This window comes from Rhinolophus sinicus, linkage group LG02 (genome assembly GCF_036562045.2).
Source record: "Rhinolophus sinicus isolate RSC01 linkage group LG02, ASM3656204v1, whole genome shotgun sequence".
In the NCBI taxonomy this organism is placed as follows: domain Eukaryota; kingdom Metazoa; phylum Chordata; class Mammalia; order Chiroptera; family Rhinolophidae; genus Rhinolophus; species Rhinolophus sinicus.
Window position 1 is genome coordinate 135,284,437 of NC_133752.1, and position 61,353 is coordinate 135,345,789.

Consider the following 61,353-nt stretch of genomic DNA (forward strand, 5'->3'; position numbering starts at 1 on the left):
ACTTATTCCAGTCAGCTCCTGATTTTGCAACTATTGTTCCATCATGGCAACCAGTAAATAGTTTCCAAGAAAGAGCAAGACATGAGTTCTAAAGAAACTTACAGTCTCACTGAGCCAATAAAAATTTACCTGTGGGGTAAAAATATCACTGTGAGTGGTTCTCAAACCAACTGAACCAATGAGTTTTGCTGTGGGGGGAAAAAAGTGAATGAATGAATGCTCTCAACTGAACATTTACTCTATGAATTTTTCTTGAAACTTTGGCACTGACTACTATCTTTTTTCTAGAGAGATCCAGCACACACCAAAATGAATAAGTGTCAGAAACAAATATTAACAGAAAAACAGCTCATCATACTTAGGATCAGCTCATCATACTTAGTTCAGCAACTTGATTTTTTTATGGCACATGAGCTCCAAATTGCATCTATCTTCACTGATAAAATATTCCTACTTGCAGGATCAAATAAAACACATCAGAATTACATGGCACCCTACGAAGAACTGTGTCACTTGAACAAATTTGAAATCATATTCTGTAGTTCTTATTCTTCATGAGCAAATAGGCTCAAAGAGCAAATAAGAGTCATCTCAGACTTTTTCCTCCTCCTTCTCTCCCTCTTCCTCACCTCCAGTGGTGGTTTTCCTTTGGGCTCTCTCTCACCATCCTTCCTCTGCATTCCACTCACCCAGCACCCTAGTTCATACCAGAACAACCATAATAACCTTCAAACTGATTCCATTCTGACAGTCCCTGCCCACTCAAATCCATCAGTCTCCCTTCTCACAGACTCACCTTCCTGCAACACAGATTTTTTTCAAGCCCTTTTCCTGTTCAAAAATGTTTACTGATTCCTTGTTCCCCATTTACTGATGTCCAAAAGTCGGAATCAAATCCTCCAAAATACAACAATTTCTGGTCTTTGGTTAATGTTTGAATGCAAAGTTTTGCATACACATAACTATGTGCAATCAAGTACTCAAAATAAATTTGGCAAAAGATTTCTCACGTCAGTGGAATAAGTAGATTAATTTAAAATGAAGATGGGCTTTTAAAATAACTGGTTCTCCTTTAGGAAGTGGTAGTTAGTGGCTACTTAAACTTGTTTTCTGTTCCCTTTAGGAACAAAGGGTGATTTATCTTGACATCTAAGGATTAAATGTCAGTATTCCCATCACTTAGAAATGATCGGTTTTTCTTTTTTTATGAATTGTCCTGTCCCTGGAGGTTCACTGGAATAAAAAACAAATGTGTTTATCAGGACTGTTGAAAACCAGAGTGGTCAAGATGACAAAATTTGATGCTTGCTATCAAAAGAAAATATGACTGGTATAGTTATTTCAGACTCCTAAAATTGCCTAATTATCTCTCATATTGTTTGCTATTAATCATAGGAGTTAAAGTATTTTCTACAAAAGTTTAGAAAGATTAACTTTATGCCAAATGATTATCATTGCTCTAGGATGGCACGACAGAGTACCACTCTGTTCTTTATTTGTTGCTTTTTTTTATTTTTTAACAGACATGTTACTTTTAGAATCTAGAAAAAACATGCCTATGTTAAACCATAAACTTTAAAGTTTTCTTCAAAAAGTTATAGGAACAGTTAACTTTGCAATTTAGTCTTTGTTAAATATTCTGAAAGAGACTATAGAGGCTTGTCACCACTAATGAGTTAATTTCTAAATGACATCGTTCCGTACCCATTAGAAATAGCCACCAGACTCAAAGGTCAACAATGGGAGTTCATTCATTCAATCTAATCATTATTAACTAATTTGAATTTAGAATATTTTCTCAACCATTAATTAGTCATTTGTCAAAACAGCCTGATGGGAGAGAGGGACATAATTACCTCTGTTTCAAAGCGAGACCAGCCAACAGGGCCCCACAGAGGAGGCAGATCCCGGGTTATGCAGTCAGCACTACTGGGAATCATGCCACATTGCAGGGCTACCACACAACTGACAGAAGATGCAAGAGTGAAAATTGAAAGACTAATAATACCTCATAAGCAGTTGGGTTTAGATTTACTCAAATTGTATAACATTGATCAATCTTGCAAACCTTTGCAAATGCAACATCAGATCTATCCTACCATTTTCCACGGCAACCCAAATATAAAATGTGTGGCGTTGCATATATGCTTCTAAAGTAGTCACAAATTCCCCCAAATGTACTAACGGCAGTATCGTAGTGAAGACAAGGTGATAAACAACATACACATACTGAATATCCACTATGCACAGGGCTCCATGCTGGAACTGCAAGCAGGGGTGCACAAGAAATCAGACACCTATAACTCCATCTTTGCTCTAAGGTACTCATAGTTTGGTAAAGAAACCAGTCTAATGCATTTGAAGCTTAAAAATACTGTAGTAAAACATCTAAATGTGCATATTCCCAATTCTAGAATACGCATTTTTTCTCTATATCTTTCTCTACAAAAATACATGTTTTTTTGTAGTGATTTTGTAGTTTGGTGTACATGTAACTTTAGAAGGTTGGAAGACTCCCAGGAATTGGTCCTGCAATCATTCCGTTATTTAAAGAATGTTCTCGTGAACTCTCTCTTTTAAGAAGAAAATTGGAAGCATGATCTAAGAGAAAACATTTTGAATAACTAAAACATTTTCCTAGCTGACCATGGAAAGATCACAAAGGTAATGAATCAGCGTGTAATCATTCTCCACTACCAAGCCGTCCCATGTACTAAACCTACGCTCTTTTAAAAACTGTCTGTCTCTCTCAAACACACATGCTTGTTGCTTTTAATGGAAGAGCTCTCTCAATACCTCTCCAATGAGTGTAAATCCTGTTTATAGTCATGTCTGCCCCAGTTTACGGCTTCACAAGAATTTATTCTGCGTTTTGAGCACACACAGACTGCCCTAATTCCCTTTTTTGGATGGTAGAGCCTCTTCAGAACTCTTTAGGAGGGAAAATGGCTCTTTCTTCCTTGATCCCAGGTCAGAGTCCAGATGAAAATAACAGACCTAAACAGGCCCAACCTCCTTCACGTCACCTCCGACTTCTCATTCAAAGGGGTACTTGGGGCGGCAGGTGGAGTTATAATTATAGATTAGAAAAAAGCCACCTCAGCAGCTGCTGCTTCTGTTTGTTCCCGGCTATAACTGTCATCAGTGGGCAAATTGGCATAAACAGGCCTCCACAAGTGGAAAATCATTTAACTTCTGTACTTGTCTGGGTCCTCTCAGTGGCCAGACCACAGAAAGAAAATCTGTGCACGAGCGAAGGGTGAAAGCGAAGAGTCCAACAACGCCTGTTTAGTGGGGAGCCTGAAGATTTTCTTCCCTGTCGGAGACTCCACACCAAATAACTAGGTTAGTGCTCAAAGAGTATACCTCTGCATTTTAATTCTGACCTCTACTCTGATCTTAAGTTCTTCTGACGGGATTTAAATAGAAGGCGGAACTGTTACATGACAGAAAGTTATTTCAAGACTGTTAGTTAAAACTACTATGAGAATAAATTATGAAATAGGCTTAATTTATTATGCTCCTCTCCCAATTTTGGCTGTCCTCACATTAGACAAATAGACAAGGTAAAGATAGAAAAATGAAACCAGCTTTGTGGCATGAGTCCCATCCTTTTCGTAATGCCACTTACTTATGCCAAAAGGCCCTGTTTTATCTTTTTTTTTTAGTATTAAAATGAGTAATGTTGAAGGCTAACGTTTGTGATTATAGAAAAATACTGTGACTGTTGTTCCAGAGTTTTATTTCCTTAGGGAAACTAGGCAAATTACAGTTGGATTGTTTTCCCAGCTCTGAATAAAGGCAGGATTTTTTTTTGTTCTTTATAGCTAAATGTGTGCTGTAGACTACTTTAGGTAAGAAATTGGCTATAGGATTTCTTTCTTGTGTTTAGTACAATTCTATCTAAAAAGCTCCATAATTTCCAACTAAGTAGCTATGTAAAACTCTCCTCATAGATTCTTTTGAAAAAACCAAAAGGTTTCAAAGAAATATCATGTTTCTCTGTGTATGCTCCATGTTTGTCAGAGATTAGTTGAGCAGGATTCTCAACCAAAGATTAGGTTTCTTTGGGCCATCTTCTGAAAACCTGAATGATTTATGTCTTGGTGAAAAGCAATGGAATTCCAAAGAACTCACTGAAAACTGGGCTTTGAGGCCCAGTTTTCATCCTACCCTCATCCATGGAACAGATCCAAGTGGAAAGAGTCCTAAATAATGGCCTCATTTGTTGTTGTTGTTGTTATTGTTGTTGGATTCTAAACAGAGAATGAACCATCCCTAAGCATTTTATGCTACACTTTTCAATGGGAAAATGCACCTTCCTTAGTATCATGGTGGCCCAACATTTTGTCCACCGTTTGGAGTGCATAGAGTGCTAACTATGCACTCAGCTCCTTGAGGGAGATACCACATCCAACTAAACCACCAAAAATAACCCATCAATTAAATTCTCACAGGAACTTGCTTCTTTCCAACAATATCTCTTGATGTCTAAGAAGAGAGCCATAACTTCCCCGTAGGAAGTTTAAGGGTGAAATAAGTACCTCTTTACGTACTTGAGCAAATAAAGCCCAAAGAATAAGTTTGGCCACTGCTTTTGGAAATGTCATTTAATATAGCATATCAATACCTTAAATCTTCCTATGGATTAAGAAAATATATGATAGGCAACATTATAACATGTCTTACATATATCTCTTATTTAGTCATTCAAATATTTATGGACTAATGGCTATGTAATCTAAAAATAATAATACTTAGAAATTGAGGCAGGCTTACAATTTCTAACATTACTCTTTCCAGAGGTGCCTTTCCTCATTTTTTCTACTAAACCATTTAGCACCGCGGTGGTGGTGGTCCCCAAATTCCAAATCATACAAACTGAGACAGGCGAAAAAGGGGGAGATGGCTGAGCAGTTGCTGGCTGGGGTTTCCTTTGAGATACAAATTTATGCTCTGTCTTAAACATTGCTTCTTACGTGTGTTTTGTCTCCTTGCTCTTCTAGAAAAAAAACTATCCACGATGACTGTCACTTACTCCAGTAAAGTAGCCAATGCGACTTTTTTTGGATTTCATAGGTTACTCCTCAAGTGGAGAGGCAGCATCTACAAACTACTGTACAGGGAATTTATTGTTTTTGCTGTTTTTTACACAGCAATAAGTTTGGTGTACAGGTACTTTCCTTTGCATGTTTCCTTCAGTGGCCATCAAAGATCACGTGAGAATACAGTCTCAAAAATCTGAGCCCTGTGGTTGCCGCTGACTTTTGCGTTACATAACCTCTTCCTTTGCATGATCCCTCTCTGTACCTTCTTCTCCCGGAACAGGGTATTTTACTCCACACCTAACCATTTTTAGGATGTTAAGTAGACGCTAACCATCATGGTCAGGTGGTTCTCCTTCCAGTTCCACGTTCATTGATCACAATGAGGTGTTAGTCATGCATCAAGAATGTTGCTATAGGCACAACGTGGAAGATTTATGCTTAGAGTCTCGCTATGTGATCATTTTGAATGGAAAGCCCACAGACGAATAATCATTTGTGCCTCTCTCAGTTATGTTAATTCACAGTTTAAATTTGTGATTTGACAGCTTGTAGCAACTACCTATGTAATTAACATGTTCGTGAATGGTGTCTGTCAGGCATATAAACCCTGATACAAGAACTTTCTTTCCTTTTCCCTGGATTGACAAGATCTTATCCAGGATGGTGCCTGCCAACCTTACCTATACCTCAACTAAAGAAAAAGCCTGCAGATTAATTTATTTTCTTTATATCTTCTGAGTTTGGGGCATGTTATATTCAAAAAAGGAGATGTTTATTCTTTATAACATCACAACCTATGCCTGTCAGATTGACAGAAAATTTGAGTAATGTTTTGTCCAAGAAACATTTTTATGACTAAAACTTATAGTCTTAATAAAATTTTATCAATATTATAAAAGTGAAGCTTTATGAATGTTTTTAAATTAAAATTGATTGCATACACTTCTTCTCTGGGGGAAGTTAAAACTCAAAGATAAGCTAAAAAGGTTTTTGAGGCTGTATTTCCACCTTTTCTATGTACATCAGTTTGTTATTTTTCTTCTGCATACAAATGAACAAATTCGTATATCATTGCTCTCACCTACATTCTTCCTTGCGGCAACAGGACCCCAGTTGAAGAAGAGGGATATTAATTTGGCTGGTTGATAATTATCAAAAGTAGAATAGGAAGAGTTATTTTGCTACACATCAAAACTACTGTTCCAGGGGCGAATGCGTGGCTCAGTTGGTTAGAGCGTGAGCTCGGAACAACACGGTTGCCGGTTCGATTTCCACATGGGCCATGAGCTGTGCTCTCCACAACTAGACTGAAGGACAACGATTTAGATCTGATGGGCCTTGGAGAAACACAGTGTTCCCCAATATAATAAAATTTAAAAAAAACAAGAAAAAGACAACTATTGTTCCAAACAAATGTATATATTGATATACATTTTGGCAAAATATCTTTAAAGGGAAAGTTTTCTTTAAAATCTCTAATAATTATTCAGATATGTCTTATAAATATATTATTTTGACCATGTGTCATCCTTCAGAATATGAAATGGTGGAAGACATGTGATGTTTCAGGATAATTGTCTCATTAGTTTATTTTTACTAATGTGAATTTATTGCTGCTACTGCTGCTTAGAATAGAATAGCCCTTAGAACCGTTGCACTGTAGCCAGAAATGCTCCATGGGGCTTTAACTTTTGTTCCAATATCTTATTTCTACCCCACAAAATTGTATGCATATATTTTTCCCTAAAGACTAAAGAGTGCTTACATTTATAATAATAACCATTAGTTTCAGTCATCCCTCATTTTTTAAAGTTCAACTGTAAAATCTGTTCAAATAGATCCGTATCTCTTGATCAAAGGTATACCAAGAACTATAGGCTGAATTTGTCAAGAAAGTCAAATATACATGTAGAAAAATGTAGAACAGTTTCATTCCCATGTCTACTAATGACCCTAAGTTTTCAAATCGTACTATAAGCAAACAATTATACTTAGCAAAAATCATAAGACAGCACCAGAATTAATTGATTATATCTCTTCCTACTTTTGCATGGATTTGACAAAATAATATGTGTAGTACTTTCTAGTTAGTAAAATTTCTATGTGTCTATTAGCTAAATATTTTTCCTTTGGCCAATTATTAATAATAACAATCATTTCATTATTAAGTACATCATATGTTATGTTGTTTTCTATATAATATAGTCTTTAATCCTCATAACATCCCTGATACATAGGTATTATTATCCCCATTTACAAATGAGAGAACTGAGGCTTAGAGAGTTTTAAAAATATGCCCAAAGTCCAAATCTGTAAGTGGCAGATCTGGGATTCAAATCTGGCTTTGTCTGATCCTGTGGTCTGTGCTATCCACAATTAAATCCTCTTTGACCATTTCTATTTGAGTATCAGAAACCATTCTGGCTATAACTTGTCATTAACATGACCTTGATAGGCCCGTGCGACCAGTAGATGCCTCTCTTGTCAGCTTTTCCTGATTTCAGAATGTCTGACACCTCCTCAAAGCTGAGGCAGGAACTGCACCCCACACCCCACAGACCTTCCATGTCAGCACCGGCTCCCAGGTCTTCCTCTGCAGTATGATTGGTGGCTCACTGTTACCTCATTATTCCTCTGCTTCCTTTCTCAACGTTCTACTGACCCAAATAGGCCTTTGAAACATGTTAACATGGATCTTTTTAAGGGAGCCCTTTCTCCTTTGGAACAGCTACACGCATTCATGGATGCAAATTCATCTCTTCTGTTTCTCTTTCCAGATGTTGATCATTATTATTAACCTGCCTTGAGACATTTCTTTTGACTCGGAATCCCCTCCCGACAACAGAAATATCAATAATAGGTCCATTAAATGAATTTATGTTTAACAACACCATGAAATGGATTTGGGTCAGATCTATAATATAAATTTGTATATTTATACCAAATATAATAATAAAGAGGTTCTCTTCTAGTTGTTAAATCTGTGTTATTTTATATTTTAAATAATTGCAGGCTTTAAAATAGTTATAATATCCCTGTGATACAACAAATCAACAATGTGCTGAGTAGATATTCAAGAGAAAGTAAGATCAAGATGTCCAATTCTGGGCCATTATTTAATGCTAACTGTAATCCACTTAATCAAGATTCTTTCTTTTTGAGAACACCTGACAAATCATTGAAAACAGACTCTTTTATGAGGTATCATGCTCCAAATCCAATGCACTGATCATATAAAGTTTAAAAATATAAAGTATTTAAAAACAAAATGGTTAATAAATTTCAGTCTCATGACCAACAATATTTACGTACTAAAAATGTTAGTACTTGAACTATTCAGCCATTAAAAAGCTTTTGAGATACATCCGCTTAGATAGAAAAGAAAAAGTGATTGCTCCTTAAAAAAAAAAAATTAAGATTATTTGTGCTTAGTTGTTTGCACTGAATGTCACTTGCAAAGCAGGTGCAGAAGTATAATATCATAAAGGGCTGTGCATTTTATTTTTGCTCCAGATTGTTACTTACAGGAGCCCAAAAACGTTACTTTGAAAAATTATCAATTTACTGTGACAGATATGCTGAACAAATTCCAGTAACCTTTGTGCTTGGTAAGTATAGGTCTCACGCAGAATGCAGCCACACAGCTGTCTCCGTTAGGATGACACCGATGAGTCTGCATGGGCGTGTGTCCAAGCTGAGAGGCATGCCTGAGAAGCCACCGCTTGCAATAACCAGAATCAACCATACGGTTTGCCTTCTAGGCTGCTTTTGCTAAATTAACACCAAACAAGTTTGAGGTAATAGTCTGCTATTGGACCATGACGCTTTCTCTTCACTAACTCTCCATGTTTGCTGTCAATATTTGAGTTCTAATACCCACTTACTGGATGCTACGGCATTGCCAGGCACAAACTACATTTTTTTTTTTTTCTGGAGGGCAAAATCATAAGGTATGGATAACAACATATTTTTACACCCCAACCCCTAAAAAGGCTAAAATTCTGCTAAAAGCATCAGTGTCGACAACGTGTCTGCTGTAAACAAAAAAAAAAAAAGTGCTTTATAGTTTCCTGTTATTCTGCAGGGTTTTACGTTACTCTGGTCGTGAACCGATGGTGGAACCAGTTTGTGAACCTGCCTTGGCCAGACAGGCTGATGTTTCTCATCTCCAGCAGCGTGCACGGCAGGGACGAGCATGGGCGCCTGCTCCGCAGGACGCTGATGCGCTACGTCAATCTCACGTCCCTGCTCATCTTCCGCTCCGTGAGCACCGCGGTGTACAAACGCTTTCCGACGATGGACCACGTGGTGGAAGCAGGTATTGTGAGTGGCTTTTCCTTCCGTGGGCTGCTTTCAACTTAGATGGCAACCTTCCAAATTCCTTGGAAAATTCCTTTTATTTATCCATTCATTCAAGAAACATTTATGGATTACCTACTATGTGCCAGAAACAGTCTTAGCAGGCAAAAACAAATAAGATATGGATCCTGCCCTCAAGAAGTTAAATTAGGGGGCAGAGGAGGGGAAGCAGACAGACAGTCAACCTCAAACTTGCAGTCACATGGCCTTTAGGTAAATATTATAATAATTACCATATTTACTAAACCCATCTATGGTATTACCTTACATTCTCTAGCACTTTAGCGTTTATCCGCGTTCATAAATATTTCATTTGGACCTCAAAAAAACATGAGAAAGGGAGGAAACAGATTCAGAGAGGTCATGACCTGCCCTGGATCACACAGCACACAATTACAACTCAGGCTCAGAATTCCTAAGTTAATACTTTCCCCAGAAATATAAGTAGATTCTGCTGGGAACCAGCAATGTGGGTTTTCATCTAGGCCAGGGGTGTCCAAACTTTTTTCAATGTTTTTCACCAAGGGCCATTTGCGGTAAAATACACAAACAGCCAGGCCACTCACTCGAGGTGAAGTACGTATTGCCTCACCTGGTTTATTTAAGTAAACTGAATATATTTTTGGAATTTGCTGCGGGCCTATTAACAATGGATCATGGGCTGCAGTTGGCCCGCGGGCTGCAGTTTGGACATCCCTGATCTAGGCAGACGCTGAGAGAGCAGTAAAAGGCTGCTGCAGTGTGGGTCTGTTGTCTCTCCTACTCCTCAAAGTAGATGCAGCTCTTCTGCTAGGCTCCAGGACCTGCTATGCTGAGTACAAATCATGTTGCAAGGATGGTTCTCTTCGGAATGTTAATATTTAGCAAAGAAGCTGTTAAACCAGCTCTCAGCGGGATGAGGATTAAATGAGATAATTCTTGGCATGTGCTGACTAAATGTTGGTTATTTGCTGGGTTAATAGATCAAATCGTGTTGGAATATATTAATGAACGTACTGAAGATATAAGAGTCATTAAATGATTCTGACTTTATATTGAGTATGGTCTCATATTAGGTTGCTGTATCTATGCTCCTTCTCTGAAATATCCTTGAAAATAGCTGGGTTTTTTTTTAAGAATAATATTTTTGTTTGTCTTTGGAGAGTTGTGTTTTTTTTGCTTTGCTTTGGTTTTGCCTTTTCATGGTCAATATAGATAGTAACTGAGAAAACAGTATGAGTTCGCATCCTTACTCCACCAACTTATTGGCTACATGACCTTATGTGAGTTACTTAACATTTCTATGCTTCAGTTTCCTAGTCCATAAAATGAGTTTATAGTAATTTATAATACTACCTATTTCATATACCTCATCGGTTTGTTGTGAGGATTCAATAAGTTAACATTTGCAAAGTGTTTAGAGTGATACCTGGCACACGGTAAATGTTACATGAGTTCTTGCTATTAATAATGAAATCATCTAGTACAACAGCATAACATAGCCCTTTGGTCACTTTAGAAGACTCATTTGATATGACATACCAGGTGTTCTTGACCTAAATGACCAGGAGGCTGGAAAGTCAAGGTGGAATTAAAGAAGGAGGGGTTTAGAGGACGTTGTTAGGGGTACAGATGGGAGAAAGTAACAGCTGCAGTGAGTTGTTAAGGATTCAGGTGGACATTACCAATGGCCTGGCAAATGCACAGGTATGTGTATTATGATGTAAAACCAATAGGAACTTTAAAAAATCAATTGCCATGCCTCCTCCAAATCTGAAAGTTGAATACTGCTTTAGAATAACCAAGTGGAAAATGCTATTTGATAACTTAATGTTCTTACCCTAAGGTCTATAGAATCAAATACAATAAGAATCACCAATTCTGAAGAAAGACCTAAAAATAAATGAGAAAGGTTTGACCCATTCAAAATTGATGAGTGAAAGCTCAAGTTTACTAGGATGAATAAAAGTGATATTTCTCTAGTCCTGACACATCCTTGGAATGAAGAGAGTGCATTCTGACAGGAACCAGACGCCAGGCCCAATTCTCAAAGCAAATCTCAGCCTCTTAGCGTCACCTTCATATTAAAAGCAAATCAGGAGGAAGCCAGGTTGGCTAGCGAAGGAGAGGCCTTTGCGACCTCTGGATCAGACCTGAGTTGTCGCAGGTCCGAAAGGCAAGAAGAAGGGGTGAGGTGAATAGGAGAATGACATGATTTCATTTCTTTTAGGTGTGATTTTAATAATACCAAAGCTCACTCCTTGTCAAATTTGTACAAATGCTTGTCATATACTTGTGCCTACCCTTTTTCTCTTTCCAAGGCATTTATCACAATATTGGAATACTTTTCTCTCAACCACCAAGACCCCCAACCATTCTAAAGGAACCTGGAAATCAGTCATTCGTTCTTTGAAGTGCACTTAAACGAGGGTGTCTCAAGGTGTGATCTGAAGACCCACAGGCCCTTTACATCTTGAATAACTTGAGTTGTTTATTTAGAATGCATGGTCCTAGGCCCTACCTCAGACCTACTGAAGCAGAGCCATGGGATGTAAGGCCTAGGGAACCTGCATTTACTGTGTTTCCCCGAAAATAAGATCTAGCCAGACCATCGGTTCTAATGTGCCTTTTGGAGCAAAAATTAATATAAGACCCGGTCTTATTTTACTGTAATATAAGACCCGGTCCTATATAATGTCATATAATGTAGTATAAGACCGGGTCTTATATTAATTTTTGCTCCAAAAGGCACATTAGAGCTGATGGTGTGGCTAGGTCTTATTTTGGGGGAAACAGGGTAAACATGTTTCTATGCTGCTTCTTTATACACTGAAGTTTCAAAAGCACTGAGCCTTTTCTGAGCTGTTTATTTTTTAAACTCTTTTTCTCACCCCTGGGGTAAAAGGCTTTGGCAACCACTAAGTAATTCATTGCTATTAATAAAGTAGTAACGACTAAGAAAGAGAGTGAATTCAAGGTTTTGGCCATGCTGGAGTTTCCAGCATTATGGAGAGGCTTCCAGGCAGCAGTCTGGTCAGAGACCACTGTCTAGAGCAGGGGTGTCCAAACTTTTTTCAACATTTTTCACCAAGGGCCTTACGCGGTAAAATACACAAACAGCTGGGCCACTCACTTGAGGTGAAGTAGGTATTGCCTCACCTGGTTTATTTAAGTAAACTAAATATATTTTTGGAATTTGCTGCAGGCCAATAAAAAATGGATCGCGGGCCGCAGTTGGTCCGTGGGCCACAGTTTGGACACCCCTGGTCTAGAGGATTGAAATTAGACTTGATTGACTATAACAAGTATCATTCTGACTCTGATTGTTTTGTCGGTTTGTGTAGAGCAGCTGAAGAAGGGAGAGAATTAGGGGAGACAGCAGGGGTCTAAAGCTTTTGCAAGCGCCCTCGGGATGATCACTGATTATTGTAAGTCCCTATTGCTCTCCTTCTTTCTTACGTGTTTTCTACAAACAGCAGGAAAAAGGGTAATGGAACAGCTTTTGAGCTCAGGAGCATAAGGTTTGTGTGTTAAGTGGTGGGGCAAAGGTTCCAAGCCATGGTCCTGGGAGCTGGGAGAGACGCTTCCGAGGTGGCGTCCTCCCTGGCTGCCCCACGGCCAGTCACATGGGTGGACCCCTCTCTGTCCATGGGCAGCACTGACTCACCAACTTCCTGCTCCTTCCCTCAGCAGACAGTGCTGACTCAGGCTGCACGCAGAGTCAGTTTCCAAGCTCTCCCAACTGGGCTCCTGCTTCCACCACTCTCTGACTCTCTGTTGCCCGTGCCAACGTTTCTGGGAAGAACAGGAAGTTCAGAGACTGCAGAAAATGTTTGGCAGATCCCCTGAGCCCAAAGCCAGGGTACCTGCCCCATCCGAGGGCAGAGAGGGCAGGAAGTAAAACACGGGGGCCCCAAGGGTGGGGGCGAAGGCAGGACGCTGAGGGCACAAAAAACCTCGTCAGGTGACTTCCCTACATAATATCACCTATCTGGAAAAGTACGTGTTCTCCAACTTCCGTGTGCATTAGATATTGTTAAAAATCAGTATTGCTAAAAATGCAAATCCCAAAATATAGCCCCAGAGATTCTGATTGAGTAGGTCAGGGGTGAGGTACAGAAATGAGGGTCTTTACCAAGCTTCTGGAGACTTTGGATCACACTCTGAGAACCAAGGAGCTTTAAGCTATTCGAGGTTTTCCTCCAACCTCTTCTTCTTGCTTCAGAGAGGGCCCCTGCCACTAAGATTCGGGGCTGGCCAAGATGAAATGAGTGGGAGGGCTGAGAATGAAGGCCAGCATTGCCTTCTGAAGCATCTGGCAACCACTTGACTGGAGCCAGATGAACGACGTCTCTCACCTGCTAATCCCTGAATTTTCTTTGCTTTTGACAGTCTCGTTATATTATTCTGGAAAATTAAAAAGACCAAAATATATACTGCTGGGAAAATGCATATACTTCTTAAAAATAAGAAGTTTTTTAATTTCTGTTCACATGAAAACAGAAATATAACGATTGAATGCTAAATAATGTCTACTTGTGCTGAAAATTCCATGAACTGGTCTGTTATCAGTTACTTACCAGGGGAGTGGCAATATAAACTCTGTCATTTTGCCTATTGACTACAAACCTACCCCGGAAAAATCTAATAATTCTAATCACCTGTTCTGGAACATGTCACTCATCCAAGCCAGGTCAGGTGTACAATTCCAGATCTTTGCTGAGTCATGTGATGGCCTTCATTAGGTGCTTACGTCATGGTCTGACACTGAATCAAAATATTTTATATTGTGTTTCACAGTGATCAGGAGAAGAAAATATTTCTCTTCAAAATGATTCACCAGAGTATAAAGATAGATAATGGGAAATTATATACATTCCTATAAAAACATTACTAAAGCTGTTGCTAAATCTATCATGCGTTTTCTCATTCCACAAAGATTTATTGAGTTATATACTATATGCCAGGCACTGTCCTGAGTGCTGGAGCACAGCTGTAAGCCAAGAACGGATATGGTCCCTATCCTCAAGGATCAGTAAAAATGATTACAAATCTTTTTTTCCATGAATCGTTTTCAGAGACAAACATAACTATGTTTACAGCTAAATTTTCAATCTCTATATTGCATTTGTATTTCTCTAAAATAATTTCCTTCTGTGCTTTGTAGCCCATAAGAGTGGTTAGAAGACAGTAAAATTTGAGGAAAGGACACCTTTAGTTTTCTTAAAGCTCTGGAATCTTTACCTGAAGTTCTTTGAGCTTCTTCTATGACTAGAGAAAGCTTCATGAGAGCCCATAGGAATTTTTATCAATGCTTATAGTTGATAGACATTAATATAACTAAGCAATCTCCCAATTGTCAAGTGGCTATAGAGATGAAAATTCTAACTTTAGATCCACTGGCTGGAAGGCTAGCCCCATTTGAGTTTCTGGCGTATTTAGATGATTTAATCTGTGATCTTCTCTCACTAAGTAAAACCAAACGGATTTTGTATATTGACTTTCTGCCCTGTCCCTGTAGTCTCTTGTTCAAGTGTTTCCTGATGCATGCCATGGCTCTGGAGCTCCTTGGTCTCTCTGAAATCTCCATTGCTCTGTGTTACAGGAGAGATGGTCAAGGGGACAGCAATATTCCCAGCTGTGCCAGTGTTTCCTCTGTTGGCTGAACTTTTACAGGCTGAGTCAGTTACCCTATAGTCTCACATGATGAGCCCAGAACAGACAGAATGTCATCTTGTGAGTGAAACTTGACTCACCTTTGTGCACTTAAATTACTTAGAAGAGGCAGTGCACAGTAGAACCAGCCTTCCTTGAATTAAGGCCATGCCTGGGCAGTCTCAGCTGGTCAATGTTTGATGGCTCCTCACAGTTCTGTTTTAGGAATCAAATCAAGGCTATCCACTCAATGTTGTTCAAAGTATGACCGTAGACATTTATTGAATTATCAAGGGTACTTATTTCAATTGCAGGTTCCCAGGCAACCTATGGAATCGGAATCTCTGCAGCTTACAACCTAGGAATCCACAGTTTTCAACAAGCTGCCCAGAAGCGCGGCAGGATTTTTGACCCAGGCAAAAATGCTAAAATGGCCAGCTTACTGTGTGATTCTATGCACTTGGGTCGTTGTTACCAAACTCTGTTGCAAGTGGGAATCAATAGGGATATTTTAAAAATACCGATGTCTGGCTCTCTTCCCCAGACACTAGGATTCGATAGGAATAGGGTGCATCAGTGGTTTTTAAAGCCCCCAGACCATTCTAATATGGAGTAAAGTTTAGGAACCACTGCACTAGGGCTCATCTATTAACTCCTCCAACTTTCCCTGCTAACCGCCTCAGATCTATTCACCAAGGCCAAATGAAATTATTGGCCACCTGGGCAGGTGGGGCATTAAGAGTGCCAGTTTTGTGTATGATAGTTCTTGTGTGTCATGTGTAGAAGGCAGTGAACTACCAAATGTAATACTAACGTAGGGACGAGGCATATATGGTGACTAGAGATGTTTTGCTCACGTCAGGAAGATAGAGGCGTTTCTTTGTCTCAGTTTAGCATTGCTACCCCAGAAACTGATTTTACTCAACCATCTCCTACTTCAAGCTTTTCAAACTGTGGATTTTAACTTATTATTGGGTTCTTAAATCATTTTAATGGCTTGCAACCAGCATTTTCAATGGAATGGAATGGAATGGAATGGAATGGAATGGAATGGAATGGAATGGAATGGAATGGAATGGAATGGAATGGAATGGAATGGAATGGAATGGAATGGAAAATATCAGCAAGCACATCATGTAAAAGAGCCAATAATTGTTTTGTGAACCATACATATCTTCCTGTGGTTCACAGTAAGAAACATCTGACATACAGTGCTACACAATGTGATTCCATCTCTTTCTCAGTCTCATTTTGCCTCCCCTTGAGTTTCCCAGTTGGGATTGCTAAACCTCTACCATCGAATTTAAAGGACAGCTGTAGTTGAATCTGGTGGCTTTGTTCCATTCATTTGGAAAATATGGAGATGAAAATGAGCCAGGCACGTTGCAATCTTCCTGAAAAAGTCATCTCTCTTGAGAAGGGCAGATGCTGAATGCACAACTTTTTCAGAAAGAACTGGCAACAAACCCATTCTGCCTTCAAGCTTTGAGATGCAGAGCTTTTAGTTCTTCTGCTAATAGAGCATCATTTGCACACTCTGCTTTAAGGGCAAAAGACATCTGCTTCAGCTTCAACCGAGGAAAAATAGATGAACTGTACAGCAGACAAAGTCTCTGACGACTGGAATATTGCTTACCAATGGACTTCATTGGTCCTTTGACTTGAGGGCAATACAATTTTACCTTAAAGGAGCAGATCCTACTCCACCAAACCACAATTCAAGTTGCAATACAAATATATATATATATTATGATTTGAAATATTTAGGAGGGTTCTTTGGGATAAGTGGTAGGAAAACTGCTGAGCAGAGCTGAACCAGCCTGAGTGCCAGAAGGAAAAGATATAGCCAGAGAAACTCTAGGCAGAAGCAATAGCAAGCTAAAATAGCAATGTCAGGGGTATGGCTAGGGCCTGAGGGAGTGTGGCATGAAGGCAGACGTGTGAAGGAGACAAGGTAGTGTGAGGACCAGCCAACTGACGGTGCTGCCAAAGGGTAGCAAATCAGTACCTGTGGTTAATAGAGCCTGAGACATGAGGATAATGACCATGTTCTGAAAAAGGTCATCGGTCTCTGGTAAGAACAGCCTGAAGTGCTGATGAGGATAACGTTTCATTTCATAACACTCTGAGTTGATTTGACCAAAATCTAGAGATTTCTTTTCAATTGGCCAAAACCTTAATTTCCAAAGGTGGTGTTACTGTGGATAAGATGTGTGACACTGCAAGGAACAACAAAAATTATTTTGCCTGTACACTTTTGGAGGACACATTAATATCTGGTTCATCATTCATGTTTTACAGCACCTAGCAAAATACTCAGTACATTTGAGCTGAAAAGTAAAAATTACTAGCTTTCCTTGCTCTATATGTCCCCTTCCAATCCCTGGGCATGCTAAAATGGGGGGAACGGCCGGGGGGGGGGGGGGAGGCTCTAACTCTAGCTTTGGTGTTTGCAGTAAATAAATCCTCGCTCTGTGTACTTGCTTTTGGCTGAGAAGCCAAGAGAGAACTTGCTAGCACATTTTGAGCCATACTCTTGAATAAAACAATAACTAGAAGTCAAGTTATTCTTTAGTCAAATGACAAAGATTTCAGCCAGTATATAAATGGGGTCATTTGTGAAAATTGCCTATAAATCCCAAGAACATAATTGTTACATAATTGATAAGAAATGTCTTAGAATAGGTTTTCAGGTAAAGGCTGATATGCTGCCAACAAGTCTTTAAGCATAGAGCCAAGACAGGTCAAGTGTATCTATTAACTTCTTGTAATAAGCGTTAATCATGTTCTGCAATTCTTAAAACAACAACAACAACAAAAACAATTATCTGGATCATATGACATTTTGAGACGCAGTGAGAAATGAGAAGAGAATTATCGGGCTCATTTTTATTTTTGACCTCCAGAGAGAGTCCAATTCCCCAGTGATGGGCTGAACCCTTCTAAGCTAATACACATAACCTGACTATTTTCTAAATCTAGTCTCCTGTTGGTAAATATTGGCTTGCAGTTGTTACTCTGTTTATTTCAAATACAAATAAACAGAATCTTCCTTCAGTGGGACAGTGATTTTCAAACATTGCCATGTGTCACAGTTTCCTGCAGAGCTTGGTAAACATGCAACTGCCTGAACTCAATTCCATTAAATCATCCAGGAAGATTGAAAAGAATGCTGATGCCTGGACCTCACTCTGGACGAACTGAATCAGTGTCTGGGGATAAGGTCAAGGCATTGGTATTTTCTAAAAGTACCCACAGGAGACCCTAAGGTGCAGACCCGGTCGAGAAGTCCTGCCCTGCTGAGTGATTTAGTAGGTGATGGTGAGGCCCAGTCTTCTCTGTGTACAATAGGTGTCACACATAATTCTGAGACCCGTGATCCATGGACCTTATTCTCAAACACACTGGCCTTGATCACATCAAAAATCTAGGGAACTCCAAAGCTCTAGGAATCAGTGACTCTCAAAATGTACATGTCTCACTTCTCCTTGGATTTCTTTTCTGTTATAGCAACACCTCTTAAATAAAACTCAGTCTGCATGGTAAGGGGGGAGGATTAGTTGAACGAAGCAGGATATCCAGATACATAAACTAAGATGTTTAAGGATATTAAATATGTTACATTAGGGCAAAAGTTGATTTTCATCTGAGTGTGTTATCAGAATCTCATAAACAAGTGATTGCATTTCTGAGACAAAAGTAACTTAAAATTAATATCTCATAAAAATCAGTTTTAGAGATAAACTTTAATTCAGAAAAAAATCATTTATACTAAGTCATAATGAACATTTAAGAATCCTCTTAAAGTGAAAAGTCAAAGGGGTTAGTAAAAGGATAGTCATTGCAGCATTATTTTTAATAGCAAAAATTTTAACACAACTTAAATGTCTATTCAAAAGAGAACTAGTTAAATAAACTAGTATGTATAATTAACTAGAATGCAGCCATTAAAAAGAATAATGCTGCTTTCTATGTATTAATAAGAAAGATCTCCAAGAATAACTGAAAATAGAAGCAGATGGTAGATATGTATGTAGTATAAGACCACTTGTGTTTTTAAAAATTCGTCCTGTATGAAATTCATGCTATTTCTCTGGAAAGATACCCAATAAACTTGTTGTATTAAAGGTTAAAAACAATTGCAAAAACCGCAATTACTTTTGCACCAACCTGATAGCGATTTCCTTCAGAGAGGGAAACTGTGGCTGGGAAAATGTGACTCACTTTCCCATTAGTATTCCTCTGGTCCTTTTGGATGTTTGTACCATTTGAATTAACGAAGCAAATTTTTTCTTAAAAATAAAAGGCCAAGTGTAAACTGTAAGCTTTTTAAGTGAATCTTTTTATGAACCAACCCCGGTACATATTAGACATCCAATAAATGTTTGTTTATGAAATAAACCTGCTACATTGTTCCTCCTCTTATTCAACTACCTTATATCCTTGGTGTGCTGGTGGGCGGGGTGGATAGTTAACGTTTCACATACTATATTATGCGTCAGCACTTACTGAGTACTAAGTACGTGCTAAGCATTATGTTCATCTCTTGATCTGTGTTCCTCATCTCAGGTAATTCTACAACACCCCTGTGAAGTACATATTATCGTCTCTCTTTTACACATGAGAAAACTGAGGCTTAGAGAGGTCACTGCAAACTCAAGCAAACCGTGTCAGACACACACAGATACATACATACATACACACACCCAGACACACAACATTAAAGAAGCACTTTTAAAGTACATGCAAAATGTTATGAGGACTATGAAAACAATCTTCTTTGCCCTTCCAAAGGCGCTTAGCAGGGGAAACATTTATGTGTAACATACTATAATACAAGGCAAAAGAGAACCCCGTGGGGGAGCGTTGAAGGAGAGAAATCCCAGGGAAGGGGAAGGAGGGAATCACGGAAGTCTTCACAGATGAAGACCTGGTTAACTACCCTGTTTTCCCGAAAATAAGACCTAGCCATACCATCAGCTCTAATGCATCTTTTGGAGCAAAAATTAATATAAGATCTGGTCTAACTTTACTATAAAACCGGGTCTTATACAATATAATAAAAAGACTGGGTAATATAATATAACATAACATAACATAACATAAAACATAACATAACATAATACAGGATCTTATTTTACTGTAAGACCAGGTCTTAATATAATATAAGACCGGGTCTTATTTTACTAGAAGACCAGGTATAATATAATATAATAAAATGTAATATAATATAATAAAATACCAGGTCTTATTTTACTATAAGATAAGACTGGGTCTTATGTACTATAAGATTACTATAAGATAAGACCGGGTCTTATATAAGACCCGGTCTTATATTAATTTTTGCTCCAAAAGACTCATTTGAGCTGATTGTCCTGCTAGTTCTTATTTTCGGGGACACAGGGTAGGAGTTTTGAAGGGAGTGGCAGGGCGAAAAGTCATGGGATTCATGTGTTCCACACTATACTAAGTGTTGCATACACATGGTCATGTTTTATTCCTTTAATCCTAATCATTCTAAGTATCTTTCTTCCCCATTTTAGATGAGTAAATCAAAACCTAAAGAAGAAACCGTCCCCAGATGTTCTAGTTCACATTTAATGTCACCTTACTTCCTATGGACCATTTCTATTATGGAGTGTCAACGTTCACTGCCTCATATATATATATTTTTAATTTATTGGGGTGACAATTGTTAGTGAAATTACATAGATTTCAGGTGTACAATTCTGTATTACATCAACTATAAATCCCATTGTGTGTTCACCACCCAGAGTCAGTTCTCCTTCCATCACCATATATTTGACCCCCCTTACCCTCATCTCCCACCCCCCACCCCCCTTACCCTCTGGTAACCACTAAACTATTGTCTGTATGTATGAGTTTTTGTTTCTCATTTGTTTGTCTTGTTCTTTTGTTGTTTTTGGTTTACATACCACATATCAGTGAAATCACATGGTTCTCTGCTTTTTCTGTCTGACTTATTTCGCTTAGCATTATACTCTCAAGATCCATCCATGTTGTCACAAATGTTCCTATATCATCTTTTCTTACCACCGAATAGTATTCCATTGTGTATATATGCCACAACTTCTTTATCCATTCATCTATCGAAGGACATTTTGTTGTTTCCATGTCTTGGCCACCGTAAACAAAGCTGCAATGAACATTGGAGCACACGTGTCTTTATGTATAAATGTTTTCAAATTTGTTGGGTAGATACCCAGAAGAGGGATTGCTGGGTCGTATGGTAATTCTATTCGTAAATTTTGAGGAACCTCCACACTGCCTTCCATAACGGCTGCACCAGTCTGCATTCCCACCAACAGTGTATGAGGGTTCCTTTTTCTCCACAGCCTCCAACACTTGTTACTATTTGTCTTGTTGATGATAGCCATTCTGACTGGGGTGAGGTGATATCTCATTGTGGTTTTTATTTGCATTTCTCTGATGATTAGTGATGTTGAGCATTTTTTCATATGTCTATTTGCCATTTGTATGTCCTCTTTGGAGAAATGTCTCTTCAGGTCCTCTGCCCATTTTTCAATTGGGTTGTTTGTTTTTTTGTTGTTGAGTTTCATGAGTTCCTTGTATATTTTGGATATTAGCCCCTTATCGGAGGCACTGTTTGCAAAAATCTTCTCCCATTCAGTTGGTTGCCTCTTTATTTTGTCAATGGTTTCTTTTGCTGTGCAGAAGCTTTTAAGTTTCATATAGTCCCATTCGTTTATTTTAGCTTTAACTTCCATTGCCTTTGGAGTCAAATTCAAAAAAAGCTCTTTGAACCCAAGGTCCATAAGTTTAGTACCTATGTTTTCTTCTATGCGGTTTATTGTGTCAGGTCTTATGCTTAAGTCTTTGATCCATTTTGAATTAATTTTGGTACATGGTGACAGATAGCAATCCAGTTTCATTCTTTTGCACATGGCTATCCAATTCTCCCAGCACCATTTATTGAAGAGGCTGTCTTTCCTCCATTGTATGTTTTTAGCTTCTTTGTCAAAAACTATCTGTCCATATTTATGTGGTTTTATTTCTGGGTTCTCAATTCTATTCCATTGGTCTATGTGTCTGTTTTTCTGCCAATACCATGCTGTTTTGATTATTGTAGCCCTGTAGTACAAACTAAAGTCAAGGAGTGTGATACTTCCAGTATTGTTCTTTATACTTAAGATTGCTTTGGCTAACTCAGGGTCTTTTGTGGTTCCAAACAAATCTGATGATTTTTTGTTCTATTTCTTTAAAAACTGCCATTGGGATTTTGATGGGGATTGCATTAAATCTGTATATTGCTTTGGGTAATATGGCCATTTTAACTATGTTGATTCTTCCAATCCATGAGCACGGAATGTCTTTCCATTTCTTTGTGTCTTCTTCAATTTCTTTCAAAAATGTCTTATAGTTTTCAGCATATAGGTCTTTCACATCCTTGGTTAAGTTTATTCCTAGGTATTTTATTCTTTTGCTGCAATTGCAAAAGGAATTGTTTTTGTATTTCTTATTCTGAGATTTCACTGTTAGTATATAGGAATGCAATGGACTTTTGTACGTTGATTTTGTAGCCAGCAACTTTACTGTATTCGTTGATTGTTTCTAATAGCTTTTTGGTGGAGTCTTTAGGGTTTTCTATATATAGCATCATGTCATCTGCAAAGAGTGATAATTTAACTTCTTCATTCCCAATTTGAATGCCTTTTATTTCTTTCTCTTGCCTGATTGCTCTGGCAAGGACTTCCAACACTATGTTGAAAAGCAGAGGTGATAGGGGACAGCCCTGTCGTGTTCCTGAACGTAGAGCAAAGGGCTTCAGTTTTTCACCATTAATTATGAGATTAGCTGAGGGTTTGTCATATATGGCCTTTATTATGTTAAGGTATTTTCCTTCTATACCTATTTTATTAAGTGTTTTAATCATAAATGGATGTTGTATCTTGTCAAATGCTTTTTCTGCGTCAATTGATATAATCATATGATTTTTGTCCTTTATTTTGTTTATGTGATGTATCACATTGATGGATTTGCAGATGTTGAACCATCCTTGTGCCCCGGGGATGCACTCCACTTGGTCATCATGAATAATCTTTTTAATGCATTGTTGTATTCGATATGCTAGAATTTTGTTTAGATTTTTGCATCTGTATTCATCAGAGATATTGGTCTGTAGTTTTCTTTTTTTGTGTTATCCTTACCAGGTTTTTGTATCAGGGTAATGTTGGCCTCATAAAATGAGTTAAGGAGTACTGTCTCTTCTTCAATTTTTTGGAAGAGTTTGAGCAGGATTGGTATTAGATCCTCTTTGAAGGTTTGGTAGAATTCACTAGTGAAGCCATCTGGTCCCGGACTTTTGCTTTTGGGAAGGTTTTGGATGACTGATTCAATTTCGTTACTGGTGATCGGTCTGTTTAGATTTTCCAGTTCTTCATGGTTCAGCCTTGGAAGGCTATATGTTTCTAAGAACTTGTCCATTTCTTCTAGGTTATTGAATTTGGTGGCATATAGTCCTTCATAGTATTCTTGGATGATCCTTTGTATTTCTGTGGTGTCCGTGATAATTTCCCCTTTTTCATTTCTGATTTTGTTAATTAGTGTCTTCTCTCTTTTTATCTTAGTGAGTCTAGCCAACGGTTTGTCAATTTTGTTAATCTTTTCAAAGAACCAGCTCTTTGTAACATTAATTATTTTCTGTTGTCTTTTTTGTTCTCTATTTCATTTAGTTCTGCTCTGATTTTTGTTATTTCCTTTCTTCTGCTGACCTTGGGTTTCACTTGTTCTTTTTCTAGTTCTTTAAGGTGTAACATGAGGTTATTTATCTGGGATTTTTCTTGTTTCTTGAGATAGGCCTGTAATGATACAAATTTCCCTCTTAAAACTGCTTTCGCTGCATCCCAAAAATTTTGGTAGGATGTATTTTCATTGTCATTTGTTTCTATGTATCTTTTGATCTCTCCTCTAATTTCTTCTTTAATCCAGTCATTCTTTAAAAGTATGTTGTTTAATCTCCATGTATTTGTGTTTTTTCCTGCTTTCTTTTTGCAGTTAATATCCAATTTCAAAGCCTTGTGATCAGAGAATATGCTTGGTATGATTTCAATCTTCTTAAATTTGCTGAGGCTGATTTTATGTCCCAATATATGGTCTATCCTTGAGAATGTTCCATGTACACTAGAAAAGAATGTATAGTCTGATGTTTTAGGATGAAGTGCTCTATATATGTCAATTATGTCCATTTCATCTAATGTGTCATTTAGGGCTGCTATTTTGTTATTTATTTTCTGTTTGGATGATCTATCCATAGCTCTCAATGATGTATTTAAGTCCCCTAGTATAATTGTGTTTTGGTCAATTTCTCCCTTTAGTTCTGTTAGTAGTTGCTTGGTATATTTCAGTGCTCCTGATTGGGGGCATAAATATTGATGACTGTTATGTCTTCTTGTTGTATAGTCCCCTTTACCATTATGAAATGTCCATCTTTGTCTCTTGTTATCTTTTTCACCCTGAACTCTGTTTCATCTGATATCATTATGGCTACACCTGATTTTCTCTGGGTACCATTTGCTTGGAGTGTCAATTTCCACCCTTTCACTTTGAGTCTATGCTTGTCCTTGTAGCTGAGATGTGTCTCTTGGAGACAGCATATGGTTGGGTTTAGTTTTTTGATCCAATCTGCTACTCTGTGCCTTTTTATTGGTGAGTTCAGTCCATTTACATTTAGGGTGATTATTGATATGTGAGGATTTCCTGTCATTCTATCTTTAGTTTTCTGGTAAGGCTGTGTCTCCATTGTTTCTTTGCCTTTTTGCTGTTGTCTATTATTTCTGAGTGGTGGTATTCTATGATGTTTCCCTCTGTTTCTTCTTTTATTACAGTATATATTTCTGTTCTGGATTTTTTTTGAGTGGTTACCCTCAACTTTATGTAAAAGAAAGTTTGATATTTAGAGTATTCCATTTTCTTCAGCACGCTTACTTTCTCCATTCCCATATTCTGATTCAGGCCTTTACTCTCCCTCTTTTGATGTTTTGGTTGCCACAAATTGTCCCTGTTGATGGTGGTCGAATAGCCTCCGTTAGTATTTCTTGTAGTGTGGGTCGTGTATTAGAAAATTCCCTCAGCTTCTGTATGTCTGGAAAGGTCTTTATTCCTCCTTCATAGCTAAAGGATATCTTTGCTGGATATATTATTCTTGGCTCATGATTTCTCTCTTTCAATAGTTTGAATATTTGGTTCCACTCCCTCCTGGCTTGTAGGGTTTCTGCTGAAAAATCTGATGATAACTTAATGGGCTTTCCTTTGTAGGTTACCGTCTTCTTTTCCCTGGCTGCTTTGAGTATTCTTTCTTTGTTGTTGATTTTAGACAGCTTCAATGCAATGTGCCTTGGAGAAAGCCTATTGGGATTGAGGTAATGCAGCGAGCTTGGAGCACTGAGCTAGGTCTGCGTCCTGCGCCCGCGCGGCTCCGTCTCCGTACTTCTCCCTTCCCTCCTCCCCCACTCGCGATTCACCCACCTTTAGGTGAATTCAGTAGTGGGCCTCTTGGTCTTGCCTGTCTGCTGTGCAGGGAGCCCTTTGTGGAGTTATTGTTATTCGATTAGTTGTAAATTCCTAAATTCCAGGGGAGCTTTACAGAGGCTCACCTCACACCGCCATTTTGATGAGGAATTGGCCCCTCATATATTGATATATAACTGTGTGTTCACGCACCATGCGTGTGTGTGTATTTGTATGTGTGTGCTTGCACATACACATTCCTTATCTCTAATACAAGTGTAAACTGCTTGAAAAAGGAAACTTTATATTTCTTGAACATTCCCCTATTACATGCTCACACAGCAGACACTGAAATATTTATGGCAGTGTATTAGTGCTAAACTGTCTGTATAATCCAGCTATTTTCATTTTGTGTGAAGGTTTTATGACAGCAGATGAAAGAAAACTATTTGACCACCTCAAATCTCCTCATCTGAAATACTGGGTTCCATTCATCTGGTTTGGAAATCTGGCAGCTAAAGCCCGGAAGGAAGGTAGAATTAGAGACAGTGTTGATCTGCAATCATTGATGACTGTAAGTATACTATAAATTGTCAGTAAAAGATGCTAATCAGAGACAAAGAGGGACCTGGATGCAGCGGTCTGACCAGGGCAAATCCCCTGTGCTCAATTCGGAACCAGAAAGACCGGGCTGGTGTCAGAACCTTCACCACACCGGACATGGACAGCACACAGGTTCTAACTCAGATTGATTGGCAGTGGTTGCTTGGAAGCTCTGTTTTAAACAGAATAAGGCTTGCAATATGCTCTGCAAGAAAGCGTCCCTTGATTGATTAGCAAAGTCTGCCAAGGGCTCTGAAAGATCTGGCCCACATGACATATTTTCCTCCCTGGCTCCAGGATCCTAGAATAAGACCTGGAGTAGAAATAAACCTCCCTGGTCAGTTCCCCAAAATTGGAATAGCCCAAGGTTAAGCCAGCTTTTCCGATGCTCCAGGAAACAAAACTGTGTTTTCATTCAATGATATAACCCTGATTCATCTGAGGAACAAATTAATGTAAGGGCTGGATAGATTTGTGCCATGACAGCCTCCTGCCTGGATTAGGCTAAAAGGAGTGAGTTTAAAAATAGCTCCCCAATGAATGTGGACTCTCCTTCCCAGTCTCAGATAATAACTTAGGTGCAACAGAGGGAAACAAAAATTGACAGATCCCAGTCCTTCCTGCTCCAAAGAAATAGAGATTTTCTGTCAATATAAGCTTGCTTGTTTGGGAAGGGGTGTTTAGGATGGATTTATTTTTTTTCTGAGATCTATAGTAAGCATGTTTCAAAGCAAACAAACAAACAAATCTGCTCTCCGCATAATTTACCAAAGTGGCCAGAAACGACTTATTTAAAATATTAATCACTGCCTTCCCATCACCACTTTGAACCAATGTCGTGCTGAAATATTGAATTCAATAGATTAGGAGATATTTCTGTAAAGTCCTGATTTATCATAACATTAAGTATATGTATATTCAAATGTACTTCTTTTTTGTACGTTGTCGAATGATGTTCATTACTTGTCATTTTCAAAATTCTCCTTTTGGGGTAGCTTTCAGAACCAATGTGCTGGCCTTACAAAGTCAGCCCCATCATTCTCCATAGTCATAAAAGACATGTCCATATTCCAGATCCTAGTAAATATTTAGTTCCACACACATCATTTTAGTAAATTGAGTTTTCTCTGTTTCTGGCTTAGGAGATGAACCGGTATCGCTCTTGGTGCAGCCTCTTATTTGGTTATGACTGGGTCGGGATCCCGCTGGTTTACACCCAGGTATCAAATACCACACGCGTGACTTTTCTTTCTACTTGTCCACTTTGGCGCTTGCTGTAGGCGACCAGCGATGGGCTCTCACTTTGGTTTCCTCTCCATTCCAGGTTGTCACTCTGGCTGTCTACACCTTCTTCTTTGCGTGCCTCATTGGACGCCAGTTTTTGGATCCCACCGAAGGCTACGCGGGGCATGACTTAGATCTTTACATTCCAATCTTTACTCTCCTACAATTCTTCTTCTATGCAGGATGGCTCAAGGTAGCCAACAGGCTCAGTGTCATACGACCCACTCTGTAATCTCTGGCATGTGCCACACTCTGCACGCTGATCTCGCACTGAGTCTAGCAAATCATTCCTGAGTGAGTCAAAGGTAGATTTAACATTTAGTAGCTCAGAGATGTTATTACTTTTCAATCAGGGATTAAAGAGTCAGGGATGTGGTGAGTACTGTATTGCAGTGGTCTGAGGCAGCTCATTTATGCAAAAAGATTACAAGAATGCTCTTTTATAGCTATTGATTTTTTTTTTTAAGTCTTTGTGTGCTCCCATTAGGATTACAATATTGTAAGTAAAGCAATAACTGTACCTGCGTTGATATTTTATACGACAATAAGCAATGAGGCAGAATAAAAGAGAGTAAATAAGAAGTCTTGTATATCAGACTTTAGCATTAATGTTGTATTATTATCGTGGTTCTGCTCAACTCTCTAAATAGCTGTGATTCCCTGAAATCCCACTAGCTGTCCCACAATATTAAATGCATCCCATTTTCAAAACCAGAACTGAGACTCAGAAAAGAATTCATCGAAATCAAAACCAGAAACACCAGGACTAATGACAACATTTGGTTTGCCAGGAAATTAAAAACAGGTGAGAAGTGAGGACGACTTGTCCAATCATCAGTGTAGTATTTTATTTGTTCCCACCACCACCATCATCGCCCCCCTCCTCTCAGCCCTCCCTAGATGTATGTGTAAATAAATATCAGAAGTCTGATTCTTCCATCTCTTTTGTAAACTTCTGAAAGAGAATGATACAGTATGTGATGGGGAAAAAAAATTGGAGACAATGGCTACATTAGGTTAATTGAAATCTAATTACAGTTTGAAGATAACTTTAATAAAATAGAATTTCCAAATGTTTGACCTTCCAAACAGCCACATATTGGAGTGTACCGTTGAGGTTTTTCAGGTGGCGGCAGCAGTTTTCCTGCAGATGCTTTTACTTCCATTGATTTGAATCTTAACCAGGGAAAATAAATTATGTTGGCATTTCAAATTATACTCCAAAGAGTAAAGGCATATCCTTTACAAATGGCAAAAACATTTTTAACCAGATGACGGTGATTCTTAATTATTGTTACCCATTTAAGAGAGAAAAGAGCAAGAGAGACTAATACTTATTATAGCTCTCATTTTCCACAAGAGAAAAAAGTAGACTCGTTTTGTAAACAGAAAATCACCAAAATTGGTCCAAATGCTCAATCATTCTGGTCTTTTCTTGTCCTTTCCTCTGAGCTGTGCTGAGCTTTTTCGTCTTTGCTTTGTGTCCCTGTGAGGAGTTTGGCTAGCCTCTAAAGAACAGCTAGTTCCTGCCTTCTGACATGCTCTCTAAAATATTAACATTCCTTTCCTTTATAAAATATTTTTAATGGCAAAATATGAAAAGACAATCTTAGCTTCATTATGAGATAGGTAACCCACAGAGAAGTGTGTTTTCCCACCACAGATTGTATCTCAATTTCTAAACAGCTGTTTCGTCTCGACCATTCTAATATTTATAACTTTTTCAAAGTGTAGAACACCTATCTTGACCTTTTAAACAGCATATTTATGTAGTTATTTGTTGGAAATGGAGTCTCCAAGAACGTAAAAAATGTTTTTGTGAGATAGTTAATTCAGAGACAGAGATATTATTTTAGTAGTTAAATGTAGACTCTTTGACTATATGCAAGACAGATCCCATAAAAGTGAAATTCTGGATATAATAAAAGTATTTTCAGGACCTGTCTAGTGACCCATGTAATTTAAGGAAAACTCCAGGCAAGAAAGGGTAGATAGCCCCTTGGAACTTGCAATAAAGGACTTTTTTTTATTATTATTATTAAAGTTTATTGGGGTGACAGCGGTTAGTAAAGTTACATAGATTTCAGGTGTACAATTCTGTATTACATCATCTATATATCACATTGTGTGTTCACCACCCAGAGTCAGTTCTCCTTCCATCACCATATATTTGATCTCGTTTACCCTACTGCTGTGAGGCTCACTGATTCGGCCCTGCATAGGGCTGTCCCTTAGAATAAGGGGGGTGATGGTGGTTCTCAAACCTGGACATGCATTAAAATCTCCTCAGAGCTTCACCCAATACTGATCCCTGGGCTCAACCTCATATCCATTCAATCAGAATTTCTGGGGGGAGCGACTCAGGCATCAATTTTTTTAAAAAGCTCCCCAGGTGATTTTGATGTTCAGCCAAGGTTGAGAACAACTGCCCTAAGTCGTTAGACTTCAATCCTAAAAGAATAAGTAGGTAGATTTTCTACCAAATTGTCTCAGAATCTAGAAACTCAACTAATCAATGCTGCCTTTATTTTATACACTTGCAAATTTTTTTGTCATATTTGGCATATAAATCTCTCATTGAAAAGGTCATTCAATTCAGGAACATGGTAAAACGTCTAATATTGTCCAACTATTAGAAGATATATGATAAGCTACCTAAACTTTTCCCAGTGGGAAAATTAACTTAATAAGTAACAGTAAATCTTTTGGGGTAAAACTAAGTAAGACAAATTCCGGTTTATGACTTACTAGCTCTTTGACTCATTCATTTAACAGTTATGACCAGTAATTGTGAAAGCTCCTTGTATTCTTTTCTTCACTTGTGATTTAAGTCTTGCTTTGCTGTCTAACTCTCCATGCTTACATTTTGTCTCTTTACCTGGGCCTTTGTAAATTCCTTCAGAGCACAGGCTCCGTACCCCTCACAGTGCCCAGAGCAATGCCTTGCACCTCGTCTGTTCCTTCAATACTCACTGGTTTGCTTTGTACATGAAAATCAATTATTTGGCTCCTAAACAGTACATGGCTTCTCCTGGATAGGGCATGCATTATCACCAGCTGAACAGACAGACCGCATGCAGGTGAATCATTCACAGTCTGCTGGTAAATATCCATGTAGAACAACCCACTCCCCTCTAGGCTTCATAGTATGGAAGTGACAAAACACAGAGTGAAACAGGATTCGTCTTCAACCCCATTCTTAGTCTTCACAAGCATCATGACTGACGTTTTCTGTGTTCTCCACTGCAGGTAGCTGAGCAGCTGATCAACCCTTTTGGAGAAGATGATGATGATTTTGAAACTAACTGGTGCATTGACAGAAATCTGCAGGTTGGAGGAGCTTTTCTTTCTTTTATAAACATGAATAATCACTTGTGATGGTGCAAATCTAAACAGACTCTGAATGCAAGCCCCTGAGCTTCAGAGTTTTAGCCACAAATAAAGGAGGTTTGGCCCTTTGGTCTGTTGTCTTAGGTCCTTTTGGGATCTTACAGGTCCTGAATCTCAGTTCCAGTGGAATTTAGCTCCTTTTAAGGAGAATGTCAAGGCAGTTTTCTTTGTAAGTTGCTTCATTAGTGTTACCCAGCCTCTTCCATCTCAGTATAGAACAATATTTTAATTTATTCTTTAATCTGTTTTCAACTGCCCCCAGAGAGATTAAGAGTGACACAAAATGGCAGCCAGACACCATCCGATGTGAGTTCCCCAACTCATATCACATAGGTCCCTGTAGTCAGACGTCCTGCAGCTGGACACTGGGACCATGGGCCACACTCTGCCTGAATAATATCAAATAGACCTTAAAGCCCTTACCCTAAAGCATTATTCCAGAGAGGTTTTTCATGAAGAACCAGGATGAAAGAATTTTCCTTTTAGGCAAGACTCTCCTCAGACCATTCTCTACGTTGAGAACTACAGACTGAGAAAAGGCCTTTAGCTTGTCTATTTATTTCAAGCCCTTACTCAGCTCTTGAATATTTCACCATAGATCTCTTGGTTTGCAAGCTGGCCCCCGTACATGGAGGGCAAGGAGAGATGGAAGAAAGAGACAGGCCACTCCAGATTGGTAGGTGGCACTTCTAATGAGCAAAGGAAACTTACATACAAAGCTTGTCTTGGGTGACCACAGGAGGAGTAGATCTCCACACCCACCTGCCAGAAGCTGAAAAGTTTATATAGAAGCCATCAGTCATGTATGCCATCCAGAGGTTTCTCAACAACACAGTGCTCTCTCAAGCCTGCATCCCTGAAGTGGCTCCTACTGTGGGAACAGTGGGCGAACGTACATTCCAAGGACGGAGAAGGGGTGAGGAGCCTCCATCTGCCCAGGTCCAGCTCATAGGCCAACTGGTGGTCACGGCCTCTCCATCACCTCCTCCAACAATCACATGATCAGTCTGCTAGGGAGGAAGCATAATGCCTGGGCCACTCACTCTTTGTAGCAATTGGATCCCCAGAGGATTAATAATTTATCCATGCACCAGTGTGTCATAGTCAAAAGAGAGACCACTTTTATAGCCCCAAGCAGTATAGGTTTGTTGATATATTTATCCAAACAAACAAAAACTCAGAACACAGAAGAAATGATATCAAATCAACAGAATAGGATATTGAGAATCTTCAGATTCCTATAATATCTGGGCTGATGCGGTTGCTGTCAGGACAGCCACTAGACAATATGGTAACTTTGAGCGAAGAAGGAAAACGTGCGTCTCCTGCCTCCAGGTAAAACACAGCTCCACCCTGAGGCATGTGGCTTGATGCACCTAGTCTGGATCGTTATACGGCCCCACTTATCCCATTGCCAAGTGCCCTTGTGCAGTAAACAACATGTGCAACTCTCTGCCGCAGCCCTGGTTGCAGCAAATATGAACTATAGACATCTGTATATTCACTCATTCAGGCTGTGTTCCATCCCACTCCAAATTCCATCTACCCTCTGGAACTTATTCTCTCTCTTTATATAATTCACATCTGAATTATTCTAACACTATAACGATGATTTTAGGTCTCTCTTTTAGCTGTGGATGAGATGCACATGAGCTTACCTAAGATGAAGAAGGACATTTACTGGGACGATTCTGCTGCTCGACCACCATATACACTGGCAGCTGCTGACTACTGCATACCCTCATTTCTAGGGTCGACAGTCCAAATGGGGTAAGTGCATTTTAAAAAAATTCATCAATATTTGGAAAATAAGTAGGTCTGATCTTTTTTTGCCCTCGTCTTGAAGTTACTTTCATTACAAGTCTCAATTATTATCATATAATGGTAACCTTCTCAAATTTCAGATGTAATTAACATGCCAAAGGAAGTTATAAAGAGAGGTTCAGCTTTAATTATGGTGTGTGTGTATGTGTAGTTTCTGCTTTAAGTGTGTGTGTGTGTGTGTGTATACACACGAGAGTATATATGGGGTAATTTGCATTTTACCTTGCATTATGCTACAGCAAACTTTTCCAATAGTTGTGAAACTATCATTTTTTTTCCTTCCAATCTGATGAGTAGTTTAACTACTTATTTATGTAGATGTTTATTGTTGAATTGTGAGTATCACAATTAAATGCATTTTTTAACAAATATTTATTGAGCATGTACTATGTAACACACTGTGTTAGACTACTTGGAGACAAGCAAATCTTAAGGAATGAGATGATTTTTATCAAAAGTTTTCCCTAAGATTATAATTCGGTCCAACTATGTTTAGTACACAGATCAGTCTCTGTTCTGTGGTTTTAACATAACAATCTGTCCCTAGGTATTATGAGCTTTAAATAATGGGCTGAGGCCTGAAGTACGTCATGCATAGTTCTTGAATAATTTTATTAAATCTAATAATATATTTGATTTTGGAGACACGTGTAAATGTGGGGGCATTTAAGCACATTTGCTGAAGATAGATGCCAGTTTCCAAATAACTTTAAAGAGAAGCGTGTGGACAAATTTAGAAAAGTAGGAAGAACACCTTAAAAAACTGTAGAAGGGAAAACTGTGGTGGAATTTTTCTTGTAACTTTTGGTAAAATTATGGCTCTTCATTTCCTGAGGCCAGCTCTAAGCAGGTTAGCACATCCTGCAGGTGCCACTGGTGACCCTTCTCTCCCTTCCCCCGACAGTGTGCAGCCCTCCTCTCTCCCTACTATCAGGATATGCAGCATCAATCCTATTCCTATTAGGCTTTGCTCCTATTTAGCCAAACGTCTCCTAATCCTCATAAACAGTGGTTTGTGATGTTCTAAAGGAGCTGCTGAGGCTGAAAGACCTGCAAGACCCAAAGAAAATGAATGACAAAGTAGAATTTCAAAAGTTATGGCAAATAAGATGATTTAGGAGCCAAAGAATTTGCCTTTTTCCCTCAAGAACACCTCAGAGAAGGTTGCCTACTCCAGGCTAGACTTGCTTCTGCTTCTAGAAAGACAGCTGAACCTGGACCGTCCTGTCCAGGCTTCTTCCAGGCCCGGGGGCTCATCCCCACCCCAGCAGATAGCTCAGTCTCCATGAATAGCAATCTCCTGTTTGTACTTCTCAGCATTTTGTAAGGCCTTCTACAGTGGCAGTTTCGTGGATGTCTGGCAACCTTATCAATTTAGAAAATTAGCAGATTTTTTTCTGTGAGTTTGTTTTTAGATAATTAAATATGCTTTCACCTTCCTCTCCACTGCCATCATAGATTAATGCAAAGTATTTGAAGATTTAACTTAGAAAAGAGACCAGCATCATTGATCGGGTCAGGGAATGATTGTGATGAGTCTATTTAGACGGCAAGTGCTATTTTTGCTCCATTTCTCATGTCCACTTAGTTGTGTTTGCATGATGGTTAAAATGATTCTTTGTTTGTTTGTTTGTTTTGGTCTCAAGATTTTTATCGATATTCATATTCATCCTAATCATCGTAATTTTACATTCCTATATAAGTGTCCACAGTTCTTCAGCAAATGTTAAATATATATTTCTCCTATTTCTAAAGATAGAATCAGGGATTTACAGGACCTCAGAGAAAGTATGTAATGTAAACGATTATTGAGAAGATTAAATGAGATTGTAAACATAAAAACACTCTAGCTATGACTATAGACCATTATTATCAACTAGTACAGATCTCTTATTCACAGAAAGATCAAATAAAGCTAAGCTATTTTTCATGTCAAACGCTAACCCTGGAAATTTGGGACAGAAAATAAAATGCTTCAAAGAGAACTAGGAGATACAGTATTTAGGATAGAAGCAACCTAACTGTCCATCAATTGGTCAATTGATAAATAATATGGGGTACATATATACAATGGAATATTACTTAACTATAAAAAAGAATGGAATCTTGTCATTTGCCACAACATGGATGGACCTAGGGAGTATTATGTTAAGTAAAATAAATCAGACAGAGAAAGACAAATATCATGTGATTTCACTTATATGTGGAATTAAAAAAAACAAACTAAACAAAGAAAATCGAAACAAACTTATAGATACAGAGAACAAACTGATGGTTGACTGATAGGAGGGAGGTTAGGGGGATGGGCCAAAAAGGTGAAAGGGATTAAGAAGTACAAATTGCCAGTTATAAAAATAGTCACGGGAAGGAGAGATCCAAGATGGTGGAGCATATAAACACTGCCTGTGTTCTTCCGTGAACTCATTAAAATTACAACTAAATTATACAACAATCAACCGTGAGAACCATCTGAAGTCTAGCTGAACAGAAGGCCTACACCAGAAAATTTAAAGAAGCCAGGGTGAGACTGGTAGGAGGGGCAGAGACGCAGAACAGACCCCACACCTGTGTGTGACAGTTGAGAATCAGGAGGGATATCTCGGCCATCTTGGTTTCCCCTGGAGGAGCAAGGGACCCCCATCCCCCACATCAGGCTCCCCAGCCCGAGTGCTGGTACCGAGAAGAGGAGCCCCCACAACATCTGCCTGTGAAAAACAGTGGGGATTCTAACTATTTTGGTGGGTCAGAAGGCTGCAGGAAACCCAGACATCCTCTTAAACAGCCCACGCACAGACTCACTTGCTCGCAGGCACTCACCTTGGGCTCCAGCAGAGGGATGGTCACTCAGGGATCCTCAAAGACCTACGGCAGTAGGGCGCACAGGGAAGGGGGCAGACTGAGATGTGTGGTTTAAGCAGAGGACTGTGGGACAGTCGGCATTTTCCTAGTGAGGGGTCCACCTTAGTGCAGCTGGCAGGCAGGCGCCATCTTTCCTATGTTGAGTCCACCCCCACAGGCAAAATCTGAATCTGACTGGCCTGGTGAGCTCTGCTGCTCTGATCTGCTGACTCATTCAGAACCCACCCAACTCGTTCACTGCTGGAGGCACTTTCTCTGTGATTAGCCAGCCCCACTTGATTGCATTCTTTCTTGGAAAACTATCAGACTAGTCCCAGGTGGGCAGAGACTGGCCTTGGTGTGCTCTGAGACTTTTGCTGAGTTGCTCCAGGCTCAGCACTGGCACCAAATCATTAACCTGATGATCACAATTCTTCCCACTCTAATGACTCCCTGTAACTCTGCCTCACCCAACTCATATATCACACAAAGTGTTATCACTGGCTGAACATTAAGGAAGATGGCAGGTGGCAATGGGCCTCAGGGTGTCCTGGCTTTTTACAGAGCTACCCCAGACCTGGTACTGGTAGCAGCCATCCCCAGTTTGCAGCATGGCCTCTCCCACATGCCTCCAGGTCCAGCACAAGCAGCAAACAACTGGGTGTCGCTTTATAGCTCCTACCAGGTAGCCCCTGGCAAGTCACAGGCAATGGCTGACCTGGACCTGCACCGAAGCCCCTCCCAAGAGGCCCCAAAACCAACATACTTAGAGGTTGGCTTCAGAGCACAATAGAACACCACCTAATTAGCCCACAAGTGGCACACACAAAGGGCAGTCTCAACAGGAATGAGAGCACCCTGGGGCAAATCCCACTCACTAGGGTAGGCCTCCTACACAACAGCCCATAAGCTGTGGATGTGGCCAAACCCAACAACCAGTAAGCCTAACGTTCAGTCCTACCCGTGGACATAGTAAGACCAATCAAGGCTCAACTACCGTGTTTCCCCGAAAATAAGACTTAGCCAGACAATCAGCTCTAATGCGTCTTTTGGAACAAAAATTAATATAACACCCGGTCTTATATTATATTATATAAGACCCAGTCGTATATTTTAGTAAAATTAGACTGGGTCTTATATTAATTTTTGCTCCAAAAGATGCATTGGAGCTGATTGTCTGGCTAGGTCTTATTTTGGGGGAAACATGGTATAATAGGAGGGCACATACAACCCACACAAGGGACAATCCTGGAGCACCCAGCTCAGGTGACCAGGGAGACTGTACCACTGGGCCCCACAGGACACCTACTGTGGGGTGTCCCAGCAAAACTGGGAAACATAGCAGATCTACCTAATACATAGAAACAAACACAGAGAGGCAGCCAAAATGAGGAAACAAAGAAATGTGTCAAAAATGAAAAAACAGAAGAAAAATCCAGAAAAAGAACTACATGAAATGGAGGCAACTAACCAGAGACAAAGTTCAAAACAATGGTTATAAAAATGCGTAAGGAACTTAGTGAGAACTTCAACAAAGAGATAGCAAGCATAAAAAAGGACATAGAAACCATAAAAAGAACCAATCAGAAGTGAAGAATACAATAACTAAAGTGAAGAATGCACTAGAAGGGATCACCAGCAGACTAGACGAAGCAGAGGATCAAATCAGCGATTTGGAAGACCAGGGAGCAGAAAATACCCAATCAAAACAGCAAAAAGAAAAAAGAATCCAAAAAAATCAGGATACTTTAAGAGACCTCTGGGACAACATCAAGCATAACAACATTTGTATCATAGGGGTACCAGAAGGAGAAGAAAAAAAGGCAAGAGATTGAGAACCCATTTGAAGAAATAATGACTGTAAACTTTCCTAACCTGGCAAAGGAAATAGACAGCACAGGGAGTCCCAAACAGGATGAACTCAAACAGGCCCACACCTAGACACATTATAATTAAAATGGCAAAGGTGAAAGACAAAGAGAGAATCCTAAAAGCAGCAAGAGAAAGGAAATTAGTAACTTACAAAGGAGCTCCTATAAGACTGTCAGCTGATTTCTCAACAACAACTTTGCAGACCATAAGGGATTGGAACAAAATATTCAACCTGGTGGAAAGTAAGGACCAACAACAAAGATTGCTCTACCCAAGCAAAGCTATCATTTAAAATCTATGGACAGATAAAGAGCTTCCCAGACAAGAAAAAGCTAAAGGAGTTCCTCACCACCAAACCAGTATTATAAGGAATGTTAGAGGGACTTCTTTAAGATGGAAAAAAAAAATCAAAATTATAATTGATAAAATGGCAATAGCTACATATCTGTCAACAATTACTTTCAATGTAAGTGGATGAAATGCTCAATAAAAAGACATAGGAGGGATGAATGGATAAGAAAACAAAACCCTTACACATACTGCCTACAAGACACTTTCAGTTTGAAAGACACAGAGACAGGAAGTAAAGGGATGGAGAAAGCTATTTTATGAAAATTTTAAACAAAAAAAGCTGGGGTAGCAATACTTACACCAGACAAAATAGACTTTGAAACAAAGGCTATAAGAAGAGACAATGAAGGGCCCAGTAATTCCACTTCAGGGTATTTATCTGAAAAAACCCAAAATGCTACTTCGAGGGGACGTGTGTACCTATATGTTCATTGCAGCATTGCTTACAATGGCCAAGATGTGGAGGCAGCTTGGGTTCTATTGTTGGATGAGTGGACAAAGAGTAGGTGGTACATATAGACAATGGAATATTGCTTGGTGTGCAAGAGAATGGGTTCTTGCCATCTGTGGCAGCATGGATGGATCTGTAAGGTATTGTGCTAGTGGAGTATGTCAGACAGTGAAAGACAGATGCAATGTGATTTCGCTTATATGTGGAATCTAAAGAACAAAATAAACAAACAAAACTGAAACAAACTCATAGATACAGAAAACATTTTGATGGTTACCAGATGGGAGGGAATTTGAGGGTGTGGGTGAAAGAAGGGGAAGGGATTAAGAAGCACAAATTCGTCGTTACAAAGTAGTCATGGGGATGTAGGGTATAGCATAAGGAATATAGTCAGTAATATTGTAATAACTATGTATGGTGTCAGATGGGTACTGGATTTGTTGGGGTGATAGATGGGAGGGGGTTGGGGGAAAAGGTGTAAAAGGTGAAGGTATTAAAAAGTACAAATTGGTAGTTACAAAGTAGTCACGGGGATGTAAAGTAAAGCATAGGGAATATAGTCAATAATATGGTAATAACTATGCATAGTGCTAGGTGGGTGCTAGTCAGGAGGATCACTTCTTAAATTATATATGCTGTACACCTGAAATTAATATAAAATAATATTGAATGTCAACTGTAATTGATACATTTTAAAATTGGGGAAAGGGGAAGGGGAATAGAGGTCCACATTTCCAGGTATAAAACAAATAAATCATGGGGTGGAATGTACAGCGTAGAGAATATAGTCAGTAATATTGTGATAGTGTGGTACGGTGTTAGATGGTTGCTGGACTTATGGTGATCACTTCTTCAGGTATATAAATGTTGGATAACTATGGTGTACACCTGAAACTAATGTAATATTGTATGTTAGCTATATTTTTAATAAAAATCTTTAAAAAATAGTCACAGGGATATAAAGTATAGCATAGGGAATATAGGCAATAATATTGTAAAACTACATATGGTGCCAGATGGATACTAGACTTCGTAAGGTATATAAAATATAAAGTCTAATCACTAGGTTGTACACCTGAAACTAATATATAATATTGTATATTAACTACAATTGAAAAAGTTAGAAAAAGAATGCAGCAAAATGTCATCAGTTGTCAGAATGACCTCTTTTAATTAAGATGGCCTATTTACTAGCATTACCGGGACAAGCACAGACAAAGGCAAAACTCTATTAGGGGAGGTTTTCATGAGACATTTAACTGGACTCCGTTAGAACTAACTGACCAAAAAACCCATTAGGCAATAGCTCACTTGATCTTGATTTTCTGGGTAAACAAAGACCGTTGAAAGGAGCCTCGCTATCCACAACTGTAGTGTTTGTTAGACAAGATGTTTCTGGTTGCCTGTGATAGAAAACCAACTTCAACTAACTCAAGCAAAAAGGGATTTCTTGGGTCACATCCAGAGACTAACCTAGCTTTGGGTGTGGCTGGATCCAGAGGCTCAGTGAATGTTACCAGGACTATTACCCTCTCTGTTCTGCTTTTCTCTTCAGTGGCTCTGGTTTTAGGCAGGCTCTTCCCTCCTGATAGTAAAATAACAAGATGGCAGCCAACAGCTCCAGGTGTGCAACCTGTCTTCTCAGCAAATCCTATGGAAAGAGCACATCTCTTTTCCAACTCTTAAAAGTAATGTACTGGATTTGCTATGATTGGCTGGGCTTGGTTAACATGCCCATTCCTGAACCAATCACTATCAACAGGGAGACTCAATATTTTGATTAGCCAAGCTGGTTCACATGTCCGTCTTTGAACCAAGGGGTATGGAGTCTACTCCCAACCAACCACATGGAGTAGATGACGTCTCAAGAAAAATCAGGGTGCTATTACCAGAAGAAGGGTTTGCTGGGCTGGCAAAAACAATAGGTGTCCTCTAAAATCATAAAAGATATTCCCTAAGCATTGAATTGTTCACTCACCAAATATAAGGTTAATATCAAGTAATCTATCTGACTGAGGCTCAGGGGAAAGGGAAGATAAAAGTAAGGATTATTGTGACACAGGTGGTTTTGCTGATGATGACAGAGCCACTGAGCTCTGTGCATTAAGGTGAAGACCAGGTGTCAGCATAGCACAGATGCAAACATTTCCGAAAAGTGTTTTCTGCTTGATGAACATGTAAAATCCTTTCCTGGGTGAGAAAGGTTTTCGTTTTACTTATTCTATTTAAAGTATATGTTCCCAGGATATTTAATTCAAAAATCAAATTTCCCTTATCTTTTCCTGTCAGTATTTCAGGTTCATTATCACAATTCCCATGACCCAGAAATTCTAAAATCAAGGCAATGCCCTTCAATAACTGAGTAAAAGTACTATTCAAGGGCAACCTGAGAAATTACTCTGCCTCATTTTCCTCTCACATTCAGCACACTAGTCATGTCCACATAAAAAGGAAACTCCTTGGAGATAATTCCTTTGTTCTCTACATTCGGGAACATGTTCAAAATATTGCCCTATTTTCTATGCATGTACCAAATATACATTACTGAAAGTAAGTCTTTTCCCCCTTTTTATCTCAAGTACAAATTTAAAATATCATGTTTCCCCTTATGCCGTCACATATGGAATGCACTCATTTGTTCAGGTAAAATGTTTTCAAATCCTACTATATGGTAGGTTCTATGCCAGATGGTAGAGATAGGCAAAAAAAACAAAAACCAAAACCTTCTTAAGTTCATAGGTATAAATGAGAAATGCTCAGAGTATTATGGAAGCACAGTGAAAATATATTTCATCCAACCTGGTGAATCAGAGAAGGCTTCTTGGAATTGGAGGTTCTAATATGCATCTTTAAGAATGAATTAGGAACTAACACACAGACAGGAGTGGGGGAATTCAGCAGAGAGTACCTTCCAGGCCAATGTGAGCAAAGACAGCAAGGAATGATAAATAATGTTTTTAAAGTAGCAATTTTTTAAAAAATTTCAACTTTACTGAGGTATTATTGACATATAGACTATCAAATATTTAAAGCATACATCGTGGTGGTTTACTATTCATATACATTGTGAAAGGATTCCCCCATCTAGGTAATTAACACATCCATCACCTCACATACTTATCTTCTTTTTTTTTTTTTGGTGAGAACTTTCAAATTCTACTCTCTTAGCAAATTTCAATTAGACAATTGTTATCAACTATAGTCACCATGCTTTACATTAGATCCTCAGACCTTATTCATCTTATAGCTGCAAGTTTGTATTCTTGGTCCAATGTCTCCCTATTTCCCCCAGCCCCCACTCCAGACCCTGGCAACCACTTTTCTACTCTCTATTTCTATTAGAGTAACAATTTGATACACAAAGCAGAAGCACCGAGAAATGAATCTGAAGAAGGAGGTAGGGGTTAATTATGGAGGGTTGTATAGTCTGTGTAAAGGGCTTCGGGCTTCGGCCTTTTTCCAAAGCTATGAAATGGCATAGTCACCTTTGTGTTTCAGCTAGGTTAGCCTAGCCACTGGCTAAACGATGGGCTGCTAGGATTAGGATGAGCCAGAGTCCACTACGTGGTGCACTTGGGACTAGTATAGAATAATAGTGGATGTCAACCATAATCTTAAAAAAATAGTCATCGGGATGTGCGGTGCAGCATGGGGAATATAATATAGTCATTGATGTTCTAATAACTATGTACAGTGTCTGATGGGTGGTAGACTTGTTTGGCTTATCACTTTGTGAGGTGTGTAAATGTCTGATCACTGTGTTCTGTACTCCTGAAACGAATAAAAAAAAATCAAAAAATAAAAGACTAAAGCCAGAGAGACCAGTTAGCAGGCTGTTGGTGTAGGTGTGTGTGAGTGTGTGTGTGTGTGTGTGTGTGTGTGTGTTGTTAGTTTAATTTCGACAGGAGAAGATAAGGGCCTGAGCTAGGGTGCTAGGGTGGCATTATTGGGATGTAGTGGAGATGGCATAGGGACAGATCCAAGAAAGGAGGAGCTAAGAATGGGTGATTGGTAATGAACAAAGGATGACAGAGAGTAGAAGGGTAGGAATTGCTCAAAGAAAAAGATGATGAGCTCCCTTTTGCATGTTTTGAATTGAGGCATCTGTGGGCAATTCACATGGATATGAACAGCAGGGAGATACATTTGACTGTTATTGGTACACAGGTGTCCTCAGAACTGTACGAATGGGTGGGAGCACCCAGGAGCAGTGTCAAGTGAGCAAAAAAGGTAGACTAATACCACTAAAGGGTGATCAGAGGAAAGGGAGTCCTTGAAAGAGTCAGAGTGGGAATGGTCAATACAGATGCAGGAGAAGAACGCAGAGAATTCCCTGTCCGAGAGGCCAAGGGGGCAAAGTTTCAACATAAACCCTGAAAAACGTCATAGGAATTTGCATTTGAAGGTCATTAGAGATTTCAGTGAGCGTGTCGGGCAGAAACCACATTGCAGGGAGTTGAGGTGTGATTGGGAATTAAGGATATCAAGACTGCCAGTGGAAATGTTTTTGAAAAAATAATCTTATTATGGGGAAGTTCAAACAAATATCAAAGTAGAGAACAAACCATAACAAACCTCCATGGACCCATCACCTACCTATACGATTAAGCCACGGCCAACTTGTTTCATCCATCCTCCCACCCACCCTCTCCCTCCCTGCCATTGTATCGTGAAGCAAAAATAACCACAATCCCATTGACTAAAAAATAAGAATAAAACAACATTTTAACCTCATAACAATTCCTTTATTCATGAACAATCCAAGAACTAGTTTTTTGAGAAGTCTGGATAGGCGGGGAGGAGAAAGACTAGACAATATCCAGTAAGAGACACGGAGTAGAGGGCAATGGCATATTTTTTATTTGTTTGATAATGTTTTCGGATGGGAGCGCCTTAAACGTGTTTAAAGGGACAGGGAAAGCTGCCCTTCTCCACCCTGCCACCATTCCTTAGACTCACTTTAACTCTCCGCTGAATTTCACTTCATGCTCCCTACCTTATTTGGACAGATCCATGAAGACTCCTTATGGTATTTACTGCAGGACTGTCCACTGTGTGAGTTAGCATCCCTGTTCATCAGAGGACCCACAGGGAAAATTCTGTCTCAGACATCAGTGGGAAAAAAGAAAGTTTTGCCTTTTCTGAGCAACTCTTACACTATTTACCTTACAGACTGAATTTTATCATTGATGAGTCTCCTTTTCATTTTGGCTGCTGAAAGCCGAAATCCAAATTTTGCAGCCCACTTTCAGTAAATCTGTGGGATGTGGGGGCATGTATTTCTAGGTACCGTGTCTGCTGGCCCCATTTTGTTATTGTTCATCATTCTAGCTCTCCTACATTAACTTAATTTTATATATTACTGCATTGCATGTATTTTTACAAGCCACCTGAAATCCTTTATAAGATGAAATAAAAGACAGACTGAGCGAAAGAAGCCCACCAGAGGACAGGAAAGACACAGGAACAAGGCAGTTCAACAGGCAAGGTCCTACCATTGAGGATGGTAGGGGCTGGGGCTGGTAGTGAGGAGTCAGGCCTCAGCGCCTGAGCCAGCGGGAGGGAGTTCAGGATGCATGTAGTAAGGGGCGTGGGGGAGAAGCTGCCTGTGCAGCTACTGAAGCAAGAACCAGTGTTCTCACCACATCCAATCATTATCATGTCTTAATCCAAAGGAAGTTTTAACAAGGCCTGTCTTTCTCTGTCCAATCTGAGACCAAAAAGTTTGTTTTAAAACAATATTTTAGGGTAGCCAGTTGGCTCAGTGCTTAGAGTGCAGTGCTCATAATAGCCTGGTCGCCGGTTCAATTCCCACATGGGCCAGTGAGCTGCGCCCTCCACAACTAGATCGAAAATGACCACTTGACTTGGAGCTGATGGGTCCTGGAAAAACACGCTGTTCCCCAATATTCCCCAATAAAAATTTAAAAAAACAAAACAAAAAATCACCAATATTTTATCATTTCTAACACTAAACGAGTGCTGAATTTCCACCTCCCAATCTTTGTACAGGGCATATTAAAAATCAACTTCAGAATGACCACTTGGAATGAAAAAAAAAAGGCCAGTTGAAAAATATGAACTGCTGACTGCAATCCCATTTAAAATGTACTATTTTATTGGGCTTTTTCCCATGATTCAAAGACATCCTCACCTTTATAGCAATCTTAAGGAATGGGTCTATGAAATCAATTAAGGACCTGTTTAGTAAAGAGGAGATATATTCAAACTTTTTGTAAGAGTTCCTTCTAGTTAAGAGTTGAGGAATTTAAGATTTATTTGTTACTGTGAGACTACAACCACTTACCCAGAAATAATGACTTTTACTTATCTATCTTCATTCAAAAAGCTCTGAGAATATATAGCAATAATATAATTACTCTTTGCAATTATACATACACATATTTAATGTGCACAGAGCATTTAGGGTTTTATAGTAGGTCAGAAGTATTCTTAGTGATATTAGTTCAAATATACCAAAACATGTATTTTAGCAAGGAAAGATGTTGTTCAGTAATCCTTTCTTAGCCAACTATACTTAAATATTTTAGCTTTACAAGAAAATACATAGTCTGTTAATACACTATTGCATGCTTGTGTCATAAATAAACAAAAATATCTTGAATTCTGAATCACTAACTTCAACAAAAATGTATTCTTGGAACATTGATTTTCACTTAATGTACTAGAAAGGAAGGAGACTCAGAACCTCCCAAGGAGATGAATGTGCATTAAATTTATAATTTTAGAATTTACTCAGGAATTTTTTCCTATGCCAGCATGGGTTCCCCATTGGTTCTCTTACCTTCTAAATGGTATAAGAGGGATGAGGTATAGATGGCTTAATTTCCTTTTCTAACAAAACTCTTACAGAACACAATGGTACTGGAAGGTGAGGGACTTTAAGTGAACCCCTACTTTGGGCCACAATTTCTTTTCACATCAGCCAGCGGAGGACAGGTGAGCAAAACCAGAGCGGTATCACGAGGTTACCGGTAGACACGCCCATTCTTTAACCAAATTTGCCATAAGGCTTGGTCCAAACTAGCAGAGGCAACAGAGAGGCAGCAGGGGGTCGCCAGCTCTGTGTGCAACGTTCTGAGCTAAGCACACCACTCATGAGGCTCCACGGGCTGGAAGCTGTCCCCCAGCAAGGGAGCAGAGAGGAGGGCTGGCTGGGTGCAGCCTCGGTCCACCGGGTTTTCTTTACAACGCTTGGCCCCACACCTCCCAGCTCAGTGTGAGGGCTGCCTTGCCCACCATATAGATCGTCGACTACAGCTCTCACAGTGATTCTGCAGTGCAGAAGGTTAAAAATAACAGTATTTGCCTTTAATGGGTTTGAAGAGTACATTTTGCCTTGCCTGTGAATAAGTGCTCCTCCACCCGGCGGGCCTCTGCCCTGATAGATTTTCCCGCACATTATCGGCTCCTTCCAAGGCAGTTGCCTGAGTGAGGACACTAGCAATTTGCAAACAATAAATCTGACGTGAGAAGTAGAACTCATATTAAATATCGTTTCCCTCAATGCCTCTTTTCAATTCTGTTGAAGTGACCTCTTAGTATTTGAATTTAAATTGTCAAAACACCACTTTCAAAATGGTATGGAGAAAGAAAGGCGAGCACCATGCAGTTTTATCCTTCAATCTTTTGAAGCTCTGTATTTACCTGATCACACTAGAGAAGGGGGTTGCTTTGCAAAAAGCTTGCTTTGGAAAAAAAAAAGCATTCGATCTTTGAAGTCATTGGGGCTGTTTTGGTCTTTCTATATCAGATACACCCCAGGAAGTCTGAACATGCGCTGCCACCTTCAGCAGCCTATCTCCTGCCTCTCTGTTACTGCATCCGGAGGCAAAGTGTTCTTCTGCCCTGCTCACCACTCCAAGCATCTTTCCAAGAGCCCTTAATTAAATGACTGCCACTTGTGCCCTCAGAGATTTGTCATTGGCAGAGAAGACGGGCTGATGGTTTTATAGGTGCTCAATACATATTTTGCAATTTGGGGTGGCTGTTCTTTTAACACCTGAGATTAAAATAAGAACACAGACATCAATCCAGACAATAATCAGATCTGTAGAAATAGTGTATGCTCTCCCTCCTTCTAGATTCAACTATAACCAACTAGCCTGACTGGCCTAACATAACCTATTCTCTCTCCCCCATCCATCCTTCTCCTCCCTTTCAAGAATACCCCAATACATGGCATAACCTTTGTCATGCTCATTTTTTTCCATATTTCTGTATCGATGATTTATATTGCGCAATAAAGGTGTACTGCCGGTTTTGACAATGTCTGCAAATGGCACAAAACATCGCATCGAGAAGCAAGGTCAGGGTGGTCCTGCCACCTGATCGGTGCCATCTTCCTTCCCCAGAATAATCCAGCTTCCTTCCATCCTTATATTTCCTCTCCATTCACCCAGTGCCTAGTCTTACCAGTAAATGGCTGTAATAGGCATCCCTTCTAATGTGTTAGTTGTTAAGTGACAGGTATAGTAACATTTTTAAAGGAGACTCCGGAAGGAGAAAAGGGAGTGACCTTGAAGTAGACATTCTCATTTCCTCTAACCACGTGCAAGAAGTCAGTGATGACTCGGAAACCACCTCTGAAAGTTTGCCAGGCGATGAAAGAGTCCTTTTTATAGCTTCTACTCTTCAGAGCTTTTCCACATATATATTACTCCTTTTGAACTCCCAAATAACCTGGTAAGGCAGGTAGAGTAAGGTAAACTTGTCACCAGTTTACCGAGTATGATGCTAAGTCACAGAGAGGTTAAGGGGGGGGTCTCCTAAGGTCACACTAGTTAGATTGAGTCTGGACAGCAGCAATCCTGGATCTGCAAGCCCCCAAATAAATCATTTTTCTTACCACAGAGGCAATTCTCAGATTCCATCTTCTGGACACTAATGGCTGCATGGCACTTTCCATGAATGTCCTCCTATCTCTAATTACCTGCGTATCTCAGTTCAAGTGAATTCCAGAATATAAGACCCAGCTTTTTCAGCTGACCTTCTCTAATATATAGCAATATAATGAGGGTGCTGATATTCTAGCATATCATGTTTCTGCTATAATTGTTGAGGGGCATTTTAAGTGGTATTATATTTGGGCCTCAGAATGGTACTAACCCTACACTTTAAATATCAAATGAGGAGTAGAAAGTCCAAAAGAACCCGAAAGGTACATCCAAGCCTCCCAGCTGGGAACTAAATCATCTTTACAAGCACAGCAGGTCCTTGAATAACATCATTCCAGTTCAACATCATTTCATTATAACATTGATGAGATGCGATAGGAACTTCCCTCTTGTTTCTATAAATTAGCCTATGGTCAAATTGGCTTCCTTATCTGTCATTCTGCTTCAAGTCGCAGGATCTATCAATGACATTAAGTGAGGATTTACTGTATTCTATTCTATATGCTGTGAGCTTTAAACTATTTTGTGCTTACACCACAGTTTCTGCTGTCATATTGAGAACTATGACTCAGAGAAGGGAAATGGGCATTGTGTGTTGGCAGTGAATCCTCCACAGACAGTTTCATTTAAAAGCAAGTGCATTAGGTTTATCACGCGGGGGTTTCACACTGCTCTGGTAGCATCAAGACTGGAGGGCTTCCATCATCATTTCAGCATGAGATTCCTAAAACTGCCCCCCCACACCTCAGACCACCAAGTGTTCTTCCAGAGACCCATTTTCTGACGAATGGTGTGCAACATTCCCAAGTCATGTTTTTCACCCAAAACATTTGTTTGACAAGACTCATCAGTGTTGCTTCCCATGTAGCTTTTCCAGCTTGGACACCAGTACCAAATGACACAACTCTCACTAGGCTGTCCATTCTCAGAGATGACCCAGAGCTGCTCACGGCCTCTGGAATAGGGGTCCAAACCCCTCTACCTGGCACACAAGACTCTTCAGAACACAGTCCAAGGCTACCTGTCTAGCTATCCTATGTGTTTCGTACACACTCAAGTATTTCCTATTCCTTGCAAACACCCTAAACTTTCCTGCTACCTTATTTGCTCACGTCACTTCTTTCACCTGGAATACTCTGTCCCTTCTCTGCCTGTCTGATTCCTACTCAGTATCAAAAGTCCAGCTCAAAAACTCACTGTGACCCCAATGTAGCTATTAAATCCACACCTTATCCCTCCTTTCAAATTATGTCATACAGTCCTTAATGCAACAGCTTTGTTCATGGTGCATGAACAAAGTTTAGTTGGGTAAGTGGCTAAATCTCATGCGTCCACACCACAGTCCCATGAAGCAGGAAGGTACAGTGGGGTTTCACTGGCAGCCCTGCTCACTGTCAGCTGGTGAATCAGAACATTAGCAAGAGCACTGGCCTCTCTGCAGTTTGCTCTTTGCCAACTGGTCTGTTTTTCTCCAGTTTGTGACCCAGGGTCTTAATCTTCTTGCCCCACCACAATGGTGCATAGTGAGAAAGTTGTTTTCCTTAGGATTCCTGAAGGTTCAAAGTAATAATAATAATACAAACTTTTTTTTTCCAAGAAGAGTTGGTGATTCTCACAAGGTTGTTCAGGAGGAGCTAAGGAAAACAAATCCCAAACAAAAAGTCAAGATCCCGAGTGGAGGACAGAGGCCTGTCCTGTAGAGAGAAGGCCAGCTCCCCCTCGGGTTCCCAGAGCACGTCCAGGGAGGCAGTCTTACTGAACAGCTGCGCTGGTTGCGGGCCTGGTGTTCTCCCTCACTGCATGGGTTCCTGAAGTGTGACTGGGGATCTGACCTAATGAAATACAACAAGCAGGGTCACCAAGGCCACTGAAGCATGAGTCTGCATTTCTCAAGTCTGTGTAACAGAAGCTGAGCCGAGCACCGCGGAGGGTGGGCCAGAAGGCTATCTGGTAGCCAAGGGCACTGCTGGGGCTTTAGAATAACAGCACGAGGTTGTAATCGGATGCCATCCCAGGACATTTAGGCAGTTAATCATCTCAATCAGCCATCTTTTATTCATAACCACGAGGGACAACGTTTTCTTTGCTCACTTTTCCCTTTCAGGTTACACCAATATTATGATGCCCTTACTTTTTCCTTATGTCCCATAAAATGCACCTGGCATAGTTCAAGCATCTCGTCACCATGGGTGTTAGTACGAACGCTGGACTGGGGCGGCCCGAGTACTGTTGCTCCCAGAACCAGCAGAGGCAGGAGTAGGCCTTCACCACCCAATAGCCCTTGTCGTTATCTCAACTATCCACTTCATTTCAGCCTTGAAGGAGAAGATTAAAAATGGTAGGATTATTTGTTTTGTGTCCTGAATGTTAAAAATGCAACAGGAAATTCTTAGCAATAGCAAACCCATCAAACACAATCACAAGGGGAGCCCAACCACTGTGTGAGTCCACAGCACACGAGTGGATGTACTCTTCCCACAAGGGTCACACGTCCTCTTCAGGCTTTGTATCGGTGATTAATTAAAACCAAAGGCTTTGGAGGCAGCCTTCTGGGTTGGGCTCTCATTAGCTACATACCATTAACAAATCTCTCTCGGCCTCAGATTCCTTATCTGTAAAAAGTGAATAATAACAATAGCAAATCAAAACCAGAATAAGATATCACACTTGTTAGAATGGCTATTAGCAATAAGCCAAGAAATAACAACTGTTGGAGAGGATGTGAAAAAAAAGGAACCCTCGTGCACTGTTGGTGGGAATGTAAACTGGTACAGCCACATTGGATAACAAAATGGAGCTTCCTCAAAAATAATTAAGAATAGAGCTACCATATGACCCAGCAATCTATTTTCTGGGTATCTACCTGAAAAATTTGAAAACATTTATTTGTAAGGCTATGTGTTACTCCTTTGTTCACTGCAGCATTAAACACAGTAGCCAAGACATGGAAACAACCTAGGGTCCTTCAGTGGATGATTGGATAAAGAAGATGTGGTACATATCCATGTTCAGACAACTAAGTTCGCAAACTTGTTGCAATTCTGTTGCTAACCTTTTTTGATATCAGAGGGATTATTCATTATGAATTTGTACCAACTGGACAAACAGTTAACCAAGTTTACTATTTGGAAGTGCTGACAAGGCTGCGTGAAAAAGTTAGACGACCTGAACTTTTTGTCAGCAATTCATGGCTCTTGCATCACGACAATGCAGCAGCTCACACGACACTGTCTGTGAGGGAGTTTTTAGCCAGTAAACAAATAACTGTATTGGAACACCCTCCCTACCCACCTGATCTGGCCCCCAATGACTTCTTTCTTTACCTGAAGATAAAGGAAATATTGAAAGGAAGACATTTTGATGACATTCAGGACATCAAGGATAATATGACAACAGCTCTGATGGCCATTCCAGAAAAAGAGTTCCAAAATTGCTTTGAAGAGTGGACTAGGCACTGGTGTGGGTGCATAGCTTCCCAAGGGGAGTACTTTTAAGGTGACCGTAGCGATATTTAGCAATGAGGTGTGTAGCAGTTTATCTAGGATGAGTTCGCGAACTTAGTTGTCTGACCTCATATACTATTTCCCTGAAAATAAGACCTTGCCAGACAATCAGCTCTAATGCGTCTTTTGGAGCAAAAATTAATATAAGACCCGATCTTATATTACATATATTATATATATATATATATACATATACATATATATATATATATATATATATATATATATATATATATATATATACACACATATACACACATATGACCCGGTCTTATATTATAGTAAAATTAGACTGGGTCTTATATTAATTTTTGTTCCAAAAGACGCATTAGAGCTGATTGTCCAGCTAGGTCTTACTTGCAGGGAAACACGGTATATATAATGAAATACTACTCAGTCTGAAATATTACCATTTGCGACAACATGAATAGATCTTGAGAGTATCATGCTAAGCAAAATCAGTCAGACAGAAAAGGATAAGAACCATATGACTTCACTCATACGTGGGATATAAAACAGAAAGCAACAAATAAAACAAACTCATAAACAGACAACAGAAGAGTGGTTGCAAAGGGGAAGGGGGTGGGGGGAGGATAAAGAAAGTAAACGGGGGTCAAATTTATGGTGACAAAAGGAGACTAGATTGGGTGGTGAGCACACAATGCAATATATTATAGTTTAAACACTTGGAACTTATATGTTACTGAGTAGTGTCGCCCCAATAAATTTAATTTTAAAATACCAACACATATTATTGCTGCGATAAATGAAGTAATGCATGGGAGGTCAGTAAATGTTAGCTCTTATTTGCAATGTCTTGAATTTAGCTATGATCCTTTGGTTTGGGGGTTTTATTGGTCCTGGGGAGAGCATGACCTGTTCATCTACAATAAGAAAGAACATATACCTTTTTTTTTTAATGTCCAAGTCTGTAGATCATTGATTCTCAAAATATAGTGTGGGGATTCCTGCAGATCCCCAAGACCTAAGACCCCAAGACCCAAGTTCTTAAGGTCAAAACTATTTTTTTCCAGTTTATTGAGAAATAATTGATATGCATCACTGTATAAGTTTAAGACATATAGCATGATGGTTTAATTTATATTATGAAATGATCACACGACAGGTTTAGCTGACATCCATCTTCTCATATAGATACAATAAAAAGAAAAGAATAAAGAAAAAAATTTTTTTCTCTTCATAAGAAGAACTTTTAGGATTTACTTTCTTAACAACTTCCCTATATATCATACAGCAGTGTTAGCTATAGCAAAACTATTTTTGTAATACTAAAATGTTACTGGTCTTTTTCCCTCTCATTCTTTCGTGAGTACACAGTGGAATTTTCCAGAGGCTGCATGCTATGTGGTGTCATCACTTTTAACAGTTAATGGAATGTGTGCTTGTACATTCTTATGTTGTTTATATTCTTTGGTTATCATTTCTAATACAGTAAATAGCAATAGTTATAACCATGTAAATAAATCTCTTTGGGGTGCTCAATAATTTTTAAGAGTTTAAAGGATCTTGTGACCAAAAACTTTGCGAACTTCTGCAAATTATTTCAAGTCAAAGTTGCCCTCCCCCTCACCCCATTTCAAAATCTGTGAGGCAAAAATACCAAACTCGTTCTTAAGTGTGAGACTCTGCCCCCACAAAGTTAGGCCCCAGGAGCTGCTCTGTCTACATTTTGTCATTGTGTGTTTCAGGCTGGCTGGCTCCGATTTGCCTGGCGAGGAGTGGCTCTTGGATTTTGAGAAGCACGGCTATCGCCATTCCATGATTAGAAGAGTCAAGAGGTTCCTGAGTGCTCATGAACACCCCTCCAGCCCCAGGAGCAGAAGCTATGGGAGGCAGGCCAGTGACAGCTCCATGTTCTTCCCTCAGAGCGACCTCAGCCCAGCCAAGGATTTCCTGGACGTGCCCTTCAGAGGCCCCCACCGGGCCTCAGCCTCCCGGAAGCAATTCTGCTCCCCAGAGGGGAGCGCCAAGCTGCACGCCAGCCTGGGAGAACTGTCCACAATCCGGGAGACCAGCCGGACAAGCACGTTACAGAGCCTGAGCCCATCATCCAGTATGAGGGCCTCCCCCACCAAAATGCCTCAGGTCCCTGAGGTTCTCATCACAGCACCAGGGCCCACTTCCGATGACCACCACCACGACTCCACTGCCTCCATCCAGAGCTCTGAGTTCACCGGGGTTCAGCCAAGCAGCCCTGGGCGGCAGGAGGACCCTGCGGGGCTGGTCCTGTCCCCCTCAGAGAAGGGGACACCCCCTCGGAGCCCCAGTCCCCAGACTGTTTCAGCCAAAGCCGAGAGAAACATCTTCAGGTTTGCCCCTGAGGTAGACCCTGATGAGAATGACATGTTCCCGAAATGGTGGAGCCTCCCAGGGTTCCTGGAGTCCAGCCACACCTCCCTGGCAGGCCTATGTCCGGAGCCCGTGAACCCTGAGCCGGATCTTTTACTTGACACGGAAACATCCTCAGAGACCAGTGGAATCAACTTTGTGGCTGGCTCTCAACTCTCTCCCGATGTGCTGTATCTAATGGAAAACCTGGACACCAAGGAAACAGATATCATAGACTTTAACAATGAGCAAACAGAGGAATCGCCCAAAGGAATGCCGGAGAGTTCTAGGACCTGCTTCTAGTCTAAATTCTTACTTTCCCAAAGTTCAGCATTAGTTCCAGAACATACCCAGGGGGCTGGTCAATTTTTTAAACAATCATACTGTATAAGCTATTTAAAACTCTGAAGGGCATTATGATCCTGACTTTTTGAGAACTAAGAAAATCGAACACATTCACGATCCATCACAAAGTGACTTTCATGGACATTACACAGACCACAGTGATGTATCTAAACCAAATAAGGAATCATATATATATATATATATATATGACTTATAAATCATAGATTGTTAGCTCTCTGGAAAAGGCCTTGTAGATCACAATTCAATCCCCCAGTTTTACCAATAGGGAGACAAAGGAGTCTCTATTTGTTTCTTTTTTTTCTTTCTTTCTTTTCTTCAATTATAAAGACAGGGAAATGGTTCATATAATGCCTCAAAAGCTGCTTCCTAATTATGATTCTTTGTTTGAGGCTTTGGAACCATTTCACTCCCACTTTCTAAACTACTATTTTCACTTCCCAACTCTTCAGTTTCCTCAGCATCAGAAAGTTCCATCTCTCTCCACTTGCCTTTTTTGACTTTCAGGACTTCATTTTTCTCTTCTCCCCCTTTATTCGCCTGTGCTTTTGTTCTTCTCTTCCTTCTAGTCGTGCTCCTGCTCTCGTGACTCTAAGCTGTCCCACCTTTCATGTTATACTATTTTCTCTTGCCAACTCTGTAATTACTTCCTACCAGCGTTTTCAAAATCTGAGGCCTTGGCAAAGCCTCCTGCAGAAGAACTGAAGCAGTCAACAAACCCAGCTTGACTCACTTCCGGCCTCACAGTGGACGGGCGTGGGAGCGGACGCCATCCCACCATGCCCTCGGCAGCCGTGCCCGGCTCTTTCTGCACTCACTCTTAGGTCTTGGACACAGGAGAAAACTGAAGCCAAGAGGGCATGAAATTTGCATAATCAAATGCTATGTAACCCAAGAATAGCAAGGCTTGAATGTGTTTAACTCGAACGCTTACAGCAAAAATCGACATCAGGTCGCAACGTGGGACCAGTTACTGTGTCTGCCAGGTTGTTTGGGACAAAGCAGGATATTGGAGCTGAGAGGTGAAGGGGGTCCAGGATGGCGTGGTGGGGATGGGATGTTGACGGACTCCCTCCAAGGAGCTCTTGAGGTGGCTGTTTGTTGGGGCTCCCAATTTTGTCTGGAAGGCCAAGTCTTGTGAGTACTGCTCTCATTATTTCTGTCACATGATGAAACTTGACCACATATGGCGTAAGAAATAAAGTAACCCTCATAGCTACCATTCATTGAGTGCTCAGTGTTCGAGGTAGCAGCATGTAAAGATCCCAGATGGCCTCACAGGGATCTTAGGAGCTGATATACTATTATGTCCATTTTCAAGATGAAAAAACAGAGGCTTTGGAGAAGTAATGTGATTTGACTATTAATAAAACCATGCAGCCAGGAAGTGGCAGTGCTCAGATTCACACCCAGGTTTATCTGACTCAGGAGCCAGACGCCTAACCGGTGTGCTCCCTCGTTGTGTTGTGCTGTCTGCAAGGCCCTGAACTAGACGGCAGTTTGCCCAGAATTCCAGAGGATGCCCAGGGGAGCCCGCCTTGGAGGCCTCTCTGGGTCTGCCCTGCTGAGGTCCACAAGCATCTTTTGTGAACACACAGGAGGGCGTTGCTCCGCCTTTGGGCCCCAGCCAGGGTCTCCTTCATTTTTCTGAAAGGAGGAAGTTAGAAGGACCCTCTCTTCCTTCCCCCACTCCTCCTGATAAGCAATGTTATAATTAGCATATGTTTACAAGGCCTGGCAGCCTCCAGCCAGGCCACCCCCCCTGCGTGACAGTGATGACCTTTTACTTTAACTGGCTTTTCTCCAAGGACTAAAAGGAAATAATATTGGAAGAAATGTTAAGCACTGATGGTTCCCTATACTGCTTCAGAGTGGTAGCACCTGGGAAGGCACCGATGTTCCCAAAGCATTACACACAAGACACTTCTAAAAGGCAGGAACTTGAACCTTCTCCCAGCCTATTAAAGCTCTTCTTGTGGATGTTTCAACTTAAGTTCCTCTACTGTCTTCTCTTTGGCTTTATCTATTCCTCAAATTCAAATAAGTTGCTACTTATAGCTGCTTTTGAAATATAATCAATTTCTGTTCCTAAATTCAAGGTGATCAATTATACACAAATAGAATCATACATTTTGTGGAGGACTAAGAGAGTGTTCATTTCTCTCTGCTTCTACCCATCCCTTATTCACCTTTGTCCAGAGATTTAATTATTTAATCCAATATTTTGTCAAAATCTGTGGTGGCCTCCTATTTCCTCCTTGCACTGAAAACTGAGTAATGATTTCACTGAGCCCATGTGGTTGAATTCAACTATAAATTCAAACCAGCGACTGTCCGGATCAGATGAAGAAATGCTATTGCTAGCATGAGAGTGTAGCTCACATAAATAGTTAGACAATATTATACCAAATATTACATATATTACAAATATTACATAAGAACTCATGCCAAGAAGCTGCGAGACAATGGAGAGATACCTGACCCAGCTTCAGCCTTTATACATGTCTTACTTAAGACCAAATAAACCATATCTTCTAGAGAAATAATTTGGCATTTTGTTTTTCTAGAGGGATTTCTTTTTAGCACAAAATAGTAACAGTGGGTCGGATTGGTGTATCTCCTCCCCATGGGCCACGCAAACTCATGGACTGTCCCATCTTATGAATTCCCCAGCACTTGCAGAATAACAGGGAATTGGTGAAGTCCTGGATGATGTCACCAGTTGGACTTTTCTTTGCAGACATTCGTGAAACATGAAGCAACTACTGCGTGTCAGGCATTCGGCTAAAGCTGAGTGGGTAGGAGTTTGGCCGCTCAGCACTCCTCAGCCTTCTGAGGGTCCAGGGAATGACAAAATGCCCTCTGAAGTTCAGCCGGTTGGTTTGATTGTATGTTTGTTTGTTTCCTTTCATCCCCAATCCTGTTCACCCTCCCAACGATTTTCATTTGTTTAATGTAAAGCCCTTTGTTGTATACATTCTAACAACATGTGGATCACTGTTTGGTGGGCAAGTGTTTTTAACTTAGGTACATGTAAATAGGTCTCATGTGGGGTTTTTGTTTCCTTTTTCTACTCAGTACAATGTTTTTAAGGTCCTGTCAGGTTGCCCTGTGTACGTCTAATCCATTGCTTCTAACTCTTGAGTACTGTAAGATGTCTTACTTATCTATTCCCCCATTAACCACCCCGTCCACGGTAAGCACCCTCAAACGCGGACCTTTAGGGCCCCATAGGAGAGTCCCTTTGGGGTGTACACCCATGAGCAGCGCTGGGTCACAGGGTCTGAATACGTTCAACCTGACGACATATGACCAGACAGCGCTCCAGAGCAACAGCACTGATTGGCATGTCTCTTGTAACACGTGGCATCTCCACGCCCCCACTCTGCCCCATGCTTGGCATCACCCAGACTTCCAAGTTTTCCATTCTAACAAGTGTAAAGTGACAATTATTTATTATGGCATTTACCTGCCAATTAAACATTACTGATGACTGTAGCATGACATTTATCTGATTTACTAATGACATTAAGCATCCCATCAGATACTTCTTAATTCTGTCGGGACTACTCTTTGTCAAATTCTTTGCCCTTTTATCTAATGGAGCTTCTATAGTTTTTGCTGTTGATTTTCAGGAGTTCCTTCTATACTTTAGAATAATAGGTCCATGTTGGGTTTGGGCATCGCCACAGTCTTTTCGTGTGTGTGTGTGTGTGTGTCTGTGTGTGTGTGTGTGTGTCTGTGTGTGTGTGTCTGTGTGTCTGTGTGTGTGTCTGTGTGTGAGTGTGTAAGAAAAGCGTTCATGGTGTATATTGAATGGAAATCCTTAATTCTGATGTAATCAAGTTCATCAGTTTTTTTTGTTTTATGCTTTTGAAGTTTTGGATAAGAAATCCTTCCCCACCACCCCATGTCATGATAGTCTCCCACCTTTTTTCCTATTATCTTTACAATGTTAGGTAGGGATCCCGTTTTATTTTTCTCTATAGAGTAAGCCAGTTTCCCCACAACACTTCCTCCTAAACGACCAGTTTATAAGTCCCACATATTTCTTGCCAATCCGATGCACCGGTATGAAACAAAATAGCACCTGAGAGAACTACAAGGTAGGTGGTATGAATGGAAAACAGAAAACTGCACCCCAACCTCATAAAACTCTAGCTCCGTCCCACTGGATACACTCTTCCTCTAACACGCATCCCCTCTTGTGATCTTTCCACTGGTGATTTTTGCTCCCTTCCAGTGTCTGAAGTGTGCAAATTCTTGTTCCCCCTCTCCCCCACGCAAAAGCCCACTAAAAACAGGCCATTGGTCGATCAGGTGAGCCTCAACTGCAAGAGTAAAGCCTGATCCATAAGGAGCTCTTGCGAAAGAAGAAGCAGTGATGGCGTTGCAGCGGTAGCTCAGGATCCGTCAACACTCAAAGGAAGGAAGGCAGGGTCGACTCCAGAGAGCGGAGGCCACCGTCAAACTACACGTAGGGCCTGGGATCAGTAGCACAGGGGGCGTCACACCAGGCGGCCAGCGTCGCTTGTTCTTGCTGGCTGAGATCTGCCCTGGGACCCAGGGACTTCCCCACACTCTGTCTTTACTCTCCTGCCACAGGCTGTGCTCCAAGAGGAGCGGGTGTCGGGTGTTTACTGGCACGCTTGGGACCCTGGCAGATGGTTACAGAAGAGAACCAGTCTTCTCTTTATTCCTCAAAAAACGAAGCTTTCTGAAATGCAGCTTTCTTGATACAAATGGTAAATGTATTATTCATCCACATGGTCATTGGACTCTACAAACTCCAAAGAGAAAAGCACTTTTCAAGATTAGAAAACACTTTCAAACACAGGATCAGTCATGGTTTGTTTTTCTTCCCAGTAAAAATGGATCTCGATTACTTTTATCATTCAAAAATGTGAATACAGGTAAGTTCCCAAATGGCACTTTCAGCTCTCTTCAAGTTTGCCCCTCCTGACCCTGATTCAGAGGCTGTGTGCCCCCTGCCACTCTGCCAAGGAAGAAGGCCCAGGTGTAGCTGCCGGAGGTCAGGTGAGATAATGCCATTCTCATGGCTGTATCGGAAGTAGGGCATATGCTCTCCAGTCCCGGAGGCAGCCACACTCCTTCCACTGGGACGGAAGCTCTGTTCACTGTCTTGTTCAACCAGCATCCCCCGTGCTTAGGACAGTGCCTGATACGTCTCAAAACACATACTAGATGAATGAATGCTTGAAAGAAAGAAAGAATGAACCAAATTACATCTAAACCCAGAGTCAGGAGACCCGAAATCTCAATCCAATATGACCACGACCTTAGCTGGGGGGTCTCAGGCACGTTACGTGAACACTGGACTTCTTTCTCAGCTGTAAAAGGAGTGGTTAGACTAAGTGATTTACGTTCCCTCTCAAATGTTGTTCCAATCACATTTCTGGAGATGTATACGTGGGGGAGGAAGGGAGAGATGGTTATGGTCGCTATTGAGAAAATGGAGCCAAATGGAAGAAAGAAACACAAAAGGGGAGTGGGGGAAGGAAGGGCAGAATGAATGCCTGTGGGGTACTTGGTGTGCTGGTGTTTCATATATCATTTCAATCGATCCTCACAGAGTACTGTTACCCACTGTACAGGAGGAAGTAAAGAAGTTAAATAACTTGCTGAAAGTTTCACAACAGTTAAAATTTCAATCTAGGATTTGAACCCAGACGTCTTATGCTCATTGCCGATTCCACCATTCCACACTGCAATCAAAAAACAATGAACTAGATAAATGTCTAATCACCATGCTGTACACCCAAAACGAACACAAAATAATATTAAACGTCAACTATAATTTAAAAAAATAGTCACAGGGATATAAAGTACAGCACTGGGAATATAGTCAATATTGTAATAACTACGCACAGTGTCAGATGGGTAATAGACTTACTGGGGTTATCACTTGGTGACATATATACATGTCGAGTCACTATGCTGTTTTGTACACTTAAAACTTATTTAGAAATGTAACTAGGATAGGCTAGGAATTCCTGTATGCAGAACACAACAGGTTAGCAGTCGGTCACTAGCACCACTCGGCCAGCTGCACTGATTGAACCTTGGAAGCCTGGTGGGCACCGTGGGAAGCTAACGCTTATTGACTACCTAGTATGTGTCAGGTGCTATGGCAAGTGCTGTACATACATTATCACATTGAATTCTCATAGCAAACTGTGAGGTGTCTCTATGCTTATTTTCCAGATAAACAGGAAACTGAGGTTCCGGGAAGTAAAACAGTGTACTCATGTGGCAGAGCTGATAATTGGCAGAGTTGGGATTCAAAATCAGGTCTGCACATAAACCATGAGGCCAATACATCATCTCCGTGAAGGACAGCCCCACCCTAGAGCCTATTTCTCTATAAACACCTTCCCAGCAGTGACACCTGTGGTCCTCCTGCTCCCTTCCTTCACCCGGAACTTAAACTCTTGGGTTAATATAGGATTGTACTCTGTCGTTAGTCAAAGCTCGTCTGGGTGCCTGAGACAAGTCTGCAGATCCAGGGTTAAGACTTCTCTGTGTCCGTGTGAGGTGTATAGGCGCAACCCTCAGAACGCTGGAATCACATTAAATTGACCTGTATCAATGTAACTACATGAACTTGGCAAAGGAAAGAGAAGCACGTGTGCCCATGCATAAAGAAAAAAACCCCTCCTCACTTCCTCCCTTCCTCGCAGGGAACATATGCCTCCCAGTGAGTGGGAGATGGAAGATGGAAATCCCACTCAATTCCGACGTGCTGCGAGTGACTGGTATTTAAAGGCACAACACTAGAATTTCTCACACTTGGCTCCTACACACAAGCCATGTCAGCTGCAGCTCAGCTGAAAACTCTTCACTGATCTTCAGCATGCAGGCATGTAGCCTTTCTGAAAAAGGTACCTGATTAGTGCCCGACGTGATCCCTTCCTAACAGATTTTCAATGGTAATTTTCACTCTACCGATTTCCTCATTCTGTGCCGAGTGTAGGGGCAAACCCCTGCGTGAGGTCACCGTGGTATGCTCATTACCCCGGGATTTATGCCGGGGCATTCCAGAAGTACCAGTTTCCATGAAGAGAAAGTATGACAGTAGAAGTAGTTAAAGCAATTTTACTGAATCTGTATTTTTGTCCTTTTTCTACATTAGCAGAATTATGTTTACTAATAAGTCCCTTTACTTAGCATCCTGAGACAAAATTAGATGTGTGATTGGTCTGCAGTGGGAAAACTGGTGGCTGGTAGCCTGCTCTGATTTCCTGACAGCTCTTGCCTAGCCAGGATTCTCCAGTTTACCAAAGTCCCCACCACTCCCTACCCCCTACGCCAGGCCTGCTTCACGCCGTTGGGGCCTCCTTGGCCTTGGTGGGTCTCTGGAGTTTTCAGTTCTTTTACCAAAGCATCACCAGCTCCGTGGAGACTTCAACCACTATGAGATCCCCAAACTGTGCAAAGAGGAAAAGAAAAAGAAGATGCCAAGCTAAAGGCCTCAGCTCATCTTTCTACTTACTGCTAAAACCTCCCAGCAGCCCCAGGCTACCATTCAGACATGTTAAACCTGGCTTCTTTTCTCTCTCTGACCTGCCTGTCTGGGTGAACTGTACAGTCTTAGTATTCTCCCTGGCTCAATGACAGTGTAAATCATTCGAGACGCAGGAACGCCCAGCACTAACCAACCACGCTTGACCAGGCCCCTTTGGCAGCAGACCTTGCAGGGATGTCAGATCCCAGACGCCCCAGGAACAGCATGTCATTTCTATGTCATTCCCACTGGAGTAACTCGAGCCTCTCCACTCAGGTTTGTGTGGCCACAGCTGCTGTTCATAGTACCTGGCAGCCTGGCTGTCTCTCGCCACGGGCAGGGGCAGCCTGGGGCCTGTTATTTCCAGCCATCGACCTCAGGACCCATCCGTCACTCTGAGATCAGCTCCAGAACAAGTGGCACAGAGTGCTGAATAGCAGGGGCAGCTGCACAGAGTGGGGAGATGGAAGGATACACAATTTTTAACAGCCAGCTTCACTCTCCTAAGGAAAGGGTGAGTCAGTAAGTGGAGGAAGAAGAAACAGCTAAGAAT

At 40.4% G+C, this 61,353-nt stretch overlaps 1 protein-coding gene across 3 annotated transcripts; it reads left to right on the forward strand.

Moving 5' to 3' along the window:
* Window positions 1-3,094: 3,094 nt before the first annotated feature.
* On the forward strand, window positions 3,095-54,497 carry BEST3 (bestrophin 3). 3 transcript variants are annotated; one of them, XM_019748953.2, is made up of 10 exons: window positions 3,095-3,345; window positions 5,007-5,175; window positions 8,562-8,656; window positions 9,133-9,366; window positions 25,949-26,103; window positions 27,275-27,352; window positions 27,457-27,609; window positions 30,666-30,746; window positions 32,425-32,576; window positions 52,273-54,497. In XM_019748953.2, the coding sequence occupies exons 2-10, from the start codon at window positions 5,024-5,026 to the stop codon at window positions 53,213-53,215; spliced, it is 2,043 nt and encodes a 680-aa protein (XP_019604512.2). In that variant the 5' UTR covers window positions 3,095-3,345; window positions 5,007-5,023; the 3' UTR covers window positions 53,216-54,497. The 3 variants fall into 3 exon arrangements, with proteins under 3 accessions (XP_019604512.2, XP_074181527.1, XP_019604515.2); XM_074325426.1 differs by lacking the exon at window positions 5,007-5,175 and having other exon boundaries at window positions 3,097-3,345; window positions 8,562-9,366; XM_019748956.2 differs by lacking the exons at window positions 5,007-5,175; window positions 8,562-8,656 and having other exon boundaries at window positions 3,097-3,345.
* The last annotated feature ends 6,856 nt before the right edge of the window (window positions 54,498-61,353 follow it).

Bases quoted from the DNA above. Each gene is read 5' to 3' on its own strand.
- BEST3 (XM_019748953.2), top strand. From the start codon at position 5,024: ATGACTGTCACTTACTCCAGTAAAGTAGCCAATGCGACTTTTTTTGGA. The intron at 27,353-27,456 runs GTATCAAATACC...TCTCCATTCCAG, and splicing joins TCCCGCTGGTTTACACCCAG to GTTGTCACTCTGGCTGTCTA. The intron at 27,610-30,665 runs GTAGCCAACAGG...TCTCCACTGCAG, and splicing joins TCTATGCAGGATGGCTCAAG to GTAGCTGAGCAGCTGATCAA.